Raw genomic sequence first — 70,987 nt, 5'->3', positions numbered from 1 at the left:
GAGGCTGGCTGCCTGGCGGAGCTACAGCCTTATACCTTCAGCCCATGAAGCCTGGCAGAGCCCCCAAGAACCCTGGCCTGGGCTTCTTCCCCTATGAACTACAGTGACTGGAGGCCGTGGCTGAACATCCACAGCATTCCAGGCCCCACCCTAATGGGTGCTGGTATCGGCTCCCCACCACCATGTGCTCAACCCACTGTGGGGGCTTTTTGCCCTGATTGCCTCAGATAGTCCTCACAAGAGCTCTTACCAGTAAGGGCTCCCCCTGGGCTCACATTATAGATGGGGTACTGAGGCTCAGAGAGGCCAGGGTGCATCCAGAGAAGCAGAGCAGGGACAGGAATCCAGGCCTGCCCGGTACTTGCTGTGACTATACGGGACAATATGTCCCCAGACTCTGTGACTTCCAGTCCACCACAGTGTCTAGGCTGGGCAGAGTGGAGCAGGGGCCGGGAATGTACAGGGGCCAGGAATGCTACAGGTGAGGAGCCTGCTTTGTGCAGCTGACCTCGCTGTACCCCTCTCCCTTCCTTCTGTCTATTTATCCTGCATTCAGCAGCCAGAGGGAGAGGCCTGAGTTAAACTGTGTCCTGTGACTTCCCTGCTTAGAACCCTCCATAGTTCCCAACCACCCAGGAGAAATGACAGCTTCTTACCTGGGCCTATAAGACCTGCAGGTCAGGTCCCTGCTTCTTCTCTGTCTTTTCTCCCACTCTCCTCTCACTAATGATGCCTCAATCCCAGAAGACTGCTTTTATTCTCTCTCCGAGTGAGCCATTATACATGTTGACCTTTTTACCTGTGATACTCTCTCTCCCCTAGGAGAGTCTCTCCCCTCACTCCCTTTCTGCAGCAAATCACACAGGGGTTAGTGGATAGAATTGGAACCAGCTGGCTTGCAGTGAAATCCTGACTCTGCCATTTATCAATTGAACATCCTTCTGCACTTCTCTGGACCTCAGTTTCCTCACCTAAGAAATGGGCTTTTCTGGAGGACTGAGACAATGCTTATAAAGGCAGTTGGGAGAGTCACGGTTTCCTGGCCTCATGCCCTCTCTGACCAGAACTCCCTGAGCTAGTGGAGCTGGCAGAGTCCCAGCCACCCCTGCTTTCAAGAACTTCCTCCACCCACAGGGGCCTGAATGCACCCCTTGTCCTGGCTGAGTCATTGTGCAGCTAGCCACCCCCCTGAAGAAGAAGACTTCTCTCCAGCATGGGGACTGGGGCAAGGTGCCCCTTCCCCCAAGCCTCCCTTACTTCATTTCTAGGAATGAGAACAGCCTTTGTCTCATCAGGTGGTTGAAAAGTTGCCATGAACTAGTTATGGGTAAAGCACTGAGCCCAGGCCATGTCACAGAGCATGTGTCCATGAAGGAGAGGGGCCTGGAGCAGGGCCTTGAGTGGAGGGTGGGATAATGCCCAATAGGTCCTTCCCCCAGGATGATAGGCTTGTGCAGGTGCCCAGGCCCTATGGATGAACATTCGTGGTGGGCTGGTTGCTGAGGGGACCATGCTCCAGAAAAATATTCCTTGGGGCAGCATATTTCAGGGCGGGCCAGCTTCAGCGCTGCCCACACCAGGATTCCAGCCAAGGAGCTGCCAGCACCTCGGCTTTGTCCACTCGCTACTGAAAACTGGATAGGCTGAGCCTAGCTGGGCTTTCAGGAGCTCCCAACTCCAGCAATAGGAATGGGGTCTCTGGAAGCTCTTGACACCACTGGAGAGGCCGGGTAGGAATGAGGGCACCTACACTCTGGCTGATTCAGTTGGTACGGCATGTGACTTTGATCTTACAGTTGTAAGTTTGAGCTCCATATCAGGCATAGAAATTACCGGAAAAAACAAATTTTTTTTAAATAAGGGTGCCTAAAGTTTCTTTCCAAAGGCGGTACTGGAACTGGGGAAAGGGTGAAGAGTGCCCTGTTGCCTGAATTCTCCTGGGCTCCTTACTCTGGCCTCTCTGTTAGCCTATCCTCAACCCCATGTGGCCCTCGTCAGGGCACCAGCATTGTAAGAAGCTCCAGATACGGACACCATTTGCCTGGAGTCAATAGTAGCACTGGGGTGGCCTGATAGAGTGTCTGTCCTGCTGATGAAGTGGAGGTCAAATAGCGACTAAGGAGTGCAGTCAGGCAGGCAACGGGAAGTACATGGTCCTGGACTTGCCTGGGGAGGTGATGACACAGACCCAGAATGAGGCACTAACAATGTTAGGGGAGCAAAGTGGTAAAGGGGTACACTGAGGACTATGAGAGCCCGAAGAAGAGGTTCCTAGGGGAAATGCCTTCTCTGCTAAGATGTGAAGGTGAGAAGGAAAAAGCTGGTAATTAAGGTTTGAGGTCAAAGGAAAGAGTGTTCCAGCTAGAGAGAAGAGTATCTGCAGAAGCATGGAGGTGAGAATTACCAGGGGCTGTCGGTAACACCTGGATATTCAGTTGGTATGGATAGAGTGTGGGGAGGTGGAGGTGAATGTGGGGGTTAGGGATGAAAGGAAATGAGTAGGGAGACAAGGAAATATCAGGTTAAGGGGCTGCCATGCTGTGTGTCTGGGTAGGGCCCTGACTATATAGGGTATATGTGACATGTCCATGCTTTATATATATCTGGGAGCCTATGTGTCCCCGAGTATCCCTTGCATGTCCGTGGGCACATATGCAAGCAACAAGAGTTGCTTGGGACTGGGACATCCCACTTGTCCCAGTCCCAAGGAAGGCCCGGTTACATGTCCTCACACCCCAGAGGTCCTTCAGGTGCTGGAATTGGGGGTGTTTACAACAGAGGCTGTGGCAAGACCACATGGGAACTCAACCAGTCTTGGGGCTGGCCCACCCACAGGTCATGTGGGCAGAAGGGCTGCACAGCCCAGGTTCTGAGGTTGGAGGGGGTCCAGGCCCGAGACCACAGCAAGGCCACATAATGGCCGATGCCCAGTCCTCTGGCTTGTCCCTCTACAGGTCCATGCTGGCAGCAAGGCTGCACTGGCTGCCCTGTGCCCTGGAGACCTGATCCAGGCCATCAATGGGGAAAGCACAGAGCTCATGACGCACTTGGAGGCGCAGAATCGCATCAAGGGCTGCCACGACCACCTCACACTCTCTGTGAGCAGGTATGCACAGGGTAGGCTGGCCTGGGGGGCGGGGGGTGGAATGAAGGGGAGGATAAGTCAGGAATGGCCAGCATCCTCAGAGAGCCAGGCTCCACACAGCCTCTCTGCCTCAGCTCCATGGCACCCCAGTCCTAGGAACTAGTGCTTTCCCAGGGGCGTGACAGACACTGTTTGGAGAGGGTGGTGCTTAAGAAGGAAGGAGGCCCCCTGTTAGCTCAGGACTAGAAATCTGTTGAGGGACTTATGGGAGGGGACAGGCAGCCCAGATCAACGATGAAATAAGACCTTGGGGAGCCTCTGGGGATGGGGGGCAGTGATTTCAGTCTTCCCACCCCTGAGTGAGTGATCCTTTTGATGATCATTTCAAAGTGGTTTCTTGTTCCGCACTTCATTTAACCTTTAGACCTGCTTGATAAAATGGAAGCTGGGGTGGTCCTCATATTACAGATGAGATAGCTGAGGCCCAGAAAGGTTAGTGGGTGCCTAAAGTTCCTCAGCAAGGGAGTGGGAAAGCACAGCTTGTCCTCAGGTGTCTCTCACTCCTAGGAGTGGCTGCCACCACTCCTGCCCCCACAAGGCTGCCCTGCCTTGGCTGGCGCCACCACGCCTCATGCCTCTGCAACAGATTCTGATTCAATCTGGATGCTAGGGACTGTATCATGCCATATTGCCTACATGAAGGGGGAGGATTGGGGTTCCCCAGGCCGTGTGTGTGCCTTATAAATTATCTAGGATAGAAGGTCCACCTGAGGTGTCCCTAGCCCCAGTCAGGCACTAGGTCTTGGTTAGCTCTAAAGGCAGGTGGCCAGGTCCTGGCTGAGTGGGATCTCCCTTCCCCCTATCTTGCTTGGATCCAGAGAAGTCAGACAGAACTGCTTAGCTCTGCCACGTTCACTGCTAACAGGGACTTTCCATGACCCTCCTGTGGACGCGTGTCAGCAAAGCTTCTCCAAACCACAACACGGCTAACTATGCGTTAGAGTTGGCAGGGCTGGGAGCCATTAAACATGTTAGGAAGGCTTCTGAGAGCCTCCATGTGCGTCTGGCCCGGTTGTGGGTCCAGGTTGGGGTCAGGACCCCTGACTGTGATCTTGAAGCTGAGTACAACTCCAAGGGCAATGGGCCCTGGCCTGGGAGTTCAGCAGAGCTGGTTCTAATCCAGACTCTGTGGGATCTTAGGTACACCAGATGACCTCTATGAGCCTGAGTTTTCTTCTCCACCAAACAGGATCACATTCATCGCCCTCTCCCAGACTGAGGTATAGTCTGGCTGGGGGAAACATCAGCACTGCTCTGCCCACGAGTGGCCTCTGCGGCCGCCCCACTTGGCTGGTTTCCTCGGCCCTGACTCACCTCCGGCCTTCATTTTGCATTGCTAAAGAAGGGAAGCCCTGGTAGTAGTGGGGTGGGGGAGGCAGTGGGAGCTTGTAGGGGACCTGAGTCAGGAGGTTCCCAGAGGGAATGATGTCAGGGGAGGGCAGCAGGATGGGGGCAGGGTGGAGGTTCCCTTTCCTTCCTTCCTTCCTTTCCTGGTCATTTGTTCCAAGCCAAGCATGGATGGAGCCACAGAGTCCCCTGATCTGTTCTACTCTGCCCCCGAATGCTGCCTGGCCATGGACCAGGTGAGAGCATACTCTCTACTATCACAGATCTGGGTTCAAGTCCCAGCTCTGCACTGGAGAACTGTGTTGTCCTCCAGCAAGCGATTTAATCTCAAAGTCCTCAGTTTCCTCAGCTCTAAAATGGGACCATCTTATGATTGGGAGATTAAATGTTTATGATGTACTGGGTTTGCTTAGGGTGAAAATCTGGGGTCCTGTCTTCCAGCCCCCACCCCCCAGTGCTCACACATGCAGATTATGAGAAATTAAGAAGGCCACCTTGACCCTCTGGGCCAGCATTTCTTCTGGGCACCATCTACAAGGCCTCTAACACTGCTCTCTGACCTTCCTGCTAGGACAGGACCTATGCTCCACAGACCCCCCTCAGCATGGTTTCTGTGGAGGATCAGTCTGTTGAGCTGACTGGAGAGAGCTATTCTGTGCCCCTGCCCACAGAGCTTGACCCAGACCAGTTCCCTGCCTGCCCTCTTATTTACAGAGGGATCTAATCCTCCACAGACTTCTCCACAGGAAGAGAAGTGAAGGAAGGGCCCAACTTTCTGCTATGCTTATTTTGTTTAGAACTCAGAGCCAGTTATCCAACAATCCAAGCTAACCCATACTTTCTGGGCATGTTTTCTAGGCCCAGAACCTTCCTGGCATCAGCTCTAAACCCAGGCTTCTGGTGAGGTCTGTGTTGCCCATTGTATATGTTGCAAGATGCAATTACATGGCCCACCCTTGGGCTGTCATTTTGCTTAAAGATGGTAGTGCTGCCACCTGTCCAGCCTGAAGTGAAGGCCTATGGATGGAGACTGAATAAGCCTTCATTCTGATCTGCTGCCTTGGGCTACACTCTTTGCTCTGGGTACTTTGTGCACTCTGATCTCCAGACCACAGGCTTGTACTTTTCTTCTGGGCAGAACTTCAGGGGAGTATAAGGTCGTCATAGCCACATGCGATGTCCTAGACTGATCCCATCAGAGTTCTGAGCTGGCGGAGGCCAAAGGTGGAGCTGTGAGTTAGGGCAGTCACCGGGAGCCTGGATGAGAGGCTGGGGCCAGGTGCCAGTGGGGATGGTGTTGCCCTCGGGCAGCAGAGCCTTGGTGGCACAGGCCTGCAGAAGGCTCTGGGGGAGAGAGGCTAGTCTGTACCGGCTTAAGGAATGGGCCATGGTGAGGAAGTGTAGAGGGAGTGTGGTCTACACGTGTAGACAGATAGTTAAAAATCCTTCAGTGAACTGCAGGGAGAGAGGCCGTGTTGAGCTGCTGGCCCAGTGGTGAGTTCTTGGAAAGCCCCAGGAGGCCTTTTGAGGTGACGGGGGACATTATTCCCCTTTGGTCTAATGGGCCTCCCTTCACACCCACCAGGGTCCATGCAACCTCCTGACTTGCCTCCTCACAGGGCTACTGAATGGCAAGACTGGGCCCCAGGCCTGTAGTCTTTCAGCCCCGCCAGCCCCGCCTGCCCCACTTATGGCAGGTTTATGATGTTTTTCTCCCTCCTGAGTGGTGTTTGGCTTTTGGTTTCTATGGTGAAGCAGGAATTTCCTAATGGCCTGTTTCCCATCTGGGCTGGGCAGACATTGGTGATGACTCTGCCGGCAGCAAGAGGGGAGGCGCACCCCTCAAAGCCTCTATGTCACCTCCCCTAGAGCCCAGGGATGCTTGACCTCCAGGCCAGGCTAGAGGCTGTGGATGGAAGAGGATAAGCAGATGGGCTCCTCGCTGATCCACGTGTGAGGCCTGGCACGCCCTGCTATGAGCCCTCCTTCTTTTTTGCTGAGGCCACGGAGAGGGTGAAAAAGTGGGGAAGTTGAAGGGCTTCTGTTGCATCCTGTCTGGGAATGAGACCAGAGAGGCCTGGAGCAGCTGGTGAGGATGGAACACACAGCCCCGCCCTAGGCAGGTGGCAGATCTCGAGTTCTGTCTCCTCGCTACAACAGCTACCATCTGGTGCAGGGGCAAGTGCTGCGGTGGTGGCTTCTGCCATTCAGGGTGCCAGGCCTGGTCCTGGGTGGCTCTGGGCCCCGAGCCCACCCCCTCTTAGCCATGGTTCCAGTCATGGTAGGCACAGTAAGCAGATCTATCTGACCATCCTAATTCCTGTCACAGACCTGAAGGCAGGAGTTGGACCGGTGCCCCAGAGGACAGCAAGGCTCAGGCACAGAGGATCCATATTGACCCTGAGGCCCAGGTATGTATGGACACCACCTGGCCTGGCCTGGTTCAGAGCAAGCCCAGGGCAGAGGGGCCAGGCCTGCACTAGATGTCTTGCTGTCTGGCTTTAAGATGCCCAAACCAGAGATTGAAGCAGCAGACTTCTCTGGGCCATGTCCATGCCCCATCCTGTGCTCCCCAGGTGATAAGCATCTGCTGGGGGCTCTGTCTGTACTCTAAATAGTCCTAGATTCTGAGACAAAGATACTTAGAGTGGGTAGGAAGGGGGCTAGGCCTTGGCTCAGGGCTACCTCACCCCCATCACCCTAGCCGGGTTTCACTCTGGTGCTTAGTGATGCCAGACCAAGAGGAAGTCACTGGCTTGGGGGCTGGGTCGGGGAAAGCTGTAGGCTGTGGAGTGACCTCAGGCTGTTTGGGTATTCTTCTGTCTTATCTTAGCCTTGGGCACCCTCGTGGCTAGAGCCAAACTCAGTCCTCAAGACTGACCTTAGAATATAAGGCACTTCGATGCCCTAAGGCTGAAGTTTTCTCCTGGCTGTCCTGTGATTGCACCCAGCAGACCTCAGGCCACAGTCACCTTTCCATGTTTGACAGGAGTCACAACTATGATACTGTCTTTAAAGAAGGGTGGGGGGCAGGAAGGAGCTGCTCTAGGGCCTCATTTTGCCATGGACATGAGGGGTAGCCAAGGGGGCAGGGCTGAGGTATCCAGAGCCAGCTCAACATCCCTGGGCTACAGAGTTTGGAAAAGGTGGAGATTGGACTGCTCTGTAATGGAACCAGAACTGTGGGACTCAAAATGTGGGGCCATGGCCATCTAGGCCTGCTTGTGTCTACTTTCTTGCCATGGAGGCTTCCCTGTAGAGAAGGCCATCTCCCTCACCCTTTATCCCAATCCTCTCGTTCTGGTGTTTGTTCCTTAACTTACTTTTGCTGGAATCTTGGAGGCCAGATTCTTACTACATGCCAGAGAATGCCCATTATGAAAAGGAAGAGGTACTTAGCAGTTCTGGAATGGCAGAAGCCAAGGGCCAAAGGAATCCAGAGTAGGCACATGGTTCACCTAAGGGTTCAGAGAGGGCTTCCTGGAGGAGGAAGTATCCAAGCCAAGACCTGCAGGACTAGGAAGAATCCGGCCAGCAAAGAGGCATGGAGAAAGGCAGTGTGCAAGGAAGCACATGCAAAGCCACAGAAGTGAGATTGTGCATCACAGGTTCAGAAAAAAGCAAGCTCCTGTGGGTGGGTGGGTGGGAGGGCAGAGGCAAAGGATGAAGTGATGGGGCAGAACCACAGACAGTCTTTTGGCTTCCTCTGTCCAGGACCTCACTGTCCTTGCACAGATTCGTAGCCACGCTTGTGTCTCCACAGCGTGACCTGGTCCAAGGGGCCAGGGGTGAGCAGAGGTTGACAAGTCAGCCAGGCTTAACGCAGGTCTGGCAGAAGGCAGCAGCATTGTGTAGGCCCCCAGCACACCTGTGAGGCCAGCTGTCACGTGTGAGTGCAGGGCGGATAGGGCAAGAGGGCCTGAGTTTTGGAATCTGAATCTCAGCTCTAGTCCATCCTTCAGGAGGGGCTCAGGGCCAGGGCGCCTGGGGAGGGTGGGCTGGAGAGCAGCTGCCCCTGCCCCCACAATTTCCCTTACTGACCTCTTCAAAGGCCAGGCTGCCAGTGGCTCAGGCTGGAGTCAGAGGGATTTTCTCTAAGCAACAGGGCTGCCCCTCAGCTGCCATCCCCCTCTTGTGCTTAAAAGTCATGAGCTCCATGGGTGGTGACAGAAACACCCCCACCCAGCCTCCACAGGGCTGTGTCCTCAGTAACACAGACACAGGGCCCATTGTCCCCACAGTGCTCCCACCCTCTGCCTGCAGTGGGCAGTGGGTGGGCCCAGCCAGAGACATCAGAGGAGAAAACCACAGTTGGCCCTAAAATCAGCACAAAATACCCTGGCATGCACCCCTGATGCAAATAGGTTCTGCAGGTCATGTAGGGTCATAGGGGACCCTTCTTCCCTCAGGCCTTACTTATATGGGAACACAAGAGGCATTTGGTCCAGCCCAGGGCAGAGGAAGGGAGACAATAAGGGAAGGTTTCCTGGAGAGGATGGCATTTAAGCTGAGAACCAGGTAATGTGTTAAAGCAAGCCGGGTAGAGCAGGCAGCCCTTGCACACTCATCCTGTCCTCTCCAGACCGGCAGGGAGCTGGGGTTTGGCCTCCCGGAGTTGGCACCTCATCCTCTGGAGTCAATGCCCACCTCCCAGGGTGTGTCCCAGGATTTTTTTTTCTTTAAATATTTTATTTATTTATTTGAGAGTAAGCAGGGAAAGGGAGAAGCAGACTCCCCACTGAGCAGGGAGACTGATGGAGGCTCGATCCCAGGACACTGGGATCATGACCTGAGCTAAAGGCAGGTGCTTAACCGACCAAGCCACCCAGTGTCCTGAGTGTCCCAGATTTTGACCACGGTCACGTGAGAGCTGATGAACAAGCAGGCAGTTACCCCCATTCTGCTGATTTTCCCACTGAGGCTTCAACAACCAAATCAAACAGCTGGCGGATACTCAGAGAGGGGGAGCACGTGGCACCAGGTGCACTACACACAAAGTGGGGGACATCCAGAAATAGGAATAAGAACTCAGGAATGCCCATGACAGCCCAAGCATCAGCTGTGTGCCAGGCACTATGCTAAGTGCTTTGCATGCAACTGTCTCATTTTATGGAACTTGGGAACTTGGAACTTGGGATGTAGAGACCATCACATTCCCCCATTTAACAAATAAAGAAACAGATTCAGAGAGATGATAAAGGTGTGGGCCTCATACCGAGACTGAGGTCACCATGTGTGTCCTAACTACTGAGTTCAGACTGAGAGAGGCAGCTGCATGGGTGGCCCTGGGGGGAGCAGTGGCTCTGATGACCCTGCAGTGGACTCCCACACCCTGCTGGGTGAGTGAGGGCCTCCTTCCTCCAGGACCTTCTGATTCCCCTTCCTGTCACAGCCTCCTCCTTACCAGGCCCAGCCCTGCCCCCACAGCCCACGGCCCATCTGGTCCCCATTATAGGCCAGGCCAGCCTTGCTTGCCCGCCTGCCCTACAGACACATGTGCAAAAGTGCTCGGGTTTCTCAGGGGCTTTTGTTCAGCCCAGTGGGGAAGAGGGTTTTCCTTCTGTGATTGCCTCACTGATGGGGCCCACCTGGGCAGCGAGACCCTCCCCTTTGTCTGTGGAGGTGAGGGAAATGGGGCACCACCCCACTCAGTGGCTGGTTTGCTCATTCCCCAAGCTCCCAGCCAGCTCCGAGGCTGCAGAAAAAGTGGGGGCAGTCAGGACAAAGCTCTGCAGGCTCCCCTGTGCCCCAGTGCTGGAGGCTGCCTGAATCCCGCACAGTCTCTGAGTATCTGCAACTGTGTCTGTGTAATTAGGTATATGTCAGTTAACCGGCTAGACCTTGTGTGTTGTCTTCGTATGTGTGTTTGTGAAAGTTCTCATGAGAGTGTGCATGCCTCTGTGTGCCTGCAAGCCAGGGGCAGCATAGCCCTGGACTCTACAGAGACGAAGATCCGCAGTCCCTATTCAGATCCACACCCACGGAGATATGGCCCTTTTTTCCCGAGCTGAGGAGACACGGTCAAGGCATTTCCCTAAATGTTTCAGCCTAGGGCACCAGGCTGGCCATGGAGTAGTAGGGTGGCGAGCCTTGAGCCTGGGCCAGCCACTGGCCCTCATCTGCTTTGCCTGTAGAAGGCCACACATACTGTCCTGCGGAGCATGAAATGGAGGCAAAGGGACAGGCCTGAAGGGGGCTAACCTCACAATGATGCCTCTGAACCTCAGTCTGCCCCCCAACTCCATTGTGTGCTTTGGGCACACAGTGACTGATGACTTTTCCTGGTTGCAGGATGGGGCTTGCTTTTTCATGTTCCCAGCTACAGGCCCGTACAATACCCAACACAGTTCTGACAGGTGAGAAGGCCTGGCACCAGGAGCATCTCTGCAAGGAAGCCACAAACTCTGCTCCAGTCACGCTGGCCTTAAAAGGTTACTTGGAATGGTCTTGCCCCAACACCATCCGTCACAGGCACTGGTGGTCAGAATCACCACATGGTTCATGTGCCAAAGTTGAGTCTCAGGCACTTAGGTTTTTGTGTCTGACTTTCCACAGCCATTTCTCATTTCTTTTGGGGTTGAACTGGGCCCAAGTTGGAGTCCTTCCCTGGCTGGGCATCACAGCCCAAAGATGCCAGAGCAGGGGTAACCAGCCAACATCCAAGAAGGCCTGGCAGAGCAGGACAAGCATGGAATGTATAAGGAAGGGCCAGAAGCCCTATCCCAGACGGTTTCTCAGTGCCTCAGGCCTCTGTCTCTCCTAGGATGGCAGTCCAGTGACCAGCAGGAGGCCCTCAGCCACCGGGATTGGGCTAGAAGATGGCAGGCCAGGCCTGGGACCTCCTTATGGGCAGCCATCTCACCTCTCATTCCATCACAATGGCAGCAGCAATGAGGCTACCTTACTGACCCAAATGAGCACCCTGCATGTGTCTCCACTTCACAGGTAGTACAGAGAAGTGGCCTTTGAAGCCACACCCAGATCCCATCTTAATCCCAGATCTCTTTTTTCACTGGGTCACATCTTGACCCCGGACATGTGATCTTTACAGAGAAGTGGCCCTTGAAGCCACACCCAGATCCCATCTTAATCCCAGATCTCTTTGACCCCTGACACGTGACCTTTGGGTCTTGGCTGTTTCACTCTGAAAAACCTCACCAGACTTCTGAGCTGGCAGATGGAAGGCTGGTGCCACAACTGTGTCCTTTGGTGCATCTCTTTTGCCCAGCACGGACACAGCCAGAGGTCTCCCACGGAGCCGTGACTGCGGAGTGGACCTGGGCTCAGAGGTGTACAGGATGCTGCGGGAGCCGGCTGAGCCCTTGACTTCGGAGCCCAAGCAGTCAGGCTCCTTCCGCTACTTGCAGGGCATTCTGGAGGCCGGGGAAGGCGGTAAGACTCCTGCCATCTTGCCCCATGCCTAACCACTCCCTCAGGTGCCCTGAAGAGCGCCGCCCGGCCCCCGCCCCTTTGCGACCCCACCCCCTTCCTGCATCCCAGCCATCTACCCCAGCCTCTTCTCTTCGAAGCGTCCCACACTCCTCGTGGCGCCTCTGTCCGGATTCCCACTCTACCCCCGTCCCGGCCCCTTCCCCCTCCAAACCTCATTCCCAGTCGCTGTGCTGGTGGTCCTGGAAGCTGGGTCCATCCCACACTGCGAAGAAGTGAAGTTCTCCTTTCTGACCTCTGCACCTGGCTCATGCCGCTTGCGCTCCGGCTTTCAGGGGAGCGGCCTGGGTCCAGCGGTCCCCGCAACCTCAAGCCCACTGCCAGCAAGCTGGGCACTCCGCTGAGTGGCCTGCAAGGACTGCCCGAGTGCACGCGCTGCGGCCACGGTATAGTGTGAGTACCCTCCCCTGCTTCCCCTATCCCCACCCCTGGCACTCCCCTGGCCCCGCCCGAGGTCCTGGATGGGAGCATGCTCCCGAATCCGTCAGTCGCCAGAAGCAGTCCTCTCCCGGTTTCCCCATCAGAGGCACCATCGTCAAGGCGCGGGACAAGCTCTACCACCCCGAGTGCTTTATGTGCAGCGACTGCGGCCTGAACCTTAAGCAGCGCGGTTACTTCTTTCTGGACGAGCGGCTCTACTGTGAGAGCCACGCCAAGGCGCGCGTCAAGCCACCCGAGGGCTACGACGTGGTGGCAGTGTACCCCAATGCCAAGGTGGAGCTCGTCTGAGCTGTGCCCAGAACTTCCCGTCCCCGCTTCTGCTTTTAATGCCACCTCGCGGCCCGTGTAAATACGTGTTTGCCCCCTGCCTCTCTTAATAAACTCCCTCTGTTCAGCCTTGAACATGTCAGTGCCTCTGTTCAAGTGCCAAGCATGTTCTGGGCACTGGGGGCATTGGTGAGCAGCACAGGTGCTGTGCTGTCTCAAGGAGGCCACAGCCTAGATGGATGGCAGACATAAATCTCAAGGGGCAGTCATAAGGAGGTGAGATCTGGGGTGCCACGCCAAGGGGTTGGACGTCGGTGGAGTCAGGGAAGGTGGAGACAGGGAAGGTGTCAGCTGAGAACTAAGTGATGAGGGAATTGCTCTTCAGGGTGAGGAACTTTGTGTGCAAAGGTATGACAAGGGCGAGTCCAGACTGGAAAGGTCCCATCTGGCCATGAGCAGAGCCAGGGCAGCCCCTAGGGCGCACGTGAAAAGATCACCGGGACTGCCACGGACGGTAATCTGACTCCTGGCTTTGGCCCCCGCGGCGTTCTCACGGATTTCTCCCCGTCTGCTTTTCCGCCCCCTGCCCACTTTAAGCTTGCCCAGACCCCATTTCTTTCCCCTTCCCCTTTTTCCCCAGCAGGGGGAGCGCTTTGAGTGCAGTGGGAGACGAGAGAAGCCGAAGCATGGCGAGAGGAGGCGGGGCGCCGGGGGGGGGCGGTTTGGGGGAGAGGCAAGATAGGAAGAGGGGCCTAGGGCCGCACCCTTTGCTTAGCTCCTATCGCCAAAGCCAAGGGTAAACATACCCCTTCTCTGAGGCCTGGCGGTTACAGGGTGATGAGGCTTGTGCTCGGTTGCACAAGCAGGCACAGGCTCGAACTTATTAAAAATATAAATGGTTATCAGAGTTGGTGAATTACGGCTGTTCACACACAACAAACTGTCCCAGACTCCAGGTCACACGGATCTGTGCTCTCCACAGCGAGCTCCAGGCTGGAAGCAGCGTCATTTACTTAGTCCGGGTTTATTTAGGGAGCCCCAACTAATGAACATTTGTGCTATTGTCAATTTTGTACTATCGCAAACCACAAAAGACTTATCAGTTCACACTCTGACCATAGGCACACGACAGTAGCCTTTTCCTTCATGCTCTTGCCAACACAGGATATGATCTTTTTTTTTTCTTTTTGGCAATCTGATAAGTAAAAGAAGATATGTACTTGCTTTAATTTGCACTCCTCTGATTACCGATTATGTGCATTCATTCGACAAATATTTCTTGTGCTTGCAGTTGGGCGCTGACTGAACAGTGGGGAATAAGATGGTCTTCTCTCTCCAAGAGTTCTTCTTGCATGAATTGCCCTAAACCCTTCACTCATTTTCTGAGGCTTATTTAACTTCTTAGTGATAGGACCTTTTCATATTTTTTAAGAATCTCTGTTCCTGGACTCGATTCCACGGACACCATCGCATTGATTTAATTATTACTGTTGTAGAGTTTAGTATGCCAGTCTCTCCTATTTGTTCTTCATTTACAAACTTGTCAAGGCTGCTCTTGAACATTTCCAGTTGTCAAGCTTTAGACTCAGTGTGTCAAGCTCTGGAAGAACAAACCAACCAACCTTTTTGAACTGTGACCCTGTCTCTACACACTCACTTGGTAAGAACTGCCCTGTCCCGAAGAAAGCTGTGATCCGTGCTTACTCCGCATTTTTTCAGGGGTTGTGTACATAATCTCGTAAATTTTTACTTCTGCTTGCTTCTCGTAGACATCGTGTTTCCGCTTTAAGTCGTTCTGAGAGGCGCGTTCCGAAGGCTCCTCCCAATGACTCCTCCCCTCCCGGAGGGCGCAGAGGCCGGAGCAGCGGGCAGGTGTCCCTTGACTAGTGAGGCGAGAAGAAAAAGGGCTGGAGTCCAAGGCCCGGGTCCTGCGGATGACCTCGGGCGCCCCCCCGCCCTTGTCTCCTCCTGCTTCGCGAGGGGTCAGACGGTGAGCAGGGAGGCCGAGTCTGAAGCGCCCCAAGTATCCCTACCGGCCGCGGCGCCGCGCGTGTGCACATGCGCATACGCGCTCTCGCACCCTCTCACTCCCACCCTCTAATGCCCGGCGGGAGTCCGGTGGGGTGGTGGAGGCTTCTGCCTTTTCCTTCCCTGCCAGCCTCGCCCACGGACAAGGTCCGGGCCCTACCCCGTCCGAGGCAGGAGCAGAAGGGATGACAGGCAGCCAGGGAAGCCATTAGGCGCAGGAGCAAGCGGAAAAATAAATACCTGAGCCACAGGAACGGGGGTGCCCACGGCTTAGCGAGGATCAAACTCGCAGGCTCGGCTCCCCACTCCCACCCGCCGCTGTGGATCCACCAGTCACTTGGGCTAGCCTTAATCCCGGGATACAGAGGGAGTGACTGCGTCGCAAGTTTTCTGTGACCCAGGGTCCCAGTTCTGAGACAGGGCAGCAGTCCCTCAGGAGGAGACACAGATTCAGGATCCCCAATTCAGAGTGCCCCAGCCCACCTGGCCCAGACCCAGGGCTCATTACTGATCCAAACTTGCCCCTCTCTCAGGTCCTTTCCTCAGAGACCTTCAAACGAGATTTGGGTATCATCTGCACCCTCACCCAACCATCACATCCTACCCATCACTGTGTCTGGGGTACTGCTTCCTAACCATTTCTGGGATCTATTTCAGGGCAGCTGGAGAATTCTCCCACTCCCTTGTTTCGGGGACCTCTTCAAGGCCCCCACAGCCCTCAGGATAGAGTCCCTGATCTATCAGTTGTAGGCCTAGCCTTTCGAGCCTCTCTGACTCATGTTGCTGACTGCTTGGTCTCATTTCCTCTGCTACATCATTACCATCCTGCCTTTTCATACCTCTCAGATCTTCCCTCAAACTCAAAATGTCTTTATTCTTTCTCCTCCATCCAGCAAACTTCTACTCACTCTCCAAGGCCCAACTCCACTGCCCCCATCATCCACTCCCTTAGAACAAAGCCTTGGTCCACGCATCCCCAGGCAGAGTAAGTAATTCCCATCCACACCCTTCCATACCTACCCCATGCTTCTAAGCACAACCTATTACCTCCTTTGTCAGAGCTTGGATCAGACCTGCATCTGTCCTACCCAGGCCTAGGCTGCTAAGAGCAGCACCCCACACCCCTTCCCCTATACATACACACACACACACAGGTTCTAGGCCTCCATGCCTCCCATCATCTTCCTCCTGACTTTGCTGTACTTGTTTCTGCTGGCATACTTCCTAAAACTCGCTGGGAAGGCAAGGTCTAGAGGACAACTATATCCCTCTTATATCCTCAGCCTCCCTCTGGCATCCTTAGTCTCAACTCATTCATTCAACTAATTATTTGCTAAGAATCTACTATGTTTCAGACATTGTGCTTCATCTGTGGAAAACATTTTGAGCAAATATAAAGTAAGTACAGATTATAAGCACTGCCATAAAAAAAATAAATCAGATATTACAGTAGAGAATTAGTGATCCCTTTGTATAGAAAATTGAGAAAGACTGCACAGTTAAGGTGACATTTAAGCAAACACCTGAGGTGATAAGGGAGCATCTGTGTGGGTATCCAGGGAAATTGCATTGCAGGCAGAAGGAGCAGGAAATACTGCTGCGTGGGGGCAGGGGGAGGAGGTGTGTGCTTGCCATGTCCTAAGAACAGTGAAGAAATGGCTGGATTAGTGTGAGTGATATGCCTAGGAGGGGTAGATGAGGCCAAACAGATGTGGGGGCAGTAAAACTGACTGTGGTTGACCCTGTAAGCCATAGGAAGGACTTCGGCTCTTACTCTGAGATGAGAAGCCAGAGGAGTGGCCTGACCTGGACTTTTATGTTTTAACCAGGATCACTCTGGCTACTCTATGAAGAATAGACTGTAAGGGGCAAAGGTGGAAGCAGGGAGACCAGTTAGTAGGCATGACTGCGTTCATCTCTAACTAATCCCTAACTAGCCCATTTCCCTCTGCCTTCATAGCTCCAGCTACCGTCCAGGCCCCCAAATTCTCTTGCCTGGGTGCTGTAATAGCCTCCTGCTTAACCTTTCTGTCTTTTGTCTGTTCCCTCAATCCTTTCTCCACACAACAGCTAAGGGAACTTTTTTTAAAATACAATTTTGATTACATCACTCTTGTCTATTAAAGCTTCCATAGCTCCCCATTGGTCTTAGGACACAGTCTAAACTCCCAATCCCAGCACACAAGGTCACACGAGGTGCAGTCCCCGCCTATCCCTGCTGACATCCCTGCCTCGTGTCTTGACTGCAGTCATGCTGACCTCTAAGTTTAATTAGAGCTCATCAAGCTCTCCTCCAGCCTCCTACAGCCTTCCTGGACCCTCCAAGGAGCTTGAAATGAAAATGGAATCCTTCGTTTTAGTTCTCTGTGTAACAAGCTTTGTTTGCCCCACCTTTATCCTTGAGATCCAAAGAAAGGGCTAAGGGCAAGAGAAATGTCACTTCATGCCAGCCCTCCCTTCCAGTCTAAGAACTGAGCCACTCCAAGGGGCACAATAGTCTGACTCTGAGCTCATAGCCAATGAACAACTAAGTTGGGGGATGTTGTGACCAGCACTGTGATGCCCAGTTGATTAGGCTGGGGGCCCAGAGTCCCTCTGCCCACCTGGGGAGCACCCTGCTCCCTCCTTGGCCTCTAGGTCTCCCTGCCTAGCTTACCTACACTCTGGCTCCATCTTGGGCTGTGCACTCTTACCCAGGGTAACAGCTTCTTGCCATTGGACCCCAGCTATCCCCTGACTTGTCTCCAGAACTCTGGATAATTTCCTGATTTATCATTTTCCCACATAATATTCAGTATTTTTCCATATGCTATTCTTCGGCACCTCTCAGTGGAGGTGGAAGTCTAAATAGGATTGAGGGTAATAAAGGGGCCTCTCTAACAAGCAAGGGCTATCCTCCTGTGCCCTCTCCACCACGACTGGGAAATTCTATTTGAGTCCCCACAGAAATCAAATTTCTTCCTTGCTCCTATCTAACAAATGATTTGCAACCACTTGTGGAGAGGCTGCCAGAAGCCTCACCTAATTCCTGTAGGGTCTGGAGTCGGCCCTAGCCATGCAGGCTCAGAAACCTGACTGACCAGGTTGAGGGGTCTGTTTCTGCAATTGGACCTGGTAGCCAAGCTCAGAGGTTGACGTACTTCTGCCCACACACATCTGCACCAAGAAAGGCAGCAGTAGAGGACACTCAGCGGTTGTCCAGGGCACTGTTGGCCTACGGGCATGTTTTCATGGGCATTTAGAGCACAGCCACAGACTTAGAGAAAGATAAGTGGGCTGGATAATAGCTCTCACAAGAGCTGCTGTGTCCCAGGCCTTCATCCCAGAGTCCTTGGTGAACTGATATTACTCTTCCTTAATCCTTATTCATATCAGTCTGAAAGGAAGTTATTCTCCACATTTTATGGATGAGCTGAGAAATGTTGAGAAACTTGCCAGTGTCACATACTGACTAGCTAATCTTGATGACAAGGGCACGTAGGACAACTGCAAGTACTCATCTGCCCTGGAGAACATTGCCTGCCCTACTAATGATCTCGTGACTCCAACTAGGTTACTTCTGAAGGGTGCTAATCTGTCTCTGCTTGGTAGGTCTCCAGAAGGCAAGAGTGCAGGCTTCAGACTCATCCTCTCCTCACCCAGGGCTAAGTTTCCAACCCTCCATGGAGCATGAAATGATATAAGTTGGGCTGAACCAAGATGACCCCTGAAGTTTTGGGTCTGAGTGTAGACAAGGCTGGTGTCCACAACATCTCATCATAAATTGTGGCATGTGTGAACCCAACCCCATGCTTCTTTCTGGGGTCAGGTCATGATTTATGCTAAACAGCTGTTGGCTACTCACCAGCTCCTCAGTGGTTCTTGGCACTACTGAGAGAGAGCTGGGAATGGCCCCCTCCAGCTCCCAGGGCTCTTGCTGTGACCGCTGGAGCCACCCTCATCACTCACAGAGAGATTCCTGGGCGGGGAGCAGTCTCTTGCCCCCAGGCCCTCAGGCCATGCTTCCTCATCCTATGTTCCTGTCCCTCTCCTGACTGTCCCTGAGGCACCCACTACCACAAGGCTCTGGCCCAACTCCACCTGTCCTCTCCAGAAGCTCATTCTCTACAATGGCTTGAGTTGTTTGGGCTGTGTAATAGCTAGACCCCTTCCAAACTGCCCCTGCCATCCTTTTGTAATCCCACCTCGAGCACAACGTTTGGTCTGGGATGACAGAGAACAAAGGACAGCCTAGCCCAGGCAAGGGGGAGTTCTTCCTCTAGGATCAATCTGAAAGCGACTATCCTGCTCGGACTCCACTTAGGTTTGTTTACTTCCCAGCACCCAGAGCCACCTCCATGGCAGATTTCCACTTACCCCTGCCAGATGCCCAGCTCTCCCATCAATTCTCTGAGTCTGCTTGCAGCCAGGCACAAGTCCCTTGTGACGGGACCTCTGCCATCATGACCACTCCCAAGTAGGTATCTCCAGCCCAGACCTCTGACTGGCTGTGCATGTCTACCCGACGTCCCAAGGACACCTCAAACTCAAAACATCCCAAACCCATCTCACCATCTTCTCTCAAACCTACTTTTACTCCTATGCTTCCATTTTAGACAGAGACAACACCCCAGATCAGGCATCTTCCCTTCCTCCTCTCCCTCCTTATACCCACATCCAGCGGGTCGTCAAGACCTGTCCTGCCACCACCTTCAGAGTTCCAGAATCCATCTCTCCCTTGGCCACCACCCCTATCACCCTCTCCAACCCCTGAAACAGTCGCCCTAGGGTTTTCTGCTTACATCCTAGCTCCCTTCCCTGCATTCTCAATTTGGCCACCAGAGGGAACTTTCTAAAACACAAATCTCATTAGGTTTTCCTTGGACTCTCCTTGGCCTCAGAATTAAATCTAACACCAAGTAACAAGAATGTTTAAGGTCAAGCACAGTGTAGCCTCTGCCAACCTTTCCAAACTCATTCCCTTGCCTTCCTCCACTCCCCTCACAGGGGTGTGGAGTGCTCACAGGGGAAGGGTCTGAGCTGGATTGGATTGTTCCGGTGCCCAGAGGTAGCCCATGAAGCCACTTTTGTCCACTGCAGACCCTCTTGGCCAGAAGGAGCAGAAGCAGGAGTTCATCTTATCAGCGAGGCTGCCAGGGGTCTGCCTCCCTCACACTCCCAAGCAGCACCCAGTGAAGGGCAGCACAGGCTGTGTCTTCCCGGCTCATACACAACTTGGTTGACGGAATAGGACACCTCCCCCTCGCTGCTTCAGTCTGTCCGGGCCTAACGGCAGCCACAGATGTCCAAACTGGCCGAGTCTCAATGTGCTGCTCACTTCCCACATGCTGCTCCTGGGCGTCTCGGAGGCTGAGGCATGGAATACATTCAGAAACCTGCTCAACACTCAAACGTGTGCCATCTGAAAGTGTGGGGGAAGTTAACACCCAAAGCAACACCCCTGAGCCCAGGAGGGATCGAAACCTATGGATAAATGTTGCCTACTTCTGAGGCTGAGATGGATATTTCTGAGACACTGTCCTTCAGTCTCCCACAACTGGGACAACCCTATGCTGCACCTTGTAGCTTTTCTTCTCTGTTTCACTCTCTTCAGTCCCTTACTCTTGTTTCCGTATGTCCATTCCCAGATGGAAGACTGATTTTGAAGGGAGGGATTCTACAGCTGGAACACTCTCCTTTCAAACAGGGTTAAGGAGCCCATTACCGTTAGTAAGTAGGCTGGTAGTGATCCCTGGTACTACTGGGTGGCAAAACTCCCATTCATGGAAGAAAAGAAAAAGAGATAAGTGAAAAGTGAATCATTGACTGGCATCAGTGTTTTTGAACCAGGGGTATATAACCCTCCCCCCCTCCAGTGGACTTTTCTGATGCCTAGAGATATTTTTTTAAAAGATTTTATTTATTTATTTGAGAGACAGAGAAAGAACACAAGCAGAGAGAGGGGCAGAGGGAAAAGGAGAAGCAGACTCCTCGCTAAGCAGGGAATCCGACGAAGGGCTCCAACCACAGAGATCATGACCTGAGCAGAGGGCAGACATTTAGGGTGCCTGAGTGGCTCAGTTGGTTAAGCAACTGCTTTCAGCTCAAGGTCATGATCCTGGAGTCCCAGGATCGAGTCCCACATCAGGCTCCCTGCTCAGCAGGGAGTCTGCTTCTCCCACTGACCTTTCTCCTCTCATGCTCTCTCTCTCTCAAATAAATAAATAAGATCTTAAAAAAAAAAAGAAGGCAGACACTTAGCCAACTGAGCCACCCAGCTGCCCCCAAATATCCACTTTTCAAAAGAAAAATAGCTCTCTGCTACAGAAGACATGACCTTGCTCTGGAACTCTAGAGATCTGTACTGAAATTCTTTTATTACAGCTTATCAGAGACCACCCAGCATTCTTATCACCAGGCAGGACTGATTTTGCTGGATCATGTGAACCAAATGGCAGGGAACCTTGTACTATAGTTGGACACAGCGTAAATCTCTCTCTTGCTCCAGACTTCACCCACAACTGGGAGCCTTCCAAGGCACCCAATAAATGGGTCAGAGTAGTATTCTCATCAAGCCCTATGACTTTATTACTAGTGGAGGGGACAGAGTACAACGACTTGACTCTTACGGGGAATCGCGTGGCATATTCCACGCTACTGGTCCTCTGGTAACTTGCCATATTATTTAGAAACAAATTGCTAAAGCTATTAGCATGTGTATGTCTTACTAGGACATCTAGAGCACTTGTTTATTCTTGCTTTTTAAGTCATATTAGCATTATGTCATCAATACAGTGGCTATCATGATGTTTTAGGGAATATCAAGGTAGCCAGTCACTAAGTACTATATTGTGACAGAGAATAGGAGAATTGACATAGCCCAGGGGCAAGAAAGTGAATACGGGAGCGCCTGGGTGGCTCAGTTGGTTAAGCATCTGCCTTTGGCTCAGGTCATGATCCCAGGGTCCTAGGATTGAGCTCTACATCAGGCTCTCTGCTCAGTGGGGTGTCGGCTTCTCCCTCTGCCTCTGCTGCTCCCCCTACTTGTACTCTCTCCCTTTCTCTTTCTCTCTCAAATAAATAAATAAATAAATAATTTGGAAAAGTGAATATGTACTGTTATCCATCCCACAGAAAAGCAAATCACTTTTGATTCTCCTTACTAAAGGATTTTGAAGAGAAAATCCATGATGTTGGTGCTACTCTCACAATTCCTCCCAGGATATGGTATTACTTCTCACTTAATAAAATGGTAAAAAATGTGGGCATGTTAGAGGCTTCTATTTGTCCCTACCTACCGTAGTGGCTCTTATTTAATAGGGCAGAGAGTAAATATTAAGTTCTTGATAGAATCTAGCTATCCCAGCTATGCACTTAGGGACCAGGTATACACTTAGGGACTGCTACAGTATGGATCTTTACATCCATTAGACCTGTTTGAATGAGAACTCCATTAACTACCTGGCTTTCATGAGCCTCCAGTCTAACTGGGGGACCATGATGGGGTTTCCCAAACCCTGGGAGCAAGGCTGGCTCATACTCCGAATCCAACAGCTCCAGAAAGGTCTAGGACTTTCCCTTTTCCCAGGCCAGAGTTGTTCTGGTAAAGGATCACCACTATAGACTGAACTGTGTCTCCCCCAAATTCATATGTGGAAGCCCTAACCCTCAATCATATTTGGAGATGAGGTTTTGGGGGACTAATTATGTTTAGATGAGATCATGAGAGTGGGGCCCTTATGATAAGATTAGTGCCTTTAGAAGAAGACACATGAGGGAGCCCATAAGAAGGTAGCTGTCTACAAACCAGGAAGAAGACTCATGAGAAACTGAATCTGCCAGCACCTTGATCTCGGACTTTCCAGCCTCCAGACACGAGAAATAAATTTCTGTTGTTTAAGCCTACCAGTCTGTGGTATGTTGTTATGGCAGCTTGAGCAGACTATGATAGCCGCAGATCCCTTGTGGGAAGAGATTAGAGAAATAATTGTCATATATACTTTTGGCAGTATAGGAAACTTGGCCTCCTTTTCAATCAATAGGCTCTGAGCCTATGGACTGGCCTACATCTGGGAAATTAATGAGAAATACTCTTTCCCATTGTGGTAGTATCCATCAGCCTTCTGCTTCTTAGTTTTCTGCTTTTGGAGGTGAGTTTGTTATACAAGTCAAGTAACACTTGGTCATCTGCCCATTCACTTAGCTCCTAGGAACACTGTGGTCAATTAGCCATCACCATCACATGGCTATAGGACCAAGCATGCTGGTTGTAACAACCTCCACCCTGCCTCTGATTATTGTGTCGCCATCTAGCCTCTGCTATTCTAGAATCTTATCCTCACTGACACTAGGAATTCTCACCTGTGTATTTTGTATTGCCTTAGAGAAGGGAGTATCTTGAGGACGTGCCTTGGGAATGCAATATGGTGATATGTTCTCTGGTCTGGCATGATAAATACAATTTAACACTCTCACTCCCCTGAGCCTTCCTACTCCTTTCATAATCGGTCAAGAAAGTTCTGGCATCTCCAGCTTCTTTCGGTAGGCTATAATTGTGTCGAAAGAGCCATCTTGGAAGCAAATGGATATGTTTTTCTGTATCCTTGCTTCAGTGTTAAAGCAGCATTATGACAGAATGCTCCTATGTTAATAAAGTCTTATGTTCCTACCAAAACATAGGGCTTGGTTTTTTTCCTTTCCTTTTCTTTCCTTTCCTTTCTTCTTCTTTTCTTTTCTTTTTCCCCAATGAGTATGCCACTTCCCTGTGGATCAGAGTCTATATTTCCCCACCTGGGCTGTGCTGAGACTTGACCATAGTTGTTGGTCTGGAGGCAGTGGTGGGGGGTGGGCAGGGGAGGATCTTGAAGAAGATAAGCATCATCTTTGGAGCCCCTTGCCTCTAGAGGAGTCTTAGCAGGGATTCCCATCAAGGAGAGGTTACTCTTATATAGGAAGGAGAAGAGAGCTGCAGCTGCTGCAGCTGCTACTGAACTTGAAGGTTTAAGAGAATCCAGGAATTAAAAATGCCCACATTAATTGACCAAGTGTTTCTGTTCCATGTTTCAGGATTCTATGCATTTCCTATTAGGGGTATGACTTCGTCAGAGAACACCTATCAGGCCTGTGCATGCAGAGGTGTATGTGGACTCAGTTGGTTAAGCAACCAACCCCCACTTTTTTAAAAGATTTTATTTACTTATTTGACACAGAGAGAGACAGCGAGAGAGGGAACACAGGCAGGGGGAATGGGAGAGGGAGAAGCAGGTTTCCCGCTGAGCAAGGAGCCCCACGGAGGGCTTGATCCCCAGGACCCTGAGATCATGACCTGAGGCAAAGGCAGGTGTCCAATGACTGAGCCACCCAGGTGCCCCAGCAACCAACTGAGCAATTTCTGTTCAGATTGTGATCTCAGGGTCATGAGATCCAGCAAACCCCCGTGTTGGGCTCCTTTCCAGGTGTGGAGCCTGCTTAAGATTCTCCCTCTCCCTTTCCCTCAGCCTCTCCCACCCCCCCAACTCATGCTGTCACACTCTCAAGCTCTCTCTCTTAAAAAAAAAAAGTTGTGCATGCAGTCTTTTTATGTAGTTGTCCTACTCTTACAGTTAAATCAGTTAAATCCTGGATTTTATTTCCAGTACAATCTTCCCTGAGGCCGCAGGGAATTAGGGCCTTAAGAGCAGCCATGGAGGTTTCCAGGCTTAACACAGTGTGCCTTCAGTTTATAGATGGCTGACCTGGGCCTATCATTTTCTGTGTGTGTGTGTGTGTGTGTGTGTGTGTGTGTGTGCGCGCGCGCGCGCGCGCTTTAAGCTTTTATTTATTTATTTGAGGGAGAGAGAAAGCACATATCTGAGAGAGAAAGAGAGCAGGAGGAGGGGCAGAGAAAGAGAGAGAGAGAATCCTGAGATTACAACCTGAGCTGAAGCCAAGAGTGGGTCACTTAGCCAAATGAGCTCCCCGTGCACCCTGGGCCTATCATTTTCTTTCTTCAAGGCTCTAAAGCACTTAACAAAAGCCATTCAACTCCATGATCCTTATAATCACCATCCATTCTATGTGCCATAATTGGGGTTTCTTGACTTTGGCACTTTTGAAGTTTTGGGCCAGATAATTTTTGTTTGTTGTGGAGAGCTGTCCTGTGCATTTTAGGATGTTTCATAAATTGCTGGCCTCTGCCTACTGAATTCAGGTAACACTTTTCCTTCATTGTTGTAAAAAAAAAAAAGTATCTCTAGGGGCACCTGGGTGGCTCAGTCAGTTAAAGGTCTGCCTTTGGCTCAGGTCATGATTTCAGGGTCCTAAAAATCCATGAGTCTATATAAAAATCCATGATCAACAATATCAAAATTTGAAGTAAAGATAGGATCAATATTATTAAGTTTTTCCTTTGGCTTTAGGATCTAATATATTTCAGCATAACGTAATTACTGACCCAGGTTCCAATAACCTGCTCAGTTACACAGTCTTTGCTGGCCTTACCTTCTTCCCTGTTCACTCTTCCTAGCCCCTCACTTCCTTTTCCTGGGATCACTACTCGAAATTAGCTATTTCCACATAACTTTTTATCTCAGACTTAGCTTTTCTTTTGGGGGAAAAGGGAAGGATGAAATTCAAGGTAAGTAAGACAATTATGACATAGATTATTGTTTAAAGGAAAATTTTTTAAAAGATTTTTAATTTATTTATTTGATAGAGATCACAAGTAGGCAGAGAGGCAGGCAGAAAGAGAGGAGGAAGCAGGCTCCCCGCGGAGCAGAGAGCCCGATGCGGAACTCAATCCCACGACCCTGGGACCATGACCTGAGCCGAAGGCAGAGGCGTTAACCCACTGAGCCACCCAGCCACCCCTTAAAGGAAATTTTTAAAAAGATTTCTTTATTTATTTCTGCAGGGGAGTGGGGAGGGCAGGAGGAGAGAGAATCCCAAAGCAAACTCCCCACTGAGTGTGAAGCTCTTTGGGGGGTGGGGGAGTGTCTCATGCAATCCCAACACCCTGAGATCATTACCTGAGCTAAAATCAAGAGTTGTGTACCCAACCAACTGAGGCACCCAGGTGCCCCAAGAATACTTTTTAAAGTAAAGAGATGTAACAGGCATAAATCAGACCTGTCCTGGCGCAGAACGACATATGGTCTTTTTCCTTTTTAAAAAATATTTTATTTATTTATTTGACAGAGAGAGACAGGGCAAGAGAGGGAGCACAGGCAGGGGGAGTGGAAGAGGGAGAAGCAGGCATCCCCTTCCCTTCCCACCCTCCAGGACTCCTGATGGGGTCTGGATCACAGGACCCAGGGATCATGACCCCAGACTCTTAAGGACTGAGCCATCCAGGCACCCCAGACATATGGTCTTATCACAGAAAAGAAAACAGGTTCCAAGGGAGTGAGAAGCCAGCTTAAGTGGAGGGGTCAGACTGCAAGCTATGAAAACCCAGGCAGAAACGTCCCTCAGTCTCCTAACCGGGGCCTGGAGAAGCAAACACCCTTGTACACAATCTCGAAACACCTGCCAGTCTCATCTGATTGCCTCATGAACTCCAGGACCCACAGAGCACAGTCTCTGGCTAACTCACGCAATAGCAGAGGGCCCAAGGCCTGGGCACCGAGCAATGTGTGGTCCCTGCTCTGGTTTCCCTGCCAGATCTAGCCAAACTGGACCTTCTCCTCCCCGCCACCCCCCTTCCCAGAGAGGGGGTAGTGCCTTTTGCAACCCAGAGGCCTTCCAGTCCAAGAAAACTCTGGCAGTCAGCCCCAGTAAAGAACCCTGGGGCATGGGGACAATGAAGAGATCCAAATCAGACCCCAGAAGTGGTGAGAGGAGAGCCACCATGACTGTGCTCTAACGGCCAGGCTCCGTGCGCAAGTCCTCCTCTGTAGAGGCCCCCGGCAGGAATCACGGGACGACCCGGTGACCACTGCCCCCACCTCCCTCCGTCAGAGCCTGTCACTGACGCCGCGTGACCTTGCTCATCCCTTCCGGGCTCTGGGCTTGTTTCCCCCTTTTCTAAAGGTGAGGCTCCGGGCTACCCCGAAGACGTTTTCCGGAGAGGCGCCGCTTGGGTGACTGAGCCCAGCCCTCCTCCAACTGTGCGGAGTGAGCGCCCTGGCGCCTGGCGCCTGGAGCCTGGCGCCGGCACCTGAGCTGCGTGCGTGCCAGCGCAGAGGTCGCACTCGCGTCACCCCTGCGCCTGCAGAGGCTTCCCAGGAGCACCGACTCCTGCAGAGGCTTCCCAGGAGCACCGACTCCACGGACTCGCCCGCCAGCGCTCCGCCGGAAGCCCCCTTAACTCAAACTTCAGATTGGAAGCGCCAGGGAGAGAACCCTGTCCCAGGCGAGGCCTGGGGCGACTCTCTCTCCTGTGGGACTCTCTCGGCTTGGGTCTGAGAGCTCAGCATTTGGGGTCGCGGGTGACGCGGGGTGCGCGGAAGCGGAGTTTCCATTGCCTCAGGCAGGCTACACCTTCGGCCGGGTCAGGCTCGGCAAAGGGGTCGCGGGGGCAGAGGGGCGGAGCACGAGGCGAAGCCGGAGGGGAGCCCCACCCCGGTCGCTCTGGCTCCCTCCCCTCCCCTCCCTTCTCTTCCCCGCCCCTGCGGGGATGGGGGTGTGGTCCCGAGAGCCTGCTGTGGCTACCAGCTTTGCGCCTCGCTCCCGGGAGCGTTCGAACGCCCGCAGCCTGTTTCCCCGGGACACTTACCTGGCTGTGCGCCCCAGTCTCCTGCCGGCAGTCTGGCCGCCGGGAACGCTCCGGGCAAGCCCTCGACCGCGCGACTCTGTCCGGGGGCCGCTCTCAGCACCCCTTGTTGCAGCCGCGGAGCCGCGGTGGGCAGCATGCGGGACTACGACGAGATGACCACCTTCCTGGGCGAGTGGGGCCCCTTCCAGCGCCTCATCTTCTTCCTGCTCAGCGCCAGCATCATCCCCAACGGCTTCAATGGAATGTCTGTCGTGTTCCTGGCGGCCGTCCCGGAGCACCGCTGCCGGGTGCCGGACACCGCGAACCTGAGCCGCGCGTGGCGCAACCACAGTATCCCGCTGCGGGTGCTGGACGGCCGCGAGGTGCCTCACAGCTGCCGGCGCTACCGGCTGGCGGCGATCGCCAACTTCTCGGCGCTCGGACTGGAGCCGGGGCGCGATGTGGACCTGGAGCAGCTGGAACAGGAGAGCTGCGTGGATGGCTGGGAGTTCAGTCAGGACATCTACCTGTCCACCATCGTGACCGAGGTGGGTATGTGAACGACTCTCCATCTGCTTCAGACCCCTGGAAACGCCCTGGCAGTCTCTGGGTGAGCGTTCCCCGCTTTCCCTCAAACCTGAGTGGCTGACGAACAACCTGGGTGACCCGTCTAACATGTGTGGGCCACCCACAAGAGCAGGACTTCTGTGAGGCTTATTCATGATGGGTTGGAGGGGATGGCGCAGGGACTGTTGTCACCAACTGTCTTTTCCTTTACGACTTTCACAATGGAGGAAATTGTTTCCCAAGAGGCCTGTCCCAACTGCTCAGTTCCTGCTCCCCAAATGAGGAGGGGTCTGGGGATCTCTTCTGAGCCCAAGTGCAGACACAAAGAGCCTTGCTGCCTGGTGTGCGATAGGCAGGTCTGACCTGTTCCCTGGCCACAGACTTAAGCAGCAGGGGGTCTACTGTTCTGTCATCCACCTTTTGGTGAGGCTTGAGGTCCTGTCTTGGGGCTCCAATTTCTTTGAAAAGGAGCAGAGGCCCTCCTGATGGTGACTGGGTTCAGGGGACCATAGGAGCCATAAACCCAGCCCCAATGTACTGATAAGCAGACCCACTCACTCAGACCCCTTTGAGCACAGGATCCAGTGGTGGACAGGGGTTTCAGGTTATGCCATTAGCCCCTTGGGATCCTAAGTGGTTTGGTGGGAAGTTTTCTAAGTTTCAGGGGTCAGGCTACACACACACTTCCTCCTCTATACTTCTTGCTTTGCATCTATCTGGTAAGGGCCATGAGATGCTGGGTCCATTTGAAGAGGGTATACCTAATCTAGTTTCCTGCTTTTCCTTATCAGGAAGGCAGAATTTCCCAGTTTCTTTTCCCCCACTCTATGTTCCTCCCAAGAAAAACCTGAGTGTGGCCCTCTTAGCCCTTACTTCTTTTCCCAATGTGGCAATTGTCAGACACCACAGCTGGCCTTGTACGGGCACCAGGCTGTAGACATCTGGGGTTTGGGGCCTGCTCTCAAAGCTCAGATGCCCATGGGGCACACTGCCACGTTATAGAGGGGGACTAACTTCCACCCTGCTTGCTAATCAAGTTCTGAAGCCTGAATTCAAATTCTGGCTGACTTGCTATGTGACCTGGGACAATACATACAATCCTCTCTGTAGGGATAACAGGGTGAGGAAATACTCCAAGAAGAAGAGATAAAATTTGACCTGAATTTGGAAATACGAGTAGACCTTGTCCAAGCAAACAACATGGCAGATTCTGTGGATGGAATTCCATAGATCCAGGTAGCTGGTGTTCAGGGAATGGCAGATGTGGCTAGAAATGCCTACAGAAATCATTTCACAGTGGGCATTGTAGGAATGTTGAGGAATTGATTTTACTCTGAGGAGAGTGAGGAAATAAGGAAATAATAAGGGTTCTAAGCAAGGGGTAACATGGCCATAGTTGGCAGAGGCTTACTCAGCTGCTATGAAAAACAACAAGACCAGTGAGGAATCTGCAGGAGTTTCTTTGGCAAGAGCCTGGTGGCCAGCTAGGAGTGGTGACTACAGAGTCTATAGGACCTGTGAAAAGTGGGCTCAGCCTGTGGACCACCTCTGGATCCCCCCAGCATTGGCACCATAGCTACCTTGGGCTGTGAATTGACCCTGATTCTCTGGTGTTGATCCCCTAGCAGGGGCTTCTAGTGTGTGCCCATCCTTTGCCCACAGCCTGTTCCTCGGGCATCTAAGATTGGGGGCAACTCGCTCCAACTCCATTCCTGGAAGTCTCATCAGAGCTTGAACTGGAGCTAGCCCTAGTAGCCTCAGCAACCCCCGACAACTGGTTTGACCTGTCTCTTTACCCTTCCTTGCTGGTGTCATTCACGTCAGGGTGAAGAGTGGGGTAGCTGTTGGTCTCCAAGGCCATAGCTCTCCCTGTTGTGCTCTGCTCATAGTATCCTGTGAGCACCTCTGGGGCCGTGTATCATCACATGTTCACACTAATGCAAAATGGTTTGCTTTTTTCAGCAGCCTTTCCCTTCTTTGCTTCCTTTTTGGGTTGTGGGGTAAAATAAGAGACAAATGGGTGCTGCTGTTTGGGAGGAAGAAAGGGAGAAGCACCAGGGTAAGTAGGGGGAGGTGGCTCTCCCCAGAGAGATGGTGGCCCAGGGAGAAGTTCTGGAGTCAGACTGGAGGGCCGGTTCTGACCCCACGCCTAGCCTCTTGGCTCACCTCAGCAGGTTACATCACTGCTAAAAGCCTCTTTAAGTTTCCTTAACTGTAAGAGGAGATCCAAGTGTATGAAAATGGGCTCAACATGACTAATCATGAAGGAAATATAAATAAAAAACACAATGAGTTGTCCCCTCACATCCATTAGGATGGCTCCTATCAAAAAAAAAAAAATACAGAGAATAACAAGTGTTGGCAAGGATGTAGAGAAATGGGACCTCCTGTGCACTACTGGTAGGAGTAAAAAGGTGTAGCCACTGTGAAAAACAGTATGGTAGTTCCTCAAGAATTTAGAAGAAGAATTACATTGAATCCAGCAATATCACTTCTAGGCATAGATACACAAGAATTGAAAGCAAAGTTTCAAATAAATATTTGTACGTTTATGTTCATAGCAACATTATACACAACAGCCAAAAGGTAAAATCATCCCAGATGTCCATCAATGGATTAATAGATAAAGAAAATGTGGCATATAGATATATTGGAATATTATTCAGCCTTACAAAGGAGGGAAATTCTGGCACATGCTAAAATACAGATGAACTTTGAGGACATTATGCTAAGTGAAATAAGCCAGTAACAAAAAGACAAAAACTGTGTGATTTCACTTACATGAAAATTCACTTACATGAAATAACAAGAGTAGTCAAACTCATAGAAACAGAAAGAAGTAGTTACTAGGGGCAGGGGGGAATGGGAGTTATATAGGTCAATGATATAGAGTTTAGATTTGCAAGATGAAAAGAGTTCTGGAGATTGAATAACAATATGGATATATTTAACTCTACTTAACTGTATACTTAAAAACCATTAAGATAGTAAATACTGTGTTATGTTGTTTGGGTGGGTTTTTTGTTTTGTTTTTTACAATTTTAAAAATGAGGATCATAAGCATGCATAGCTTCTTTGAGTTGTTGGGAGGACTCGGTGAGGCCATGCTATAGTCCCCAGCACCAGCAAATGGGCAGCATCCGCCAGTGGGTGAGGAGAGGTAGGGCAGGACCCCATTACCTCTGGCTGTACACATGGGCATCATGGGAGCTGTGCTAAGGTCAAGTTGCAGCCAGTATCATGGGTGATGAGACTTTCCGCAGGCTGAGCCCCTTTCCCCTGAGGAAGTTCCAGGACCCACAGAATAAGACACAGTTCCAACCCCACACTGACTTGGCCAGTGCCCATGGGAGAAGTGGCCCTAGTTCAACCATAGGTTCAAGCCCAGGGGCCCTGACAGGTTCTCTGTGTCCCACCTTGCAAGATACAGGTAAAGGAACTGTTATCAAATTGTTTCTGCTTTACACCTCTGTGCAGGATCTCCCAGAGGACATACTCTCTGGGACAGCTGAACCAACACCTGACCCCCACAGGGATGGCAAGTTCAGCCAGAAACCCAAGGATGGCATGTTCTGCTATGGAAATGCCTTTCATAGAATGCCGGGAGGCAGGAGTCTGGTGTTTGAGCTGGGACTTGCTTGAATGCATCTATCTGTCTATGTATATGTATGTGCATAAGGTGGTTTCCTTCCTCAGGGGTTGTTTGTGAAGTCCAATTTACTATTCTTGTGTAGTCACTAAGAATTACATTTTTAAAAACTTCATTTTGATTTAATTTTTGACAGAGAAATTTGTAAAAATAGTACAGAGAATTCATATATACCTTTCAACCAGCTTCCCTTAATGTTAATAATTACATAGCCATAATTCATGTATCAAAATCAGGAAATCAATGTTGGTTGAAGTACAATTAACCAAACTACAGACAGTATTTGAATTTCACTGGTTTTTCTAGTAATGTTCTTTTCCTGTGTTTGGATCCAAGCCAGAAGCCCATGTTGTATTTAGTTGACATGTCTCCTTAGTCTTCTCCAGTCTGTGACAGTGCCCCAGTCTTGCCTTATCTTTCATGATGTTAACAGCTTCTGTAAGTCTATCGGTTATTTTGATGAATGTCCCCTGCCGTGGATTTGCATGATTTCTCTCATGATAAGAGTGAGCTTGTATACTGCTTGGTCAGAATATCGTAGAAGCCATATGTCCTCAGGGACATATACCGGTGTGTATATGGTGTCAATACAGCTTGTTTGTCTGTTTCTAAGATTTTATTTATTTATTTGTCAGAGAGAGAGCACAAGCAGGGGAAGTGGCACACAGAGGGAAAAGCAGTTTCCCTGCTGAAAAAGGAGCCTGTTATGGGACTCGATCCCAGCACCCTGGGATCATGACCTAAGCTGAAGACAGCTGCTTAGCCAACTGACGCACCTAGGTATCCCTCGGTACAGTACAGTTTGTTAATGGCAATGTCAACCTTGGTCACTTGGTTAAGTTGGTGTCTGCTGGGTTTCTCCACCCTAAAGTCACTATTTTCCCTCTTCATAATTGATAAATATCTCAGGGGAGAGACTTTGAGACTCTTCAGGTATCCTGTTTATCCTCAAACATTTACCCACTGGTGTTAGCATCCATCTGAGAACCTTCACAGAAACAAGTAGCAGGTGGTGTTTGCCTAGTGGTGATTTTGCATCTCCCACGTTCCTTCTACATTCCTTCCAATTTATTAATTGGAATTCTTCTCTGCATAAGAGTTTCCCTCTCACTCCCACTTATTTATTTACAAAATTATTACTTTATATAAGTACAGACTCATGCACACTTATTTGATTCCATGAGTCACCATCTTATACCATCCTTATTTATCTTGTTGCTCCAGCTGGTCTATCTTGACCCAAATTATTTTTTACTTCAAGGATAGAGACAGTAAGAATCCAAGGAAAGGTCCTTCTTCTGTCTCTGGAGTCAGAGCTGGAGGAACCTGTATTTTCCCTTGCTGGGTGGAGTGCCAGGCACCTCTTAGCTATGTTGTCTGCAGGCTGGCAGCACAGGAATGGGAGCAGGGACTGTTGAGATCTGGCTCCATGGATTGGGACTGAAACTTCTGGTGAGGAAGGAAGGGACCCCAAGCATCCCCAGTCTGTCTGATATGGAGTCCTTGTTGCTGAGACCTACTGCAGTGGCAAGACCACTGTGGCTCTCCATATAGCCCTTCAGTGCCACAGACCCCAAAGAGAAAGGGACTTCATGTGAGAAAACTCAAAGGCCTCCTGCCCTAAGGCTTAAGGAATAGAGAGGGCAGCAAATGTCCTGCTCTCCAGGGGACCAGATTTATCAAAAGGGTCACAGGGCAAGCAGTAGGGGCGAGCCTGGCTGGTGGCATGGGCTCTCCTTCCCCTCAAACATGCCCACGTTTCTCTTGGAACATCGTTAGGTAGACCTGACCCCCTTCCATCCAGAGGTGGGGAAAATGAGGCACTCACTTTTGAGCTGAGTACTGCTTCTTCTCAGCCCCATGAAAGCCTTTTTGTTAAGGACCAGCTTTCTGTGACAGGTTCCTAGTGGCGCGAGGCAGGCATATTTCTTCATCACATGGATTTCTGTCCTCTCCAACAGGTGGCTGCCTCCTTTAGGAACCCATGGGTGGAGCTCCTGGTGGGTACACCCTTGAGCTTGATAGAGCCTTCAGCAAAGGGGCTGGACCTCTAGAGGCCTTGTACCATCTTTCCTGGGACCTGGGGTCAGGGCATGGACAGAGCAGGACACAATGATTCTCCACCCATAGCCCAAAGGAATGAGGTGGGAAAAAGGGGTTCTCCTCTGTTATCAGGGCACTTATGGGAGGCATTGGGAGTATCAAAGGAGGGATGATGAGACAGACCAAGGCCGGTATCTAGTTGGCCACTACATGGGACTGCATAAGGAAGCTTCCAGGGATGTGAATCTCTGAGGCCTGGGTGGGCTCTGGCAAAGGTAAAAACTTTGAGTAGTAGGCAGGCTTAGACTGTATTCTTTCTGTCAGGCTTACAAGCTACCAGGAAATACTGCTGGCTGGCATGGGGACTGGCCACTCAGCTGTCAGGACAGCCTGAATATTAACCACATTCATTCTCAGACTTAGCTCTCTGTCCGATTCCAAAGGGGAGAAGGTGTCGGGCCTCCACTCAGCCAAGAGAAGCAAGATTTTCAGAAAGGTCTTTCTAGAAAACAAGTAAAGGACACTCAAGGGTTTTCCCTAGCTCTGGTATGAATGCACTTCCCTGTTTGTTTATCATCTGCATCACCCCGAACCGTTTGCTTGTTGCCTCCCAGCTGTGTTCCTCTGACAAAGGCCACAAGGATCTGGGTGTGCTTTTGTCTGGAGGCTACTTCACCCACATCTCCTGCCAAGTTCCTGGGTAAACAGACTTTGTCCACCCCTCCTGATGGGCAGCAGAAGCCTCACACAGAGTGCAAGAGGTAGGATGGTGTACTGACCAAAACAAAACTTTGGCAGTGTCGGTCAGAGGAGTTGAGGGTGCCTCAGGCCTCTGCATGAACAGGAATTTGTGGCAGGCTAAATTCAGTTCATGTTCAAGGCTAGCGCAGGGCTGCTATCTTATCCAAAAGCTTGGTCTAGTTTTAAGCATGCCTGGGGAGCCCAAAAGAAAAGCAAGGATCCCCGTTTGGAGTATAGTGACAGTGGAGAGAGAATGGAGGCTCTTGGGAAAGGCTTGAGCCACATGCCCCAGCAATGGGCACATGCCCCAAGGCCAGAGGCTTTTGCTGCATATTTGCAGGACTGGAGGGTGGAGTCACAGCTGCACCTTCCGGAATTTCCTCTCCATGCCCTTTATTTATGTTCCCAGAGCGGAGCTCAGAGACCTGTGGCAGATCCAGCACCGAGATGCAAGGGGGAGAGCCCCATCTCTGACTGCCCCTTCTCCTTCCCTCAGGTCCCTTTGCTCTCATCCTCACCATCTCACTCAAACCCTCTGGGTCTTTTGCTTTGGTTCCGCCTCCAGTGACCACAGAGCTCTCCACCAAGGCCTCCCCACCTAGGCTGCTTTTTCTTTATCTCTAATCTGAGAAGAAAGGATACGAAAACATTTTAAGGTTTTACCCACCTTGATCCCGTGAGCTCTGAGCAGTAGAGACTGGATTCCTGGCGAGTATAACCAATAGAATCTCTTTGTTCAGCTTTTCCCAGATTGTTTGTAAGGGAGATGTTCCACCCAGGAGAGACGATCTGAAAAGACAGAAGGTATCCACCCTCGTCCAGGATCCAAGCCATAAAGCAGGGTGTCTCTCCAAGGGCTACTTTGCCTACTACCAGCTCTGGGGCAATTCAGAGATTTTGTCCAGGGGGACATGTAGTCCCTAAGAACAGAGAGTTCTGAAGCTGTCCCCACAGGAAATAATTTCCTTTGAAAGAGGTTGAAGAAGAAAAAAACTAATCCGTACAGCTCAGAAACTCAATGAATTTCAAGTAAAAGAAACAAAAAGAGTTCCACACACAGACACTTTATGGTACAACTGCTGAGAGCCAAAGACAAAGGGAAAGTTTCGAAAGCAGCAAGAAAAATATGACTTGTCACATACAAGGGAACCCTAATAAGTTTTACATTTGATTTCTCATTGGAAACAATGGAGGCCAAAAGGCAGTGGAATAATGTATTCAAACTGCTGAAAGATAAAAAGATGTCAACCAAGAATCTTATTTCTAGCAAAATTATCTTTCACAAATGAAGTAAAGACCTTCCCAGATACAAAAACAAACAAAAAATATGGGGAGAAATTTTTATAGTTGTGCTGTCTTATAAGAAATACTTAAAGAAATTCTTCAGGAGTTAAGTTTTTTTGTTTTTTAAAGATTTTATTTATTTATTTGACAGAGAGAGAGATCACAAGTAGGGACAGAGGCAGGCAGAGAGAGACAGGGAAGCAAGCTCCCCGCTGAGCAGAGAGCCCGATGTGGGGCTCGATCCCAGGACCTGAGACCATGACTTGAGCCAAAGGCAGAGGCTTTAACTCACTGAGCCACCCAGGCACCCTAGGAGTTAAGTATTTTTTTTAATGCACAACTTAAGCTCGGAAAACTAAAAAACATCTTTGAACGAAATTAAAGGAGGGACGCCTGGGTGGCTCAGTCAGTTAAGCATTTGCCTTCCGCTCAGGTCATGATCTCAGGGTCCTGGGATTGAGTTCCACCTTGGGCTCCTTGCTCAGTGGGGAGCCTGCCTCTCTCTCTGCCTGCTGTTCTCTCTGCTTGTGCTCTTCCTCTCTCTCTCTGACAAATAAATAAATAAAATCTTTTAAAAAAAGAGAATAAAGGAGACCTAAATATATGGAACGACATGTCATGTTCTGTTCATGAAGCAGAAGGCATAATATTGGTAAGAGGGCAGCATTCCTCAGTTTGACCTGTAAGTTCAACAAAAAGGTGTTCAGCATCATTCGTTGTTAGGTAAATGAAAATTGAAACCACAATGAGATACTTCTTAACACCCGCTGGGTTGGTTAAAATTAAAATGACATACAATAACAAGTATCGGTAGGAATATGGAGAATTGAAACCCTCACTCAGTGCTGTTGGGATTATAAAACAGTGCAGCCACTTAACTGTTTAGAAAACAGTTAGGGAGTTTCTCCAAATTTAGCAGTTCCACTCCTACAGATATACCCAAGAAAAATGAAAACATATATCCATGCAAAATCTTGTACGCAAAAGTTCATAAGATCATTATGCATAAGAGCTGAAAAGTAGAAACAACCCCATTGTCTAGCAACTGATGACTAGTTAAGTAAGATGTGGTCTACCCATACAATGGTATATTGTTCAACCATAAAAACTGCAAAGAAGCAGTGATACGTGCTAAAACAAGATGAATGAACCTTGAAAATATTATGCCAAATGAAAGAAATCAGTTACAAAATACTACATATTGTATATGTTCCGCTTCTATTAAATGTCCAAAATAGGCAAATCCTTAGAGATGGCAAATATGCTAGTGGTTGCCAGGGACTAGGGGAAGAGAGTGGGGAGGGACTGCTAATGGGTGTGGGGTTTCTTTCAGAGGTACTGAAAATGTTCTAAAATTAGATAGTGCTGATGGTTGCACAACTCCTTGAATATACCAAAAACCACTGAATTGTACACATTACAAGAATGAATTTTATGGCCTATAAACTGTATTTCAATGAAGCTATTATAAACAAAAAGAATAAAAATGCCAGGTTCCCTTCCCCATTTGCCCCCTTGCCCGCCCTACCACCACAGTGGCCAGGAAATGTCTTGTTTGGTCACAACAAAGTTATGAAAAAGAGTGGACATGTGTTCTATTATTAACTACTCCCTAGTGTTGCCCTGGAAAGAAAAAAACAGTGTAAGATGACACAATAGAAACTAATTTTTCATTCTTAAGTGGACTATTGCTAGCTTTTCCTTCACAGTCATCTTTGAGTTTGGTATCCATTTATAAAAGGAGTTTATACTTTGTGTCAAAAGCTTTTTCAGTTTTCAGTCATTGACCGGGAAGTTGTTATTTATAAGAATTACTGTTTCTTAGTCAGGTTTAAGTGTAACCTGCTTCACTTACTTATTCATGCTGTTTATTCTAAGTCATGGTTTTGCTGTGAGGACAAAGGCAATAGCTCCGTGGAAAGGGAACTACCATTTCATGATGACTGAAATGTGTCAGACGCTGTGTTAAACACTCCTCTTATATTTCCTGTGCTGTGCTCACAACCCCAGAAGGGAGTATTTTTTTCTAAGATTTTTTTTTAAAAGATTTTATTTATTCATTTGTCAGAGAGAGAGAGAGAGAGAGAGAGCACAGGCAGACAGAGTGGCAGGCAGAGTCAGAGGGAGAAGCAGGCTCCCCGCCGAGCAAGGAGCCCGATGCAGGACTCGATCCCACGACGCTGGGATCATGACCTGAACTGAAGGCAGCTGCTCAACCAACTGCGCCACCCAGGCGTCCCATTTTTAAAGATTTTATTTATATATTTATTTGACAGAGAGAGAGAGAGAGAGAGAGAGCATAAGCAGGGGGAGTGGCAGGCAGAGAGAGAGAGGGTGAGGGAGAAACAGGCTCCCCACGGAGCAGGTATTCCGATGTGGGGCTCAATCCCAGGACCCTAGGATCATGACCTGAGCCACTGAGCCACCAAGGCGCCCCGCCCAGGAGGGAGTATTATTGTCCTGTCTCTGAAGATGAAAAAGGAGGCTGATCCAGGTGAATGAGTGCCTAAATTCACACAGCCAGAAATAAAGTGCCAGGGCCCAAAAGAACCTGTGCTCTTCATTCAGCATCAGACTGCCTTCTGGAGTTCTCAGTTCTACAGAGATCACAGGGATGATTTATCATTATGGTCCTTCAATGTCTTTGGTAAAGGCTAAAACCACAGGACTAGCTAGTTGGAGAGTTCAAGGTTGAGGGTGGTTTCCAAAGGACAGTGTGTGATACCTCGCATTTCCCAAACTCATTTTCTATTACCCCAATCATTCAGCATTCAGCACTCATGCATCAACAACTTATGAAGAATCCACCACCTGCCTAGCCTTGTGTAAGCATTAGTTATTGAAAATGAGTTCAATTTTAGAATTCTGTTCATGTAGAGGAGGATGAGGAGGGGGTGCCTCTTTTCCTGTTTAGCCAGAGAGCAAGGGCACAGTGGCCCAGAACAGAGCCCGCCCACCCAGGACAGCTGGGCTCATGCATGCACATATGCACACCTGATCTGTCCTGTAAAGTATGCTTGACCTTGAGCTTTGTGGAGGTAGCAACCATGTCCATTTTGTGCCCCACACAGAGTCTGGCCCAGAGCACGTGCTCAATGACAGGTGAATAAATAAGCAATTCATTTTACCATCCACTAGAACTTGGGCTGGTTGTTTCATTGCTCTCGGCCTTCATTTCCTCATTTGCAAAATAGGGATAAAGAGAGTACCCATTTCACATGGCAGCCTTGAGACCCCAAGAAATAATACAAGGCACACAGTGAGCACCCAACATACTATAGTTATCATTTCTGTTATTACTGCTAAGCAGCATGAGAGGCATACTCTTCAATGCTGAGAGTGACCTCCTGTCTTCTAGTACCTTGTGACCTGGGTTTTTGTTTCTTAAAGCAAGGCTGAAGGCCAGATGGCCCTTGTGCAATTTTGGTTGCACAAAGAGCTTTCTCTGCTGTGTTATGGAATTGTTGGTCTAATACCCTGAGGATAAAACAGATACAGTAACCCTAGGAAGGCATATCCAGTGCGCTACCCTGCATAGCTTGGGGCCAGTGAGTTCCCACAATCCACTCTCTGTCCCGTGTGTGTGTGTGTTTGTGTGTGTGTGCGCGCACGCGCGTGTGTGTGTGTGTGTGTGGTGGGGGAGGTATTATGTTTTAGAAATGTTGGCGCTTGGCCTGAAAGCACAGCTCCAGAGCCATGCCAGCCAGCTCCTCCCTAGACTGTCCACCACGAGTCTCTGAGCAGACCACATGTATGTGTTTGTGTGCACAGGTGTGTATGCATATATGCAGAGACCCAAGGGACAGCTCTGTCTTATTTAGGAAAAGACTGTCTTCCACTGGGTCTAACACTGTCATTGTTAGCCCTAGGGACTTCTCGGGGCTCTGGCTAGTAGGGCCCCAAAGACACACCCCTCAAATCCCAAGGGGCTGGTCACAGGTAGGGCCTGGCCTTCACTAGAATAACCCCATGGAGAAAAGGGCCCTTTTTTAGGCTGGCAGCTGATTTACCAGACTCCAGTCCCATGAGTTACAGCTGGAATTTGTATGCCACGCCTGTGTCCTATTCCCGTCCTTCGCAGCTTTCCAACAAGATTCTTGGGCATAGTAAGTCCTCAAGAGACGGCCCAACCTTGGAACCAACCATTAGTAGCCATGACATCAGCTGCCTTCCTCTGTTGGTTATGAGCAGGATTTCCAAAATCCAACAGCACCCACCTGGGACAGGTGACTGCACATGGCTATCTCCTGTGCCACATGATGCCGATGGGGGCCTTCTGGGGCCCTTTCCAGGAAGGAAGAGGGACCTAGAGCCATGGTTGCATAGGGTCCAGTAGGAGAGCGATGGGGAGCTGGCCCATATCTCATTCTTCCCAGCACCCCACTTCAGAATTTGCCCTACTCCATTCCCACTCTATTCTCCACTACGGGGACATCTTTATGGACGTGCAAACCATGCAGTCACAAGGACCTCACACTTGGTTGTAATGCCCTGCTACTGATGTCTTGAAATTCTTCATGAATTTTGAGCAAAGGGTCTTGCACTTTCACATGGCAGTGGGCCTGCAAATTAAGTAACCAGTCCCGCTCACTACCCAGGCCCTGTAATCCCTGCTTCCACATCTGACAGTCTTCTTTCCTTTCTGTCTTCAAGTCTTATTTATCCTACCCTAAGGCAAAATCCTGACAGAATAAATATTCAAAAAGCCTACAAAGGAAAACACATTCTCTTTGGAAGAGCTTTTCTGCTTGACTGCAGATGGAATGGTGACAGTGGGTAAGAAACGCATGGATACCCCTACCACACGTGAGATTTTCTCAGCTCTGCCCAGCGCTAAAGGCTGTGGTAAAGGTTTTTCACCCCAGTCCTAGCATCTTCCTTGTAGTGGACAGTATTTAATAAGCTCATTTGTCTGTCCTTTGGAGTTCTTGCTCAAAGCATAACATGGATGAAGATTGAGTTCTGAGGGCTGATTTGGTACCTAGCAAGCCAATGTGCTTGTCATGACATCAGAGCAACACTAGGCTCAGAGCCTGAGTTTACTCCTTTTTTTTTTTTAAGTTATTTACTTATTTGAGAGAGAGAGGGAGAGAGAGCGTGAACGCAGTGGGAGGAGCAGAGGGGGAGAGACAGAGAGAGAGAGAGAGAATCCCCAAGCAGGCTCCATGCCCAGCGCAGAGCCTGATGCAGGGCTCGATCCCACAACCCTGAGATCGTGACCTGAGCCGAAACAAAGAGTCCGGTGCTCAACCAACTGGGCCACCCAGGTGCCCGAGCCTGTTTACTCCAATACAAAACACACAAAACAACATATTATGAGGCTTTGGAGTCTCAGTCCCTAATCTCTGTCTGTTGGGGCAGATTCCAAGCTCTTTTCTGACACTTCGGCCCGTGATTTTTTGGAAGGGTGTGGCCATTACTTTAGGTGCATGTCCTGCCTATGCCTTCTGACCCATGGTGCAGCAGGGTACCCGAATCCGGGCATACAGTTTTGGAGGGTTTGTGCCCTTTCCCCCGAAGCCCATTCAGGAACCTCAGTTGAAGCAACCATACGCCGGGCATGGTCTCAGGTGCGTCCTCCAGTTGTGCCTGTGGATTAGAGAGTCAAGTGTCTGGCCCACTGTGTTTTTCCCCTGCAGAGCTGTGCTTAGGCCTTCTGCCTGGAGCCAGCATTGTGGGTGCCAGGAGAGGCAGCCTCATGAATCTTGTTATTGTCTTTAGGACGGGGGTGTTCTCAAGGACATTATCTTCAACATCATGGCATGACCTCTTAGTGGAAGGAAGTATACAGGGGGAGACTTCTCTCAGGTCTGAGTACTTAGAAAAACTAGCTTTTGCAGAACGAGTTTAACACTTTGCATAAAATGGGGATCATGTGAGCTGAATGACTAGAGACCTAGGAGCCTGGCAAGCAGGCAGGCCGCTGGGCAGGACAACTGATTGTCAGTCTTACCTTTGGCTTGCTTATTTTGCAGTCCCTCCTCCCCTGTGCTGCTTGCCCTCGTTTCTTAACGTTTTGTTTTACACTTTTCTCTGGTCTGTGTCCTTCTAAACACCTCTCTCTGCTACAGAGTGAAGTGTGATATAAACATGCGAATTCATTTTTGAATCTATTATTTCAGGGGAGCTGTGAGGATTAAGAACTGAATTGCTGGGGCGCCTGGGTGGCTCAGTGGGTCGGGTCGTGATCCCAGGGTCCTGGGATCGGGTCCCGCATCGGGCTCTCTGCTCGGCGGAGAGCCTACTTTCTCCTCTCTCTCTGCCTGCCTCTCTGCCTCCTTGTGATTTCTGTCTGTCAAATAATAAATAAATAAATCTTAAAAAAAAAAAAAAGAACTGAATTGCTTCACGAATGTCAGGGAAGCTGCACTACCACCGAGGGCAGGTGGGACTGGGCAGGAGGAAGGGGCTTTTTCCACTAGACGGAATCATCTTGCTACATACAGCAATCTCCTGATCCACAGCCCCCAGAATATTTGTTGGTACCTGTATATATGTATGTATGTTTGTATGGATATCTGGATATATGTATAATATAATGAAATATATATATATATATAGAGAGAGAGAGAGCGCTCACTGAACACACTTGGAAATGTTTGCAGCCTCCCTTGAGATTCTGCTGAGTTGACTTAACTGAAGAGCTGAGAACTGAAGTTTGTGTTGAAGCCCTCATTTTACAGATCCACCAGCAGGGACTTGTTAGGGCTATAACAGCCCACAGGCCCTGGGGAACGGAAGGAACCACCCTTCTAGGAAGGCTGGGTGGGAAGGAGTGTGGAGGAGTGTCGGGGGAGATAAAGAGCCCTGGAGAGATGTAGCTACCCACCCTGACCCCCGCCACCCAGTGGGCCCTGAAGTCGGGTCCCAGGCTTGGCCTGTGGTGTGAATGGAGCAGAGAGGAGAGGGTTTTCTTTTTTCTTTTTTTTAAGATGTATTTATTTATTTATTTGACAGACAGAGATCACAAGTAGACAGAGAGGCAGGCAGAGAGAGGAGGAAGCAGGCTCCCGCTGAGCAGAGAGCCCGATGCGGGACTCGATCCCAGGACCTGAGCCTGAACCGAAGGCAGTGGCTTAACCCACTGAGCCACCCAGGTGCCCCAGGAGAGGGTTTTCTACAGGAGTCAGCTCAGAAGATATCATCACAGACCACTTGCCCTTTTCACCAAGGCAGAGGAACTTCTATGCCTGGACCAAGCAACCAGGCCTTCTGCCCTGCCCCTGGGGAGTTTCCAACACCTTCCCTCCAGGTTCAGATGCCTTCTGAGGCAGAAATACTACCTTGCTTCACAACTCAGGGGTCACCAGTCACAGCCATGGCCTCGCTAGCTTCTCGATATGGGAGGCAAGCAGAGAGTTGAGGTATCACTCTCCCTTACCCTCAGAAGAGGAAGGTAGGTCCCAGAGAGGACAGTGAATTGCCCCAGTAAGTGGCAGAGTGAGGCGTCAAGGCCAGAGCTGTGAGGTCTCTGCTCTCAGCACAAAGTCAACAGCCTGTCTCAGGGAGGAGAGAGCCCGTTCCAGCGGGCCATGCAAATACTCCCTCAGTTCTGGGCTGGGGCTGGACCGGCTGGACGGCTGGGCTCACACTTCATGTTGTCTTCCCTGGCAGTGGAGTCTAGTGTGTGAGGATGATTGGAAGACACCCCTCACCTCCTCCCTCTTCTTCGTGGGCGTGCTCCTTGGCTCCTTCGTGTCCGGGCAGCTATCTGACAGGTAAGGAGCCTGGGAGGGAGGAAAGGTGCAAGAGGGCCCCTTGTCAATTCACTGCCTATCTTGGGGTTGGAATGAATTGATAGTATTTCTCCCCAGAGAAAGAGAGGACCCCAACAAGTCAGTAAAAGGAAGAGCCATGACGTCTCATGGTTTCCTGTCTCCCCGTCCCTTGCTTGAACCTCTTTTGTTTATTTTTCCCAGACTCGCCCTGCCAGGGCTTTGGCCAACGGTCAGGAGAAGGCAACGGCCCCACTGCAAGCCAGTCCTTTTTGCACCAAACCTCTCAAATAAATACAGTGCTGCCATAACCACTGCCTCCCCATCCCACCCCTAAATTTTAGATCACAAGGGATCTGTTCATTACAGAGTAAGGGCCAGATAGTGGGTACCCACATTGCTGCTGGGGGTCAGGCCCCTGCCAGGGCCCCAAGGCCGCAGAGCTGCCCCAAGCTGGTTGTGGGCCTCCTGGAATGCGGAGTCTAGAGGAGACAGCACCACAGTTCCAAGAGAAGTACCCTGCTGGCCCCTGAATGTTCTAAGGGGACCAGAGCAGGAAGGTGGGAGTGCTAAATAGCGGTGTTGGGAAGGCTTCCCGGAGGACTGCCTGTCCCTTCTCCTGTTACAAAGTCCCAAGGGAATGCAAACCCAGCAGTCAGAGACCTGATTTTGGAAAATGAGGTAGGAGACTGTTCTGCTCACACCTGTTCTCCATTCTACCCACTGGTCACTATCTGAAAGTGAAATGAAGACTCAGGCCAACTCCCATATCATGGGTATAGTGTAGAGCTACACTCCCTGTAGAGTGTACATCTGGTTGTACATTAGACTCACCTGGGTAAACTTTAAATCCCAATACCCAAATGGCATCCCAGAAAATGAGAATCTCGGGGGAGGGGTGCTGGCCCCAGCATTTTTTGGCACCAGGGAATTTTAAGCGCAGCTAAGATTGAATCCTACTGCCATAGAGGGGATCTTCATTCTGGATGGGCGGAATTCCCATATTGCTGATATTAGATGTCTCTGCAGTCTGTACTTAGCCATTTTCCAGAATGGGCTGGCAGCTTCTACCTGTGGTTTGCTCTGAGGACCAGATTTCTATGGGGACCTTGCATGAGCTGCTTTGTGCTTTTGAGATACGGGGTATCTACAGAAGTTTTAGAATCTCTAAAGGCACCTCCTGGGAAGATGGATGCCTGAGACATCACCAGGGAAGAGCTCAGGAGGATGAGACCAGGAGAAAAGTCTGTCACAGCCCTGAAAACAAAACAGAATAAAAGGAACAAAGTCTGCTGCGACGTGTGACTCGGGGCTTGCCACATGCACAGAGTTACAGCTGCTGTGGGCTCCGTGTGCCATGTGCTATACTATGTTCTACAGGTTTGGCAGGAAGAGCATCCTCTTCGCAACCATGGCTGTGCAGACTGGCTTCAGCTTCCTGCAGATTTTCTCCATCAACTGGGAGATGTTCACTGTGTTATTTGTCATCGTCGGCATGGGCCAGATCTCCAACTATGTGGTGGCCTTCATTCTAGGTAGGAATGTTCTCTGACCCTCAGAGCTTCTCCTTCCAACCCTCTGAGAGGCCCAGAAAGAGGGGGGGCCCTGAAGAGGGCCTAGGGAGCACCTTAACTCGTGGGCTGTGTTTCTATAACAGGATCGGCCTTGGATATACATGTGTTGGGCAGGGGGCTCTGGTCTCAGGATCTTTGATCTGGTCACAGGCATGGCAGGTACTCACAGGGAGCCTGCTCTGTGCTGCCCCTGAAATGTGGTGGTGAAGAGAAGCTGGAGCTGACCGGAACCACCCACACAATAACGGAGACACATTTCAGGAGCACAGGGCTTGGGACAGACACAAAGTTGGGGTGCTGGGGGAGGAACCACCTAAAGAGGTCTTTGATCTGAGTTGTGAAAGCCTGGAACTTCTGCCTGGGCCAGGGCAAAAGTGTTTCTGACAGCTGTGCACAGCCCATGGAGGGACTTAGAGCAGCTGGTATGGCTGGTACACAGGCGGAGGAGGCAGATTTGGACAGAAGTTCAGAGCCAGGTCCACCATCACCGGGCAGGGCTAGTCTCCCCCGGAGTCACTGCGCACCCCAGAGCCCATCAGCCGTGTGCAGGACGACATGTTCTGTGGATAGGAGTCCTGTCTCCTCACTAAAGCCTTGCTTCTGGAGTATAAGGCATCATGAAGGGGACGCACAAGCTCAAGGACATTAGGAGGCCCCCAGGGCCCTCACCAGAGCTTCCCGAGAGAAAGTGAGGTGAGCTCCAAGCAGCCTGGCCAGGATCAGTCATAGGAGCAGGTGTCCCCCAACATGCTGTCTGTGCCGACCTGCTCTCTGACCAGTTGAGGGTGGGGGGAAATGAGGGCCACCTCTGGGACAGCAGACACCGTTCCCATAATCTCTTGTGTGATGGTATACCCCTGTTGGCTCAGTGGTGGCCCCGTTTGTCCCTACTGTCACAGTGTAATTATTAATAATGTAATTAATAATGTAATTATTAATATTAATTATTAATAATTAATTATTAATTATTAATTTTATTGTCAGTCTAACAATTCTTCCTGTCTCAAAAGTCTAAATCTGTTAAGATGGATTCTGATTGCTTTTAGGATTCTGAAGGACTCATTAGCTTTGGAGATGCTGTGTCCTCTTAGTTGAGGAGGTGTACACTCTCCACGAGGTTGCCAATATGGGATTGCTCACATTCCGCTCCTGTAATCATTTGTGAAGAGCTCGTTGCCACAGCCAAGGTGTCTGAACAGGGGGAGGGGAAGGGGGAGGGGAGAACATGCTGAAACCACATGGGCCCAGCAGCTAGCACCCTCTCTAGCAAGCCCCAGCAGGAAGGGGGCCTCTCTCTTCCCTGCGGGGAAGGAGGGGAACCAGATGTTCTTAAAGAAGCTCCTTTGTGTAGACGACACAGAGCTTCAGGCCAGTGGCACTAGAAATGAGGGACTAGAGGAATTTGGGATGGAAACTCTAAGTTCCTCATGCCTGATGGCCCCAAGGACACAGGGCTCTTGAGTAAAGCCTATTTGTTCTCATTGGCAAAATCTCCAGGACTCCATCTTCCTAAATAAATCCAAATTTATTTTGCACAGTTAACTGCCTTCCTGTCTTAACCGATCCACTAATTCAGTATTTTCCTAATAATCTTCCCTAAACCCAAAAAGTCCGATTTGTGGCTCTACCTCTGGACAGAGATATACCAACATACAGACATAGACACATAGGGGACTGTGCAGGCCTCCTCAAAACAGGATTCTGCCTGAGGCCAGCGGACCCCTTTAAGGAGGACTTGAAGGACTGTCTGATATCCAAGGGCAGAAAAACATAGAGAAGCCCCATCATTAGGACTGGGATGCAGAAAGGGTTTGTGCCAGGTATGACATCCCCCAGGTTCTACTGAATGGCCAAGATTGAGTTCTACCTTTCCAGGGGCAAGGGATGCTTGTGGGGGCCTAGGAACCTCCCCTCTGGGAATGGCTGAGGCTGGGAAAGCCCACCCAGGGTCTCCTGCAGGGAAGTCCTGCCCCCGCTGGCACTGGCAAACTGCTCCCCTCCCTGCTCCCTATGCCAAGGCGAAAGTAAGATCTTGTAAGACCCATCGGAGCCCAGATTTACAAGCCAGCCATCAGTGAACTGGATGCTGGGTGCAAGGGGCTCCCCATTAGTCTGCATCCCGCCCTGGAGGTCGATTTACTCCACTGTGCTCTAGGAAAATTGCTCACTTTTTTGTTCTTGCATGAGACTCTTTGTGTTGGGTTCTCGGGTTTGGGCATTTAAGAATGTCACTGAAAACCTACCCGCTCCTCCGTGCCGCCCCCTCTCCCCCAGCAGCAGACTCTGGAGTCAGGGCCTGGGGCGGGGCGAGGCGGGGCGGGGCGGGGCGGGGCGGGGCGGGGCGGGGCGGGGCGGGGCGGGGCGGGGCGAGGTTGGGGTGCGAAGTGCCGGCGCTGGGCGGTGCCCGGCTTCTCCGCAGCGCAGCAGTGCCCTCTGGCGTCCCAGGGCTAAAATAGTGAATTCTGGCTTCTGAGTAAAATAAACGAAACGCTTGGGGTCTGTGCCTTCTCTTTTGTCTTCTGACTCTAGCGCAGGGTTGGCAAGATTCAATGATAATAATCTCAATTTAAGGGACTTCCCATTAAATTGGGAAACTGAATTACTTCCATTCTCAAAACGATGAGGAATGGATCCTTTCTTTCCTTGTTCTACTTTTTAAAAATTGTAAAGCTTGCCAGAGTCATAGGAGACAAGAAAAGGGAGGGAAGAAACAGTACTAGCCAATGAAATATAAAGGGGATTCACCTGGTAATGAGCACTCTGGCAAAAAGATGCTGATCTAGGAAGAAATGACCCCTCAGGACCAATGACACTGACCTTGCCTGCACTCCAGCTCCTCCTCACCATCTCCTACCGTTTCCCAGAAATAGTGCCTGGAAGCTGTCCACTGCCTTCTGGGTAAAATGCCAGGGGCTCCTCCTTTGGCCCGTAACTATTTGTTCAAATTTATTTTGCACAGTTAACTGCCTTCCAGTCTTGACCGATCCACTAATTCCGTATTTTTCTAGTACTCCTAACATCAACCTCCTGTGCACTATTTGTGCCAGCATGCTGACCTGTTTCAAACTCTGCTTCCTCTGGTGAATAGATGCGTGCTTCCTTTCCAAAAGGATGTAACTGATGGCATCCTCCTTTACAACTCTCCCCGCCAGAAGACTGAGGCAAAATTGAAATTTAACTCTGTCACTTGTGCAGTTTTTCTCAGTCATGTATATATTTTTAAAGTACTTTTAAATTGAGATACAATTTGCATACCATACTATTCACTCTTTTAAAATGTGTAGTTTAGTGGTTATTAGTATATTCCAAAGTTGTACAACCATTAACTCTTTCTAACTCCAGAATATTTTCATCACCTCCCCAAAAGCCCTGTATCCATTAGCAATGACTCTCCATTCTCCTCTTTTCTTAACCCCTGGCAACCACTAATTCTACTTTTTGTCTGTATGGTTTTATCTATTCTGGAAATTTCAGATAAGTGGAAATATACAACCTGTGGCCTTTGTGACTGACTTCCTTCACTTGATGGTCCATGCTGTACTGTAGTGTGAACCACTATTCAATTGAATGTATTTACTTCATCTTCTTCATCCATACATCAGTTGATGGACATCTGGAGTGTCCCTACTTTTTAGCTATCAAAAATAATGTTACTGTCAACTATTGAGGACAGGTGTTTTTTGGATAAGTGTTTTCAGGTCTCTTGGACATGTACCTAGGAGTGGAGTTGCCGGGTCATATGTTAATTTTGTTTAACCATTTAAGGAACTGCCATACTGTTTTTCAAGGGGATCAGTTGCATAGTTTTTTCTTTCCTCCAAGGCAGAACTTTTGCCTTTCTTTGTATTTTACTTTAATGCTACTGTTACCTTATTGTGTTTGAATTATAAGGTACGTCAAAGACGTCAAGGGAATGAGATGGGATATAAATACATTAAGAGGATGTAGAAATTTGCTGGCACCCCTTGTTTGCACTGTACTGTATGAAGAAAGGCATTTTGGGATATATGCAAAGACAGCAAGGGTCACTTTTAACTAGAATGACCTCTAAGTTCATGAGAGGAGAGAGGAACGCCTGAAGAGAGGAATGTCTGCTAATTTGGAGAGAGTTCTGAGTATTTCCAGGGAGCAAAGAGAGGTTCTACTGTCTTCCATTGGGTGTTTCGATCAAAAGCACTGTACTTTCTTCATTCCTCTGACATTCAGCACATTTCAGCTGTTGGACCAGGGATAGAGAATTAGCTATTCCTGAACACCTGCCACATGCCAGATCCTCTACTAGGCTCTTTACACATGGTATCTCAGTCCTCATAATAAAGACCTCCATGAAGTAGGACTTATCAAAGTCACTCTAGTAGCAAATGACCATCGAGGAGGCTCTCTACAGATGCCTCTCTGCACATGGCCTTTCTACTCACAACCCATGGGTCCCTGGGTCCTGGCAACTGTACTATCTTCTTATTTCTTGAGCTGGGGTCTGGTGGGGTCTGCTGCAGGAATCTGTTGGTCATTCATGGCGATGCACGTCCTGCCTTGCTGTAGAATGGAACCAGTGGTTCCTGGGATGACCACCAGAGAAGGGTCTCAATCAATGTTGATGTTTTCTACAACATCTCTGTGTAGAGTGACCCTAGCCATCTCTGAGTCACTCCATCTCAGAGAGAGTACTTGGATTGGGGTGGTAGTGAGAGGCAATAGACAAACACTCCTGATCAGGACATGCCTGTCAGGCTTAGATGACAGAGTTCATTCCCAAGAGACACTCTGAGGCCCAACCAGACCAAGACCTACTAGGAACAAAACCCTACCCTACAAAACCCTACCCATACCTGTCCTGGGGGCAGACAAACCCAGGACAGGTATCCCCATCCAGCAGAACCAGAAGTCACTGCCGTCATCTGTTGGACAGCTGCAGGCCATGGAAGGTTTGCAGGAATCTGGGCTCCTCTCCTAGCGCTCCTCACAGGGAGCTGGTCGGCTATCAGTTTTTCAAAGACTAGCCCAGGAAATCCTCATTTCTTGAAAGGAGGGCCTGTCGTGCCCCATCTCCCACCAATATCTCCTTTAGGCATCTCAGCTGAAGGACTGCTTGGTAAGGCCCAGTCTTTGCCTCCCAGTGATTTTTTTTCTAGATGGTATCCATAGTTCAAACATATCAGACTTAAATCCTTACTGCCCCCACCTACTCCCTCTATGTGAGTTGAGGCAATTTGCTTCAACTCTTTAAGTCTCAGCTGATGATGTGTAAAACAGGAGTAATATTAGTTCTTTTTTTTTTTTTTCTTTTAAGATTTATTTATTTATTTTGCAGAGCTAAAGAGCGAGTAAAGGGGAGGAGCAGAGGGAGAGCGCCCCCAAGTGGGGCTCCATCTCACCACCCTGAGATCATGACCCCAGCTGAAAACCAAGAGTAAGACGCTTAGACGACTGTGCCACCCAGGTGCCCCAGAAGCAATCTTAATTCTTGCATAATTATTGTGAAGTTTCAAAGAGACGATGTATGTCAACAGTCTAGGACCGGCTTAAACACAAATGTTAGCTAGGAAGATGATGCTGGTGACGACGACCACGATCATGTGGCAGGAGGGGTAGTTGTCTAAAGGTCAGAGGGCAGGAAGTCGTGTTGACAAGGTGCTCTTCGGGCTCGTGCCATCTGTGTAGATCCCTGGAATGACAGAAGGGTAGATTTAAAAGGTTCTGTCCCCCATGGGTACTGTTCAAAGTCAGAACAACTCCGTTCTGGCCCGAGACTCGAGCTTAGAGACAGAGGTTATCCAGGAATCCAGTGGCGTCTCTTCTCTCTTCTCTTACCAGGGTCATGGAAGCAAGGGGGAGCTCCCCTGCCCTCACGATTCTACCAGATTCTCACTTGGTCCCGTGCACTTGCTCTTTTCCGCAATCAGATCCTCTGCCGCTTCACTTCTGAAACTCTGCTTAGGAACAAAGTGCCCCCTATTCATTCCCACGTCACGATAATGACAGCCAAAGTGTTTAGAAACGGCATGGTGAGTCTGCCTCTGGAGTGGTAGGAGGGTCATTACTGAGGTAAGAAAAGATCTGGAAATAACTCATGATCCTCAAAGAAGTCAGGCCCCGTCTTTGGAAATTAGCAGAGAGGCTGAAAAGTGCCCTAAGGGGTTAGGCCTATTGCCTCCAGTCCAGAAAGGGAGAAGCACACATTGTTGGCCATTTCCGTCAGTCTGGGTTTTAGAAATGAGCTGTTCAAGAGGGAACCACTGAGGCACACCTCTCAGTTATGATGAGTGAAGAAGAAATGGGCTGGGGATAAGGAACAAGTAGGCAGTGAGAGTGGGAAACTAGCCGGGTATAATTGATCTGTGAACAATGGGGGGTTGGGGCAATGACCTTCACCTACATAGTCGTAAATCCACATATAACTTTTGACTCCCCCTGAACTTAACTACTAATATAGCCTACTGTTGATCAGAATTAATCAGAATGATCAGAATTACTGATGATGATGTGGAAACAAAGGCAGAAGGAAAATTATTAAATTTCCTTACAGCCTGCAACCCATTGACAAGTCCCTGAAACAGGTAGAGGGACATTCCTCTAGGGACTCAGCTGCCTCGATGTTAATACTTTGCTGAGGGCTAAAGACAATCCCAGCTTGACTCCTTCCTTCCCCGCCCAGGATCCCATAAGTCTACTTTAACATATAAAAACTCCTTTAGAAATTTCCTTTATCTCTAAACCCCCCAAGATACAGGTTGGCAATCACCCTCTTTTCTAACCACTGATATACATCTGAAGGGTCTCATGACGAAGGTTTTATTAGATGATAATAAATGACCTTTTCCCAACAATAGCTAGCCCCTCAATGTCCTAGAAACCTTGTTTCCAAATTCCTTAGAGACTTAACACTATCCCCAACCTCCTCACAACTTAAAAGTATACAATGGGCCACTCCTCATGACCCTGGTGCAGCTCTTTCTGCCCACGGGTCCTGTCCCATGCTTTAATAAATCACCTTTTTGCACCAAAGACATCTCAAGAATTTTTTCTTGGCCGTCGGCTTCGAACCCTAACGTTATTTCCTACATCAATAACATAGAGTCAGTGAACACATATTTTGTATGTTATATATATTATATACTGTATTCTCAAAATAAAATAAGCTAGAGAAAACATGTTATGATAAAAATCATAAGGAAGAGAATCACATTTATAATATTGTGCTGTATTTATTGAAAAAAAAAAAAAAGTCTTGCATAAGTGGACCCAGGGACTATAGTAATCAAACAGCTCCTCTGGAATTAGCCCTTGGTTCCTTAGCCTGTGCTCAGGGAATATAAACACAACTGAGAAAATACCTCCTGAAAGACAAGACTGAATGGTCTTTTGAAAGGTCTGTTCTGTGTTTCCTGGGCTACTTTTCTGTACTGGTGGGCTGATCTCAAACAAAACACAGAGCTGTTGCCATTGGCTAGATCTCTCAGTCAGGGGATGGGGGGAGGTGGAAGACCAAGAGTAGGTTCTGGAAAGGGCCTGGAGCTCTGTGCCAACAGAGCAGCTTATTCTTGGGCTCCCCCATTGCAACCAGGAGCTCCAAGATGTGGGCACTATCTTTGGAAGACCCGTGGCACTGAGCAGAGCCAGAGCCAACAGCCACCTGTGTGTCCTGTGCCCAAACAGGACCCAACACCACCAAGAGTCTTGGGCCTCTGTGGTGTTCTGGGAAAGCTCTGTGAGGTTCTCTGGGTGTGTGGCCAACTCTAGGGCTGCCTGCCACCTGCTGGGCCTGCAAAATAGCTCCTTCTTTCTTTACTTGTTCTGAATAGACTGTGTCTGCCTGGGCCTGATCTCTGGGTACATGTGGCTGCAGGGAATTCAGTTCTGGGTGTGTGCGGAGGGATTGGGGCAGGGCAGCTGCTCTGTACCTCCCAGGTCAGCTGGATCACAGTTATCATTTCTCAGGGCTCAAGGATTGCTAATGGTATCCTAACACGACTCTGTTAACTATGAACTGTCCACTGTTTCCCAAGACCCCGTGGCTGTCTGGTTATAGTGGGGAAACCTGGGAAAGGCTACATGCATTGTGACCTCAACAAAGCCCTTCAGAAGAGCCCCCGCCATCTCCTGGGACACCCTGTCTGCTCCTCACCCTGGGCATTTATTTTGGAAACAGGCCCTCCTCAGAAAAGATGACCTCTCGGGGCTGGGCATGAGACAGCCTGCAAAAGATAAATCTGTGGCTCCTTTAAAATCTCATGGAAACTCATCCTTCTCTGTAGGGGCAAGTCTTGGGTCACCTCCCACTTTCCTTCACCCTGATCTCACCTCCTCTGGGCCCAAAGGCAAACGCCTTTTCCCTTTTCCCAGCAACTGTAGTTTGAACTTTTAACTGCCAGGTAATGATATAAAACGGCAAATATTAAAGTGAGCTAAAATGCTAATACTCCTCCCTTGTTTTGAACAGGAACTGAAATTCTTGGCAAGTCAGTTCGTATTATATTCTCTACGTTAGGAGTGTGCACATTTTTTGCAGTTGGCTACATGCTGCTACCCCTGTTTGCTTACTTCATCAGAGACTGGCGGATGCTGCTGCTGGCGCTGACGGTGCCGGGGGTGCTGTGCCTCCCGCTGTGGTGGTGAGTGTGGCTCTGTCCCAGACAGCCCCCTACTGCGGGCCAGCATGCCCGGAGCCAGCACCTGGTGCTGACGCTCTTGCGGGCTCCGTCATCTCCTTCATCTCCGTGGAGCTGGCCAGGGCCCAGGCTTCCAAGGCCAGGGCGTGTTTGCCTCTCTGCAGGCGTGCCTGCATGCTGCCGTCCTCGGATTATCCAGGGTCCCACCCAGCACCATTCTCGGGAAGCCCGTCCCTACCGGGGCCCACCCCACTCTTGTCTGCTGTTGGTTGTTGATGTTGTTTGTGGAGATGGTACTGGTGGGTTTTGTTTGTTGTTTCTAACTCTGCCCCATGCTGCTCTTTGGACAGTTTTCTCTCTCTAGGAAATCCCTTTCTCCTTATGGATTCAATTAATGTAATTTCCTCAAGCTTTCCTATCACGGGGTGATTCACATCTAGGATGTGCCTTTTATCTACTTTGTCTTTTTAAAAAATATTTCATTTATTTATTTGTCAGAGAGAGAGCACTCACAGGCAGGGAGAGTGGCAGACAGAGGGAGAAGCAGGCTCCTGGCTGAGCAAAGAGCCCCATTTGGGACTCTATCCCAGGATCCTGGGATGATGACCTGAGCCCAAAGCACTCAATCAACTGAGCCACCCAGGTGTCCCTCTGCTTGTCCCGAAGGGCGAGAGAATTACTTTCATTTAATGAGAGAAATGTTCTCTCCTTCCTCAATCCAGCCACCCAATTTTGACACATCAGTGTGGGATTAACCAAGTTTGGAGATACTGGCTCCAGATTCACCCAACAGGATTATGTGGGAATTTTCAGGTGAGAGAAGAGATTAGAGTAATGGAATAAGGTCCCAGCTGCACCTTCTTTGGGGGATTCCCCATTTCTTTGTTTTTGTTTTTGTTTTTTTGTTTTGGGGTTTTTTTTCCTCCCATATTTAAGCAAGAGGAAAGGGTATTTCTTCTATTGGTGGGACTCACTCTCTCTTGCTCTCTCTCATTAATTCTTCTTGCTTTGGTTTCATCATATCAATATCAAATCTCCCAACAGTGATAAGTTTTACCAAACTGCTTGATCTCCACCTACTTAAACACAATGCAAGTTTCTTTGACCATTTTTTAAAAACTCATGGTTTAGATTTGCCCTCATGGTCCTGTCCTTTGTACACAGCCTAGGAATTCGTCAGAAGGTCCTTTATCTTGCCGCAACTGTTAGGCAACCTTAGAGGCTGACAGGTGGCACATTTTGGCCCTGTTGGACCAGTTAGCTCAGACTGGACCACTCCCAGTTACGGTCTTTTTATCGTGTCTAAGACTGCTATCATTATTCAGTGTAAACTCTTGGCATGGATGTGCCTGGGAGGAGAAAGCACTTTTTCCCTCAGTTGCCTGGAATTTGAGAGACAGTGTGTTAAAGGTTAGATACTGCTCTGGTTTGGAGGTGTCCTCTGCAATCCAGTCTGAGGGTCAGGAAACCTTATGGTAAATAAGGACAGGCCATTAACTCCACAGCTCTGTCTCCAAGGAAGCACCCCAGATTTATAAGAGCAGGGCAATTTTCTGGAATGAAAGTCATCATGATCATCATCATCATTACCAACATCAGCTTCGTCACATCTTCTGACCCTCCTTCCACAATTTTCCCGCTGACTGAATTTGTTGTAAACAAAGTTCGTGAACAGAGGTTCTCTCAAGACACAAGACAAGACTATTCAAAAGTTATTTTCTGCCTCCACAGATGAATGATGTTAAAAATCTGTGATCCCTGGCTCTAGCTGTCCTTTTGGCCCAAGAGACCAGTACTTCTATAATATGTTATAACCAACCTTATTACTGTGTGATTCTATAAGAGAGAGAGAGAGAGAATAAAAATAAAAGGGCCCTGACTGACTATAAAAGGTTAGTAAAGATTTTAATTTCTAGGGCCCGGACCTTTGCTTTGGGTCCCAATATTGCCACAAGGAACAACTCTGATAGGTCAGCCCCTGTGGTTTACAGCAAAGACAGTCCATCCCATGAGGAGCTGACTTACCCTTGCCCTAAGGAAAGTTCTTCCTTTTGGGCTGGCTTGTGAATGCTCTGGGCTGTGGGCACACTGTACAAGGGACAGAACCACCCCAGACAGAGGGCAGCCTGGGGACAGCACTACAAAGCCGTGTGCTTGTCCTAAAAGTTTAACAGTCTAAGCATTTTCCTATAAAAACAAAAAAGCTTTCTTATGAACACCTTGTTCTTGAGGGTGGGACTTCCTGAAGCCATGCTCATCAGTCTAGGTGGGTTGGGGTCATGAGGGGTTGGCTTCGGGCTGCCGTGCTCCCTGCTGCCCGCTCAGTGTAAGAAACTTTCCAGCAATGCCCTGCCCCTGCTCTATCTGAATTCAGTCTACAGAGAGCCTATAGTGTAAACCTTGTTTGGCGCTCCACTAACTTCTACAATGATCAACTAGACTTGATTCTCCATCCAGCACAAAAGCCATGGCCAAAGTAGAAATCATGGCACCCTGAGCACCATGGGCTGGAAATGCGAGTAAGCCCTGCCCGTGGTTTGGGGATTTTTATATCTCAAGTTCCCTTTAAAAGGTTTGGCAAGAACAGACCATAATCATGAATAGAGTATATGTATAGGGGGTGGGGAAGGAGCCCATAGATGCAGCATGGGGGAGGCTTTGCAATATTTAGCCAACTAAACATTAGGAACTTGAGGTCCATGAGGGCCCTTAGAGCCGGTGGGCAGAAAGTAGGGTATTTCTAAGAACAACCCAGTGGAGGAAAGACATGGCTCAGAATTAGAAGTGTGGTATACATGGATATAGGCGTGAAGTACACAGTGGCTGGAAAGCAAGAGCTCTAATTCTGCACTAAAGCAGTAGCCACTAGCCACATGCACATACTTTGATTAAAAGTAAATAAAATTTAAAAATTCCTTTGCTCATTCACACCAGTTACACCAGCTCAATAGCCACACAAGGTTATTGGCTATGATATAAGGCAATGCAGCTACAGAGCCTTGCAGAAAGCTTTCCTGGATAGAGCAGCTCTAATTATGGAAGGCCAGTGACCTACCATCAACAGAGTTACTACAGGAACCAACTAAGGGCAAGTTCCAAAGGGACATAAACTGGGTTCCTTTTTTAACCCATGTGCTAGTAGGCTGGGGAAGGGAGCTGAGGCTTGGCCTTTTGACAAGTTGTGCTTTACTATGAGGTTAATTCCTGGTGAGGCTTTGGAGAAGCCCCTTTATTTATTTATTTATAAAAGATTTTATTTATTTATTTGACAGATAGATCACAAGTAGGCAGAGAGGCAGGCAGAGAGAGGAAGGGAAGCAGGCTCCCTGCTGAGCAAAGAGCCCGAGCCAGGACTCCGGGATCATGACCTGAGCTGAAGGCAGAGGCTTTAACCCACTGAGCCCCCCAGGCGCCCCTGGAGGAGCCCCTTTAATGAGAAGAGGCCTCTGTGTCTGCTACATGTGATGTATTTTCTCAGATCACTGAGTATTGACCAATAGGTAAGAAAAACAAGAGCTGGCAGAGGAATGGCTAAGAGATACTGAGAAGCAAAAAGTAAGAATAGAAAATATATAAATAAATATAAGTATGAGAAAAAGAAATACTAATAGAAAAAATAGAAAAATTAGGAAAAAATAGAAGCAAACTCTGTGTAATAAAAAGTTCCTAGACATTAAAAAAAAAAAAAATTGTCTCCCAAAACCTCATTTGGTGACTCATTGCCCTGGGGATCTGAGAGTCACAGGGACAGCCCATGGGGGGGCTGTCCACGTTTCCACCTTTTCCTGTGACTACAAGAAAAGCCCAAAGAGCACAGATGCCTTGGCCACCTTTACTTGGTAAATTTCTGACCATTATCAGCTGGGCACCAGGAGTTCTCCAAGGGATGGACGCACTGAAAAGAGTGTGTTTCTTTGAGAGCCACATTGGTTATTACGTTTGAAATGACTTTCTCCCCCTGCCCTGGCTTACAGCACCTATAGTTAATGTTACCCTTTATTGTCTGATCCAGCCTTCCAGTCCAACTGATGATTAGCCTTGTGATTTGATCAGAACTTTGAAACTTGGAGGTGCTTTTATTTATTCCTATTATCAGTGGAAATCTTATGAGGCCAGCCTCCTGGTTTTTTTTTTTTTTTAATAGACAAACTACAATCTGACAAAATAAAAATTGCTTGGGGGCAACTTACGGTGACTAGTATTATTAGTACTACTATTACTGCTATTGTGAAAAATAAACAATTACAAATTTATTCCAGGTTTATTCCTGAATCTCCCCGGTGGTTGATATCCCAGAGAAGATTTTCAGAGGCTGAAAGTATCATCCAAAAAGCTGCAAAAATGAACAACATAGCTGCCCCAAGGGTGATTTTTGATCCTATGGAGGTAAGCATTTGCAGATGTGTCCTCTTAAAGTCAGCAATGCATTCTTGATTTAATTGAATCTGACGTGTACCCAGTATGCACCAGGCTCTGTGTGAGTCCTTGAGACCCTGATGACGAAGTGCTGAGGTGAAACCTACCTCAGAGGGCTGCGAGGGAATGAGATGCAATCATATATATAAACTGCTTAGTTTACAACATGTGTTGATTAAATACTAGTCCCCCTTCCCTTCGGCAAGTTTTATCTCCAACTTTATGTTGGTATTGCTCCATACCACTGGTGCAGTTACATACCAGTGATTTCTCAATGTCCAGATAAAGTAGAAAAAATGTGGTTGAGGGGTATGCCATCCATGATGTCCCCACCGTACTCTGAATCATGCTGCAGCTGCTGAGGAAGCCGTGTTTGCTTTTGGTTTGCTGCGTCGTGTCTACACCCTAAAGGCGTGAAGGTACAGGCTCAAGGGGTCACCCCTGAAAACAGGAGGCCACAAGGGAAAGATGATATTCTGTGGTAGCAGCTGTACTCACTGACAGTCAGTGGGGAATTGCAGTGTCCCTGTCCACGTCCTCTGCTGGGTCCTAGAGAAAATAAGAAAAGTTAGATACAGTTTCTATGCTTAAGGAGCACAGCGTGTAGCTAAGGTGGTCAAGAGGATTAGATGTAAACATAAAATGGGAGGAAGTGCTAAGTATCCAAGGTGGGGATGCTGTGTAGCAGCAGAGAAAGGCAGCAGATGGACTCCAGGCTGAAGAGGCAGGTCCAAACCAGGGTCTGGAGGCTTAGATGAGTGGAGAGGAGGGGGGCAGGGCATTCCTCACTAGGAGAAAGGCAGGGGACTATTCAGGATACCCCAAGAAGATGGGGACAGCTACAACGACAGTACGTCTGCTTCACACTCAAGTCTATAGACTCAAGTCTGGCCTCCCCAGAAAGCAGGACTCTGTAGAAGTTGGGAGGCATGTGGAGCCTGAACTGGACGAGCCCGCTGAAGGAAAGGGAGCTTGTGCTCCTCTCTGCTGCTCACCTCTTGGCAAAGGTGTATATGCCAGCACATACAGCCTGCTCGGAATGACAATGGAGAGTCTACCAGATGTCAGGCATGGTGTTAGTTTCTTTGATGTTCATGCAAGCCAGAGCTAGTGGGCACTACTCCAGGCCCTTTTTCCAGGAGTGGACACTGAGGTACAGGGAAGCTAAGGAATTTGCCCACAACCACAGAGCTAGGTCTCTTGGTAGCAGAGTACATGCACTTAACAGCATGTCATTTCCTAACTCATGTTAGAGGCAGTGGATAGAAAAAAAAACAGAATAGTGTCATGTTGGAAAGCTATCTTGGGCTTCCCTGGCTTTCTTTTCTGAAGTACCTTCAGCCTGCTCGTGGTGTCTGGTCCAAAGGTATTTTGGTGACTCCATCTAGGCACAAGCCCTGGATATAAGACTATTCTTGTCCCAAAATAAAGAGTTGTAGGCTTCAGGGCCCCAAGGAGGATTCAGAGTCAGCACGCCCTGGGTGGAACCTGGCAAGCTGCATTTTCATAAAGGTCCTGTGGAAGCAGCAAGTGTGAGCATGGGCCTGATGCACAGGTCCTATCCATGCATGGCACCACTTCCAGAACCCTCCATGAAGACTTCTAGTTCCTACTAGTTTATGCAGGGGCTTTACTTCGGTTGTGATAATAGGGCTTTGCTGCCAGGGGCATGTTCTAGGGCTGTTCACTCCAAACTGTATAGAAGAAGAAAAGTAAAATGTCTGTGAGCAGCAGGTGAAAGTGTCTGGTTATTCTTGGAAAGAAGGATGCTCATATCTGGGGAGCACCTGCTACAAAGGCAGGTCTGGCAGTCTTACTCCTTCACAGCATACACTCCTTCCTAAGCCTCTTACTGCATAAACCTCATGTCCTAAAGAGATTCCACACCTCAGAGCCCTGTAACTTTTTTTACAAGCTCTGATAAACTTAGTTATCTAGATTTCTACAACATGGCAAGTTAACTTTAGTAAATTAAAAGTAGAGGAAGGAAGCCCATTGACAGCAATGAGAAACTACCACCAATCAGATTGTTAGCATCTTTTTCTCAATGGTGCAGTCATAGTAATAATTATAGTTAAAAAAAAGTTGGGCATCTATCATGGTTCAAGTACTATGCTAAGCTTCATATTTGTGTGTGTGTATATATATATAAGTGTATATATATATATATATATGATCTCATTTAATCTTCTCAACTCCCAATTATTATATCTTTTTTTAAAAAGATTTTATTTATTTTTTTGACAGACAGAGATCACAAGTAGGCAGAGCAGTAGGCAGAGAGAGAGGAAGAAGCAGGCTCTCCACTGAGCAGAGAGCCCGATGCGGGTCTCGATCCCAGGATCCTGGGATCATAACCCGAGCCGAAGGCAGAGGCTTTAACCCACTGAGCCACCCAGGCACCCCTATTATATCTTTTTTTTTAAAAAAGATTTTATTTATTAACTTGGCAGAGAGAGACACAGCGAATGAGGGAACACAAGCTAGGGGAGTGGGAGAGGGAGAAGTATGCTTCCCGCCGAGCAGGGAGCCTGACGGGGGGCTCGATTTCAGGACCCTGGGATCATGACCTGAGCCGAATCAGATGCTTAACAACTGAGCCCAGGTGCCCCTATTTATACCCTTTTAAAGGAGAAGTGAACTGATGCTCAGACCTTTTGTCCAAGGCCCTCCATGAATCCAAATCTCTTCTGACCCCAAGACAACAACAAGAAAAATACAAAAAGGAGACATGGACCTCAAGGGACTTGGGGCTGTTTGGCCCTATCCACTCAACAGGTCCTAAGGATCACAGCTCAGTGTGATTCGAGTCACCACAGTGGTGACCATGAGTCAAGAAAAGGCTATTAGCAGTCAGGGTTTATATAAAGAGGCAGTGAAGCCAATGTTACATATTTCAAAGGCTCTGTCTAAAATGGGCCACAAGTATTTTGAAGAGTTAGGATAAGCATCTTATAGTAGATGCCCTTATTCCCCTCAAATTCCAGACTTCTGAGCATATTCAAGGTGAAGGAGCGTTATAGGCATAACAGGTCTTTCCCCCAATGCCTATGGTTGAAGATACCTCCTCATTACCTCTTAATCTCACAGTTTATTTACATTATTTTAGCTACAGGAACTAAAACTCCCTGGTCAGCAGAAAGTTCTCATTCTGGACCTGTTCAGGACTCGGAACATTGCCACAATAACCATTATGTCCTTGCTCCTGTGGTAAGTAATAAGTGATTTATGGATCTGACACACAACACCTAAGGATACAACTGATTTTCTCTAAGTGACAGCAATGTCAGGGCAAGGGTTGAGTCTTCCTGAGACAACAGAAATTCTAGAATTCTAAGTTATTTGGAAATGGCTCCATTCAACTCATGGAACTGGATGCTGAAAAAAAGTCACAGGGAACGTAAAAAAGTAACATGACATTTAAGCCTGCTTACTGTGGGCCACAGGGAAAGGGTCCCTCCCCTCCTAAAGTCATTGGGATTCATACTAATCACATTGCTGGTTCCTGAAAGTGAGAGGCTAGTTCAGCTCCTGCTTCCTGAAGCTATACTGTCAACAGAACAGTGACATCAGAGTAACAATGTTCCTGAAAACATTTTTCAGATATCCTCTGCTTTTCACTCATGTTAGTAGTAAGCAAACTTCTGTACAGAGGAGTCTGCAAGGTGCAGTTGTTTTTGCACAGAAGAGCTTTACAGTTCTGCGGAAGTCAACTGTAATGACAGGGTGTGCAGTGTGTACTATGTTCAATGGGACTTTCATTCTCTTCCCTAAAGTGAGTTTGTTTTTTTTTAAAGATTTTATTTATTTATCTATTTATTTGACAGAGAGAGAGAGATCACAAGCAGGCAGAGAGGCAGGCAGAGAGAGAGGAGGAAGCAGGCTCCCTGCTGAGCAGAGACCCCCGATGCGGGGCTCGATCCCAGGACTCTGGGATCATGACCTGAGCCGAAGGCAAGTGGCTTTAGCTTTAACCCACTGAGCCACCCAGGCGCCCCATCCTAAAGTGAGTTTTAATAAGTCGATTGGAATTCACCGAAAGAGAATCCCACAGTATTACCTATGTGTCCTCATTTTTCTTTTGGGTAAGAATAAATCTGGATTTTGTGTTCACTGACGTGACTGACAGTCTTTCTTCAGCTAATAGTTGTAAGGGAACAAGGATGTACGAACTGTTCAGGAAATACTGAAATCTGAAATTAACTAGACCAGGGTAGGTGTTGTTAAATGTTGGCAGATCTAGACTAGTGCTGTCCAAGAGAACTTGCCACAACAATGAAAATGTTTTATGTCTGAGTTGTCCATTGTTGTAACCAATAGGCACAGGTGGCTCTGAAGCAGGTGAAGTGTGGCCAGTGTGACTAAAGAACTGAATTTTTAATTTAATTTAATTTTAATTGACATACTTTTTAAATAGCCATATGTGGCTAGCGGCTACTTGTAGGACAAAAAGACCAGGACAATTTCTTGACCATCATGGAATCATTGAGTGGTTCATGCTATCCTCTTGGCATTTTTGCCTTTTTTCTTTTGTCTTTCAGGATGCTAACCTCAGTGGGTTACTTTGCTCTGTCTCTCAACGCTCCTAATTTACATGGAGATGCCTACCTGAACTGTTTCCTTTCTGCCTTGATTGAGGTTCCCGCTTACATTACAGCCTGGCTGCTGCTTCGAAAGCTGCCTCGGCGTTACATCATCGCTGGTGTACTGTTCTTGGGAGGAGGTGTGCTTCTCTTAATTCAGTTCATACCTGCAGGTAAGAAGTTAACCAATATTAACCACTTACTGGAAAAGAGCTGCACCTTAACTAGACTAATCATTAGTCACAGTGCCCTGTTTGTGTCGCCTTTACATCATAAGCTCTTCTTAAGTCAACCGGACAAGCGATAGCTATCTACGGCATTTCCTGTATTCACAACTCCCCTGACAAGGGAGTCAGCCTTAAGGGATCAGAAATCACTGCCTGACAGGAAGCCTGATGCCATCCATCATTCCTTTGGTACTTTCAGACCTCTTCTCTGATGAGCATTTTCCAGCGTTGCAGTGCATAGGACTGCCAGTTCCCATACAAGGCAGTGCTTTTTAGGGCCTATAATCCTTAAGCAGTTGAAGAGCACACGAAGACATTTGCTTCTTTCTTCTCCTTATGCCTAACTTTCTCATATTAAAATGTTGTCAATAGATCATTGATAACCTAGTATTATACATAAAACATATATCTCTTTGATAATTATAAACAGGTTAGAAAGGATAGGTCTTTCTCTTTGAAGATTAAACTTAATGATATTAACATGCTAACAACTTACCATGAAACTGCTGTAACAAATAAAAGTGGGCAAAGGTCACTGAATGCATAAATGATCTAGAAAAACAGTAGAGCAGAATAGAAAGCAACCCGTCACTCTCCATCTTTGTTTGTGTCCAATTATTAAGATATTTGAAGACAAAGGGCTACTTGGGAAATATCTCCTTTTTTTTTTTTTAAGAGAGAGACGTGGAGAAAGAGAGGGGCAGAGAGAAAGAGAGAGAGAGAATCTTAATCTTAAGCATACTCGCTACAGAGCCCAGGATAGGGCTGGATCTCACGATCTTGAGAATATGAGTTGAGCTGAAATCAAAGTTGGAAGCTTAACTGACTGAGTCACCTAGGTGCTCTGGCAACATCTTTACATTGTAAAAACATTGCTGTACAAGCAAAGAGGACAATGAAAGCAACTGAGTTAACAAAGTCTTACTTCTAGAAGCACCTTTTTTTACATGGGGTCTCTTTTCCAGATTACAACTTCTTGTCCATTGGTCTGGTGATGTTAGGGAAGTTCGGGATCACCTCTGCTTTCTCCATGCTGTATGTCTTCACCGCAGAACTTTACCCCACCCCGGTCAGGAACATGGCCGTGGGGGTCACATCCATGGCCTCCAGAGTGGGCAGCATCATTGCTCCCTACTTTGTTTACCTCGGTGAGATGCATCTTGTCAATTTGTTCTTTTTTTTTAAATATAAAGGAATATATTTTTCATTGTGAAAAAATGCAAACAGCACAGAAAGTACTGGAAAAAGTACAACTTCACTTCTCTCTCGGCTCCCCAGACTGCAGCCCTAGAAGTAGCTAATATTAACACTTTGGTGAGTAACCCTTCAGACATTTTGTTTTACAAAACATATATATACATATATACAATAAAATTAAACACACAAACAAAATTATATATATTGTTTCACAACTTTTTAAATACAACATTGTATCAGAATATCTTTCCTTATTAGTGTATATAGCTTTTACCTTCTTTTTAGTTAGTATATATTCTTCCAATGTATGTATATACATAATTTGTTTAACTAGGCTCAATGGATAGACATTTATGCTATTTCCTGGTTTTTGTTATTACACATAACACTACAATAAACATTCCTCTATCTCCCTAAGATCCTTTGTTCATTTAATTACATACACTTGGATTCGTGGATTGTTGGAGCAAATTAAAATTTTCATAGATATTGCCAAACTGGCCTCTAAATATTGTACTAATTTACAATCCAACTATCAATATATGAGAGGGCCTATTTCTCCATATCCTCACTAACAATGGGGATGACCCAATTTTTTAATCATTGGTAATCTGTTACCTGAAAAATGGATATCATTATTGCTTTCATTTCTAATTCAATTATAAATAAGGTTGAATTTTTTTTTTAAAGACTCCTTTATTTATTTGAGAGACAGAGCACAGGAGAACATGCTCACATGAGTTGGGGGGGGAGGGGCAGAGGGAGAGAATCTTCAAGCAGAAGCCCCACTGAGCATAGAGTCTGATGCAGGGCTCTATCTCAAAACCCATGAGATCATGACCTGAGACGAAATCAAGAGTCAGACATTTAACCGAGGGCTGAGCCACCCAGGCACCCCTGATTTGTGAGAGCTCTTTGTAATTGAAAGAAACTAGCCCTTTGCATATATGTGGTAAATATTTTTCTTAGTTCATCGTATACTTTGACTTTATGATATTTTAGGAAATTTTAGTTTTTATATGGTCAGATTTTGCAGTCTGGAGTAACACCACAGGGGGGCTTTGGTGGGTTGTTCAATGGATGTAGGATCTTTTACTCCAAGCCTAAGCCTCATTAAGGACTCTGACGGTGAGAGATGCTGATACACCTCCTATTCTTCCTAGTCATCCATTGGTTACCTACTGGTTCAAACACTCATGCAAACAAATACTAGATCTGAATTCTCATGAAAGGTACACCCTAATTTTTGCAGAGAAAGTGAAACATTTTCTTATCTTAAACATACTCTGCATTGTTGCCCTGAACAAGCCCTAAGAAAGCACATTATAATATTGAATGGTGTCGGGGCATCTGGGTGGCTCAGTGGGTTAAAGCCTCTGCCTTTGGCTCGGGTCATGATCTCAGGGTTCTGGGATTGAGCCCCCACATCGGGCTCTCTCCTCAGCAGGGAGCCTGCTTCCTCCTCTCTCTCTGCCTGCCTCTCTGCCTACTTGTGATCTCTGTCTGTCAAATGAATAAATAAAATCTTTTTTAAAAATATTGAATGGTGTCATTTTCCCTTCATTCCTTCTTCTTTCAGGCCACGCTCACTTGGTCTAAGGGCAGACCACTGGTACAGATGAAAGGGAGGAGTCTGAAACAGCTTTCTGTTCTGCAACAACTACTCCCGTTAGTGACACAGACACCTCAGAGGAGCTTCCAGATTAAGATCTGTCAAATAAAATTCTTGGGTGTGTTGTTCCTCTATAATCTCTGTTTGCAGAAAAGAGGCAAGATGAGGATCTGTTATTCTCCTGTCCAAGTAACGCCACATAAGGAAGAGGTGGAATGGTTCTTATAAAACCAAGACACATAAATGTTGCAAAAAGAAACAAAATCCAGGTATATAGTGCATTCACTATGCCTGACATTGAGTGATTGAAATTGGATTAAACATATTACTTAGTTTTTTTTTTTTTTTTAAGAGATTCATGGCTCTTTGGACCTTGCTGTCCACTGCAGCCTACTTCATAGTTCAGGCAAAAGCAAAGTTCACCCCAGTCATCATGGCCTGTACCTGTCCCTGTGATGTCCTTTCTCCTCCTTGATGTCCTCTCATCCCCATCTCCAATGACTTCCACCTTGAGAGGGAAAACTTGGTTGGCAAAGACTTTCATCAATGGAACTTCTGTCACTCATGGTTCAATAGTGGCTTAGAGAATGCCAAATGGCATGAAAGACTTTACGATATTGCAAAACCACATAGGGAAATGATTATGGAAATCACAGAGGCAATGGCTTCTGCCAAAAAGAAACTGTGATCTTTTGCATACCTTTTCCTTCTGAAAATGTTCAGATTTGAATACTCTCAAATACTGTTTGCCACCATGACAAAACAATTCCCAGGAGTATCTGGAGAATCCCTGTATCCAATTGATGTTTTGTGCCTTCCAGGTGCTTACAACAGAGTTCTGCCCTACATTGTCATGGGTAGCCTGACTGTCTTCATTGGAATCATCACCCTTTTCTTCCCTGAAAGTTTTGGAATGACTCTACCTGAGACCTTAGAGCAGATGGAGAAAGTGAAAGGGTAAGTGGAGCTTTAAAAACTGGTAGCAATGGGGCACCTGGGTGGCTCAGTGAGTTAAAGCCTCTGCCTTCAGCTCAGGTCATGATCTCAGGGTCCTGGGATCAAGCCCCGATCAAGCCTTTCTCTCTGCCTGCTTCTCTGCCTGTTTGTGATCTCTGCCTGTCAAATAAATAAATATAAAATAAAATAAAATAAAAATAAAAACTGGTAGCAAGGGGCGCCTGGGTGGCTCAGTGGATTGAGCCGCTGCCTTCGGCTCAGGTCGTGATCTCAGTGTCCTGGGATCGAGCCCCGCATCGGGCTCTTTGCTTGGCGGGAGCCTGCTTCTCTCTCTCTCTCTCTGCCTGACTCTCCGCCTGCTTGTGATCTCTCTCTCTGTCAAATAAATAAATAAAATCTTAAAAAAAAAAAAAAACTGGTAGCAAAATCTCTCAGAAGGAATAAACATTCAATAATAGCCAGGAAATTTCTGAAAAAGCAGAGTAGAAAGTAGAGAGTAGCTCTATCAGATAATAAAGCATATTACTAAGCAAAGATAATTAAAACTATATGATAAGGGTATAGGAATAGAACTCACTGGAATAATATAGAGTTCAGAATTAAATCCAAGAAACTATGAGAACTCAGTCTATGCTAAAAAGTAGCAATTTGAAATCAGTAAGGAAAATTAGATTATTCAGTAAAGGTTGTTAGAGAATTCAGCTAGCCATGCTGGATAAATTAAAAAATTACATCCTACTCCAGAATAATACATCAATAAATTGCAGAGTATTTAAAAATTGAGGCCTAAAAATGTAAAATCATAAGTGTACCAGAAGAAAACACACATATTTTTGTTATGTTTTGCTCAGAGAAGGACTTTCTGAACATGGTATGAAAAGCAAAGAGACGTAAAAGAAAAGATTGCTACCACTGATTATGAAACTTTAGAAATTGTTGGCACAGCAAGAAAGGAAACTGTAAATAAAAACAAAGGTCAAAAAGCCAGGTGTGGGGGGGGAATATTTGCAACACACAATATACACATGGGGCTTATACAGCTAATATACACGAAACTCTCAGCAGTCAGTGGGAAAAAGACAGACAATGCAACAGGAAAACTGGCAAAGGTCACCAACAATCAGTTGACAGAAACACAATCTCATTGGCAGGTATATACATGGAAAACAATACTTGTCCACATTAATAAAGAAATATGAAATGAAACAATTTAATATCTTTTGGGGGGGGCTGTGAGATTTATGAGAGTTTTCCCTCCTGATACCCACCATTTCTGACACCAACTAGGTGTCCTACAGTATCATTCAATTCCAACACTAACCACCAGTTTGCATCAGAATCCACAGGTTTTAGAGCTTAGTCCCACAAGACTGCCCTCCCTTCAGATGCCAGTGGTAAATATCAGGTCCCCAGGTTATTCACACTTCTATCCAACTTGGTTGCGAAGTCTGGTGTTTCCACAAGCTCCCCTCTCTCCACTCAAGTTCAGTAATTTGCTGGAATGACTCACAGAACTCAGGTAACAGTTTCCTTACCATTTCAGGTTTATTATAAAGAATGCACATGAACAGCCAAATGAAGAGTTACAAAGGGTGATGTCCAGAAGGGTCCAGAGTGCAAGAGCTTCTGTCCCCATGCATTTGGGGAATACCACCGTCCTCACACATGGATGTGTTCACCAATTCAGAAGCTCTCTGAACCTCAGTGTTCAGGGGTTTTATGGAGGTTTTATCATCTTGGCATGATCCATAACTAATCCAACCTCTAACCCCTCACCCCTCCTTGGAGGTTGGAAGGTAGAGCTGAAAGTTCCAGGCTTCTAATCAATGCCTGATCTTTCTGGCAACCAGCCTCCATCCTGAAGCTATCAAGGGGCCCTCCAAAAGTTGCCTAATTAGAACAAAACACAAGATGCTCCTATGCCCCCTATCACCCAGGAAATGACAAAGGATTTAGGAGCTTTGTGTCAGGAACAGGGGACAAAAATCAAATATCTTTCTACAGTATCATAGATTGGCAAACAATTAAAGATGAGTGGATTTATAGAAGTTGAGATTCTAGAGTGAAACTGCCTGGCTTCAAATCCCAAATCTAGAGTGTGAATTTGGGGAAATTACTTAATTTTCACTAAACCTTGGGATTCACATCTATTATATGGAAATAGTTCATATGACTATCTTGAAGTTCTATAAGATAACACATCTTTAGTGCCTGGCCATGAAGAACATAAATCTATGTATGAGTGGATAATTCTGATCTCTGACAGATCATGTATAACAAAGTGTGCCCCCCAAATTGTTTTCTTCTAATGATATAACTATTTCAACATTAACTTTAAAATGCTGAGAAGTCATGTTTACCATTCCATCCTTTCCTTGGGGAAATTGTAGAATTAGAGAATACAAGCTCTAGACTCCTGAGCTATTATTAGAGTTATATTCATTGACTGGATAAATGTTTTTCTTTTTTCTTCTTATTTATTTTTTTTCAGTGTTGGATAAAAGTTTTTCAATGTCAGTCTGGCATTATGAAGAGGGGAATCTTGAATATTAAATTTTCTTTAACCCTTATTTTATTTTCAGGTTCAGATTTAGGAAAAAACCAAGAGATTCGGTGCAGAAGGAAGAAAATCCCAAAGTTTTAATAACTTCGTTCTGATAAGATCTCCACCACCATTTGGTGACCTGAAAACTAAATGCATCAAACTCTGTGAGGAAACCAAAGCCTTTCCTAAGGAACTGGACCAAGCCTAAAGATGAACACTAAGATGACTCTGCTTTTCAAATACTTGTCATAGAGCACATGCTGGGCCACTCTTCCAGATGATCTTCTTGTTTTAAAAACCATTTCCAGAGAGTCTACCATCCTAATGAATTCGATGAAATGGGTTCATAAGAGTTTTTGAAAATCTTATGGTCAAGGACTGGTAAATCCATACAAATATTGACACCCATTTTCAAACATACAAATACTATTCAAATAAAAAGAATGTCATTGTATTAACGCAACTATCAGGTGACAACAGTATGTGTGTGTTTATGTGTATCACTGAAACAGCACATTCAAAATTATAGTCGTGTTTGAGGCAAACTCATATACTGCTGTAACTAAATGATTAGATGTGGTATTCCCATCCAGAAAATTTTGTACCGTTCTTTGAAGGGAATTGATGGCAGATAACAGTAGTGTTTTGCAAGTGAAATGCCACAGGAGATCGAGTAGCTTGGGTTGTATGACCCACTGGCCTTTAGGAAGGGAACCCAGACAGTTCCCTGCTACAGTTTCATCGGCTATAACTCACCGGTCTGCGTGATCTTTTTGAGCATGTGTTTAAACCATCTGTTTCTTTAGAGCGGCTGAAGAGGTATTTTGCTAAACAGAGAATCAGGAGAGCCACAAACCAGTTAGGTCGGTAAAGACCGCTCATATGCCCTGCAGCCAAGAGCTGTTTCAAGCCAACTATCTGGAAAGACTTTTAAAGCAGTTCTTTCCATTAATAGATTCCTTCCTAAGTGTCGCCTACAGCTGCTAGTCTCTCCAGCCGGGGCTGCATCTGGTTTCAGTTCCACAAGTGAGTGGAGGAGAAGAAAGCTGGGGTCCTGTATTATGATAAGCTCAGGAGAGACACGTCCAGTCGCTGTCTTAGCATGTTTTAGGCACACTGAGATGACAACAGAGCAGGACATTACTCCTGGACACCTGGGCGGCATGCTTTCATTGAAAGTGGCCTCTGTGACCACAGCATAGTGGTAAGCTCCCCTTTCCTATACCCAGCACTATGCTGTGTGCATAGAAACAGGTAGCCACTGCTTTTAAGATGATGCTTGATGGCATCAGCTCTGAAAAACAATTATCCTCAAAAGTAAATTTTCACAAACTATTTTTTAGAGGAAACTCGGATGTAATATTTTTGATAAATAGTCCTTATTATTTCAGGTTCCTTATCTTGAACTTTTCTGATTGACCCCTAATTTTTTTTCTCTCTATTGCCATATTTCTAACACATATTTTATATCCTACTGACACACTAATCCTACCTTTTGGCTGTTTCTTTAAAATCCACCAGAATATCCTAGAATAATTTATGTTTCTCATTGGAGACAGAAGCATAGCTTCATCCACCCAGTGCTTTCATCTCCCTCATGGATGCAGCCTATCTGGATCAGCTTGCCACCTACCTTGCTGAGCACTGGGCAGCCTGTCCCACAGAGAGCAGGCCATGCTGCCTCCCAAGAAGCTCTTCTCAAACTTTCTTCCCACCCCAGGGGCAGTGGCTGTTCCCTCCTCTGAGCTCTTCAGGTACTTGTTAACCCTCACTGAGCTGGACTCTTGTCTTATTGCCCCCACAGCCTCTTAGCCTCTGGGGGGCTAGGAACCTTACCTTGTTTCTCTTTTCATCCTCTATATATCTGTTTAACACAGTGCTTTCTTGCATTTAACAAGCACTGATAAATATTTTTTAGTTAAGAAACTTTGTAACTCCA

General features: G+C 48.1%; 2 protein-coding genes across 3 annotated transcripts in view; both read left to right on the top strand.

Moving 5' to 3' along the window:
• PDLIM4 (PDZ and LIM domain 4) overlaps positions 1 to 12,784 on the top strand; it is a 14,880-nt gene extending 2,096 nt beyond the window's left edge. Inside the window, exons 2-7 of one of the 2 annotated variants that reach the window (XM_044240813.1) lie at positions 2,955 to 3,106; positions 6,822 to 6,903; positions 11,256 to 11,437; positions 11,721 to 11,884; positions 12,217 to 12,334; positions 12,466 to 12,784. In XM_044240813.1, the coding sequence (XP_044096748.1) occupies positions 2,955 to 3,106; positions 6,822 to 6,903; positions 11,256 to 11,437; positions 11,721 to 11,884; positions 12,217 to 12,334; positions 12,466 to 12,670 (903 nt within the window). In that variant the 3' untranslated portion in view covers positions 12,671 to 12,784. The remainder of the gene's footprint in view (positions 1 to 2,954; positions 3,107 to 6,821; positions 6,904 to 11,255; positions 11,438 to 11,720; positions 11,885 to 12,216; positions 12,335 to 12,465) is intronic. The other variant, XM_044240814.1, reaches the window with a different exon arrangement.
• A 14,700-nt stretch (positions 12,785 to 27,484) lies between these two features.
• On the top strand, positions 27,485 to 69,514 carry SLC22A4 (solute carrier family 22 member 4). The gene is made up of 10 exons (XM_044228007.1): positions 27,485 to 27,877; positions 43,228 to 43,331; positions 44,709 to 44,863; positions 53,343 to 53,514; positions 57,771 to 57,897; positions 61,037 to 61,137; positions 62,469 to 62,683; positions 63,703 to 63,885; positions 66,368 to 66,503; positions 69,086 to 69,514. The coding sequence occupies exons 1-10, from the start codon at positions 27,485 to 27,487 to the stop codon at positions 69,159 to 69,161; spliced, it is 1,662 nt and encodes a 553-aa protein (XP_044083942.1). The 3' UTR covers positions 69,162 to 69,514.
• Positions 69,515 to 70,987: the final 1,473 nt, after the last annotated feature.

Source organism: Neovison vison, chromosome 1 (assembly GCF_020171115.1).
Source record: "Neovison vison isolate M4711 chromosome 1, ASM_NN_V1, whole genome shotgun sequence".
NCBI lineage: Eukaryota > Metazoa > Chordata > Mammalia > Carnivora > Mustelidae > Neogale > Neogale vison.
The sequence above is the reverse complement of the archived record's forward strand: the minus strand, read 5'-3'. Positions and strand labels throughout refer to the sequence as shown.

Coding starts and splice junctions, on each gene's coding strand:
- SLC22A4 (XM_044228007.1), top strand. CDS start 27,485: ATGCGGGACTACGACGAGATGACCACCTTCCTGGGCGAGTGGGGCCCC. Junction 43,332..44,708: donor TCCGGGCAGCTATCTGACAG/GTAAGGAGCCTG, acceptor TATGTTCTACAG/GTTTGGCAGGAAGAGCATCC. Junction 57,898..61,036: donor TGATTTTTGATCCTATGGAG/GTAAGCATTTGC, acceptor ACATTATTTTAG/CTACAGGAACTAAAACTCCC.